Source organism: Semicossyphus pulcher, unplaced genomic scaffold (assembly GCF_022749685.1).
Source record: "Semicossyphus pulcher isolate SPU_LCO1_2020_fin unplaced genomic scaffold, fSemPul1.0.p SCAF_20, whole genome shotgun sequence".
Lineage (NCBI taxonomy): Eukaryota > Metazoa > Chordata > Actinopteri > Labriformes > Labridae > Semicossyphus > Semicossyphus pulcher.
In genome coordinates, this window is record NW_027211694.1 from 6,619,401 (window position 1) to 6,680,348 (window position 60,948).

The 60,948-nt window shown below is 41.7% G+C and overlaps 5 protein-coding genes across 6 annotated transcripts in view; 3 read left to right on the top strand and 2 right to left on the bottom strand.

Moving 5' to 3' along the window:
- usp18 (ubiquitin specific peptidase 18) overlaps positions 1-2,538 on the top strand; it is a 7,351-nt gene extending 4,813 nt beyond the window's left edge. The window contains exon 11 of the mRNA XM_069671243.1: positions 498-2,538. Coding sequence (XP_069527344.1) covers positions 498-570 — 73 coding nt within the window. The 3' untranslated portion in view covers positions 571-2,538. The remainder of the gene's footprint in view (positions 1-497) is intronic.
- A 22,231-nt stretch (positions 2,539-24,769) lies between these two features.
- Positions 24,770-39,254, top strand: LOC138599684 (G1/S-specific cyclin-D2-like). The gene is made up of 5 exons (XM_069671438.1): positions 24,770-25,145; positions 26,025-26,240; positions 29,311-29,470; positions 33,136-33,284; positions 36,363-39,254. Exons 1-5 carry the CDS (start codon positions 24,951-24,953, stop codon positions 36,525-36,527), a joined length of 885 nt encoding a protein of 294 aa, XP_069527539.1. The 5' UTR covers positions 24,770-24,950; the 3' UTR covers positions 36,528-39,254.
- A 499-nt stretch (positions 39,255-39,753) lies between these two features.
- On the top strand, positions 39,754-43,815 carry tigarb (TP53 induced glycolysis regulatory phosphatase b). The gene is made up of 6 exons (XM_069671183.1): positions 39,754-39,817; positions 40,117-40,154; positions 40,397-40,518; positions 41,519-41,596; positions 41,672-41,782; positions 42,379-43,815. Exons 1-6 carry the CDS (start codon positions 39,786-39,788, stop codon positions 42,799-42,801), a joined length of 804 nt encoding a protein of 267 aa, XP_069527284.1. The 5' UTR covers positions 39,754-39,785; the 3' UTR covers positions 42,802-43,815.
- Positions 43,816-45,597: 1,782 nt separating this feature from the next.
- On the bottom strand, positions 45,598-47,308 carry fgf23 (fibroblast growth factor 23). Its single transcript, XM_069671538.1, has 3 exons — positions 47,074-47,308; positions 46,865-46,968; positions 45,598-46,056 (listed from the first exon to the last, which is right to left on the bottom strand). The coding sequence occupies exons 1-3, from the start codon at positions 47,306-47,308 to the stop codon at positions 45,598-45,600; spliced, it is 798 nt and encodes a 265-aa protein (XP_069527639.1).
- Positions 47,309-50,901: 3,593 nt separating this feature from the next.
- On the bottom strand, positions 50,902-55,617 carry LOC138599595 (fibroblast growth factor 6-like). Of its 2 annotated transcripts, XM_069671337.1 has the most exons (4): positions 55,275-55,617; positions 54,693-54,796; positions 52,370-52,595; positions 50,902-50,915 (listed from the first exon to the last, which is right to left on the bottom strand). In XM_069671337.1, exons 1-3 carry the CDS (start codon positions 55,615-55,617, stop codon positions 52,419-52,421), a joined length of 624 nt encoding a protein of 207 aa, XP_069527438.1. In that variant the 3' UTR covers positions 50,902-50,915; positions 52,370-52,418. The 2 variants fall into 2 exon arrangements, with proteins under 2 accessions (XP_069527438.1, XP_069527437.1); XM_069671336.1 differs by lacking the exon at positions 50,902-50,915 and having other exon boundaries at positions 52,186-52,595.
- Between the last annotated feature and the right edge of the window lie 5,331 nt (positions 55,618-60,948).

The window sequence follows — 60,948 nt, forward strand, 5'->3', positions numbered from 1 at the left end:
ATAACAAATAAAAAATCCTCTTTTACCTAAAAAAAATAATTGATTGCTTCAAACATGCCCTCAGCAAAAGTTAGAAAAAAAGCACGTGACTCCTCTTTCCTCCTGCTTTAACCAGCAACAAGTTGCTTAGTTAAATTTAATTTTTTTTATTAATAACATTTAAAGTCTTAAATGCTTGACTCCCACTGGCATCATGCAGCTTTTATCTTCCTACTTGCGGAAGCGGCTTCAGATCTTTACACAAAGCCCTATTGTGAGTTCCGCTGTGATGATTAAAGACTAAAGGTTTCCAAAGGTTTGAACTCTTAAACAGAGGAAATCCATCCTGTCTGGGATGTTGTCTTATTTTTCAACACCTGGTAGTTGTGTTTTCACTTTTTATTCCTGAAACATTCTTTTATGTGTGACTTTTATCCCTTTCCTCTCTCTCTCTCTGTCTTAGAGGCATTACTTTGTTAATTTCTGTGTAAAAATGTAAAATGCTGTTACTTTTGCAGACACACAGCATACATGTTAATGTACAGAAGAGGCTTGAAAGAAGAAGGACAACAACCCGAGTTCTCCGGCTGAGTGGGTGGATGCAGATGAACTAACCTGGGATACGGTGCAATAAAGGGTGAACATGGGAATATAACATAACATTTTCTTAAAAGATTTTATTCTAATTTTTAATCGCACTTGTTGAATCATTTAATATTTAATTATTTTTCTGACCTCATAGAGCTCATTCAGATTGTACATCAGCACACTAATTCCCGGCAATCACCAGTAGGTGGTGATAAAGACTCAATTGGTGATGGGTTTTCCACTCTCAGACCACACACACTGTGAACACACTCAATCATAGTAGGGGGTTGGTTTGAAGAGAATGCTTAGCTTAGATATTCACTGTTTGTGGGGAAATACCTGTTATTGGACTCATTTTCCTGACTCTGTTTTTATGCTGTATGAGTCACCATTGAGGAACAATGAATTTAAGGTTTTTCTTCATTTTGGCTGCTAAAAACAAAAACACAAAAAAGCTCCTTCAGCATTTTTCTTCTATTGTAAGCATTACATTTTCTTAATACCGCCAAAACTCATTAGCAATAACACTGATGATTTTTCACTCTTATTGATGCATCATCAGTTGCACACCCGAGCTTGTAATGTATGCACTTAAGGTACGAAAAACTGCCTCTTTTGTATGTACTAGTTTTGAAACCATTGTACAATAAAAAAAAAAAAGGTTAAATGTTGCAGTCACAGCCAACGTGCATAAATGCTCGGTATTGGCTGTCAGGAGAGCCTCTAAAGTTCCCACTCGCTCCGCCAAGAGTCGGGGGACCGTGTGAAATGGTGCCTATGTGCTGCAGAGCGCTGACAGAATGGAACATGTCTGCACTGTGCCACAGGCAGCAGCCCTCATGCTTAGTCATCTCACTGCCATGTAGCACAGGCACAGCTTTTTGTATAGGGGGTATAGTCCTCCTACGTTCAGACCACTGACGAGCGCTGGATGTGCAATGTATTTGTATGGTTAGGGGGTTTGCATTCTCTACTGAGAAGCTGAAATTACTCATAATAAAAAAAAAACTTGATACTGAGAGGACTGTTGTTCAATCTAATTCAAACATACCAATCAGTTGGCAAAATAATGCATATTTATGTATAATAGTGGTGTAAGAAGTGATATGATTGTTCAATTTAAGAAGCTGTAATCAGTATTTTATAAAAACTGTGGATTAAATAAGTTTGTGCATGAACTCACAGAGAATTAACACTTTTTTTTGTGTGTGTCTCTAAGCTCACTGTTTTTTTGTCCGGGCCCCACCTAATGTTTTGGTTCACTCTCACTGTTGTGTGTTTTTCAGCTTAATTTGGCAGCTATTTTCAGAGAAAAAAAACGATAAATATACAGTGTAATTCTACCTGTGCAGCATCTAACGGCAGACAAAGTTAGCAACTATTGTAGTTGGTGAGCATAGTGGCTAGATTAGCAGCTAAGGAGCCGAATATTTCCGTTATGAGCTGGTAGAGCCCAAAAACAGCGAAAAAGAAAGTGAATATTGTAATAATATACTGTGTGATGACAGTAGTTAAACTAACTACAACACAGTTTATCATTCAAATGACCTTTTAGCTAAGCCAGCTACAACATAAAAATACTTAATAAATGAGGCGCCGTTTTAGCTCGGGCGGTTAAATCACCCGTCCCATGCACAGAGGCTACAGTCCTTGATGCGGCGCCCCTGGGCTCGACTCCCTTCCTCTGCCCTTTGCCCCGCATTGTCCCCAGTGTCTCCTCCCCTGTGTCCAACGCTATCCACTGTCCTCTCTCTCAATTAAAGGTATAAAAAGCAAGAAAATAATCTTTAAAAAACATGAAGTTTGCAATAATAAAATATTAACATTATGATTAAATAACTCAGAAAGGGACCATTGTGCATGTTGAGTACTTTTGCTTTTGATTCCGTCCATCGTGCTGATAACACTTGTCTACTTTAACCTGATAACATTTTTGAGTGCAGCATTTTGTCGCTGGTTCAGTTGGACTTAACTTACAATATGAAAATATACTATTAACTTAAGCCGATGGCTACATGTGATGGAGTAAAAAGCACAATATTTCTTCCTGAAATGTGGTGGAGCAGAAATATATAGTAGCAGAAAATGGAAAATTAAAGTAAAATACAAGGACATCAGCATTGTGCTTCCTGCTCTGTACTTTATGACACCTGTTGTTGCTCACTGTTTGAATAAAGACATTTGGTCGATGCATCCTCATCAAGCAGCCTGTTTTTCTTGAGAATACGATAACTCAGTTCCAAAGAACTGATTCTCCCCTTTGTCGGCTTTTAATCAATAATTCATGTCGTAACACCATGTGTGAAGTAGATGTAAGACGAGCAGCTGTCCAGCACCACCCTGACATTGAACGCATCACAGACACTTACAATGTGATCATAGGTGGTATCACCCTTGAGACCACATGAACAAAGTCAGGACTTCTTAGTTTCTTTTTTAGCACGTGTGGCACATGCTTGTGGTCTTTGTCTCTATTGTTTGAAGTTGAGCTCTGGCCCCTGGATGTGGTTGCTCAGACACTTTATAGCAGATCATAATCTCTGCTATTTAGCTCTTTATCTTGGTCAGGTGTTACCCAGTCAGCCAAGGACACCTTATGTTGTATTGTTTTGGCAGTTGATTTCTCCTGCAGTGATAGTGATTGACACAATAAGTTAGTAAAACCACAAAAGCGAGGAAGATATATTGTGTGAACAAAGTCCTGATAAGCACGTAGGCACAGCAGCAGGGATGGTATTTTTCATCCTCCGCAGTGTGGCAACACTTAAACTGTTTTCTTTGGAGAACAAATCTATGTTCATTAATGCTTTTTTAGTCATTGTTGATGTGTGTTTACCAGTTACTAGGTGAGCACACCACTGTGATGCGTCGAGGAGAAAATGGAATTTGAGAACCACTCTTAAATTTTCCCTTTTTTGTGTGGAGGATTTCACAGGCTTAGATAGATGCCTGCGTCTGACTTAAATGTTTTCAAGAGCGACAGCCAGCCAGCAAGTGTTCCAGCCCCCTGTCTGTTTGAAAGTGATCACCAATAATTTCATCTCATATCACTTGTCAAAGTTATTAAGTTACTTTCCTTCGTGCTTTCATGCCATAAAAAGGCAGAGAAGCAGTAAAGACAGGAGCATTGGCGGCAAACAATAGAATGGATACAAAGGTTGTGATGCCTTAATATTATGTCTTATTGTTGGCCTGTTGTTTGCTGCACCAGAATAGTCCGGACGCTTTCAGGCTTTTATCTAGCGTCAATACCTTTTATACATAGGCCCTACCTGCTAAGCTAGCAAAACGTCCATTAGCCTTAGCTGTACTTTGAGCTTATTGCTAATTAGTAAGGAAAACTAGAGGTGAACATGGTACATTATACCTGCTAAGCATCAGCATTAAAGTCAGTTAACGTTAGCATTCAGCACAAAGCACTGCTGTGTCTAGGTACCAACTTACAGCTGCTAACGTGGCTAAATAATGCACACTTGTATTTTGTTAATTTCCATGGCTTGGCGGTGTTATGGTTTAAGAATGTAAGCTTGGTGTCTGTCAGTGTATTCATACTGAAGTCAGTACATACTGTGATTTCACTGTAGCTTGCAGCGCAGGCAGTTACTACTTCTCTGCTATGCTGGTTAGCTTTAGCAGGAGGTTAGCGAGGATTTCTTCTCACGTACAAAGCCTTACAAAGTTATTTGATATAAATATTACCAAATCTAAGTTTATCAAAATGAATACATTTCAATTGCTTTGGAAAAGTGTAGTAGTAAATTTAGATATAGCTAACCAGCGCTAACTCACCGGCTAGCTTTCCCTTGTTACTCATGACTACACAGCATTAACTGTGGTTGAGTTTGGCTTCTAGCTCAGTTAACTTTTGTAGTTACTGCATCATTTACATGCTGTTTCATATAAATTAAACACTTCTATAGCAACATGACATGTTAAAAAACAGATTTCTAAAAGCTGATGTCAGGATGCTGTTTTGGCTCTGTAGTGCAGAGCTGTCTGTGTCATTCAGAGCTTGCAGGTTTCATCTGGTTTTATTTATAACATCTTAAAAAAAGGAACTAATTCATGCGCTGTCTCTACACAGTTCCCCTTTCCTGCACAGGACAAGGATTGTGAGTGGTGGCTGTTCTTGCCTATGCTCTCCCCCTGTGAGATGACTGTGTATGGGAGGATGTTTCCCCTGTAGCGTCAAAACCGAGACCCTCTAACAAGCCCCGTCCTGACTCCCCCTCGTCTGCTCTAATCCTGTATAACCTATTTAACAGCCAATCTCACAGCTATCCTTTGGTTATATAATGAGGTTTCAAATAGGAAATGATTCTCTTTTGCTCTTTGCATGTCCAAGGCCTGGTGACCATGGTGAAGTCTGCTTTTGTAAATATCACAAAAAAATGTCCACTGTGTGACTTGGATTTTCCCCCTCATTTAAAAAAGTAAATCAGATAAAGGAGCACATAACTGAAAAAGAATTTCATCATGAAAGGAAAATCCTTCATTTGTCAAATGACTCAAATCCAGAAGTAGAACCTTAATTGTAGGCATCATGGAAGGTTTGTCTTGTATCTTTATTGATTTGTGACCTGTGACACTCATCTCTAATTTTAACTCAGCTGCTCTTGGCTCATATTTAGGTCGTAGCAAGGAAGTGTTCCTAAGCTTTAGGTGTTAGCGCATACATCGCGGATACGCCATTGGGATTGCACTGGAATTTGTAGTATGAGCGATCATGTCGAGGAAGAGGCCTTATCATTCCCCTGTGAGTTTATAAAGTTTCCTCTGTTGGTGGGAGAAGGGGAGGCTGGTCCACGCAAATTTTGCATGTTGAAGTCGTCCTCCCTGAGATTCTTGGCAGTCTGAGCATAATAAATAGAACATCTGCTGGATTTTCTAGGAAAAGGGATGTCGAGCAGTCAAAGTGCTATAAGGGAACAGACAAGGGAAAGTGCGGTTCGAATTCGGGCTGGATTGGACCAGAACTGAGGTTGAGGTTGATTCACTTTTATTTTGGTCGGCTCTAAATGCAAGTTGCTCTACTATTTACCAGCTAATGATACATATTTTAGAGTTATATATATTTATTATGAAGCGGACTTCCAACTGAGAGAACTTGGTGGTATGTTACAGATGTTTGTTCTCACAGGAGGTGAGCGCAGGCCCCCTCGCTAATTGCAGTCATGACATGCGTGGTTATATGATGCCCCACCCATGTCTTCATAGCTCTGTCGTTACCCTTCAGTTAGCACCTTATCTCACCTCCTTATCATCAGACCCAGGATCCACAGAAGATCAGCCGTCGTCTCTCAGATGCTGCTCAGGTTTCAGGTGAAATGGCTTTACTGACGTGCACGGGAAACTGTCTGGGTCTGTGAGCGTCCTGCTCTGACATGCACACCACCATGTTTGTGCACCTTCACACTGCTGGCCCTTGCACTAATCTCTCCAGTGTGAATGTTTTTTTTTTGTTTTTGATGTGATATGTTTTCGTGTTGGTTTTGCAGCTGCTGAATCACAATTGAATTTCATTCAAATTAAGCGAGAATTACCTCTTGTTGTGACATGCCTGGAGAAGAACACATCTAAAAATGATCAGACGTATCATAATAAATCCTCCTCTTCACTTGGCATCCCTTCAATTAAAAATCCTCCTTCGCTGGTCTCTCACTATACAGGAATGAATGGAATTGCACCTTGAGGCTAACCGCTGCCTCAACGTTCCAGCTCTCAGCTAGTGATAAGCCCAAAACAACCTGTTAACTGCTGCAGACACGCATTTCAACTGTGCTTGTGTATGCATGCCAATCAGTTGCTACATCAGCGCTCCAGTTAATGATTTGTACAGTGGAAGAAAAACCTGACAGGGGGAGAACTAACAGCGAAACTGGCCTACATGCAAACAATGTCGTTTTTTCACTTCTTGCAATGTTTAAGAGATTTGACCTGCGTTCTGCTGCTCATTTGCTCTGTGATATGGGCTGGGCACCTTGAGAAGTGAGCTATCCTTTGTCAAACCTCTTTGACCTGCTCTCTCCTTCTGCCTCTCCTATTTCCGCACAAAGACTCTCTAATGCCAGGTAGTTGGCGCTGGCATTCCTGTTGCATTCCACCATGGGGAAGTTGCTGGGATCAGGATGAAAAATGCCTGAAACAAAGGCCTACTCTCATTCATAGGGTTTAGGGTTCTGTGGGAAAGTCCAGGCTGGACAGAGGTTGGATGGCAGAGGAATGCGAAGCGGGGCATAGCTCACACAGTCTCTGCGGCACAGACGCAAAGACACATTGATAAGGTGGAGGTCTTCTTACACAGGGGAGCCATGAAAGAGGATGATAGTATATCCCTGTTGTATCACGTTTGCAGACAAACATCCATGCTGCTGCAAGGATGGGTAAGACTTTGATGGAAGCTAAGTCTTCATCCGCCCAAACCTGACTCGCATTATCTACATTCATTCGATAGCGACAGTAGAGAGAGAGGCATGCTATAAAGCACTGGTTCCTAGCGCTTCATAGAGGAAAGTTTGATAAGAGGATTGACACCACTTAAATGAATCTGTTAGGTAAGAAGCTATGGCTAGCAAGACGTTAGCTTAGCTAAGGACTAAAACATGAAACGGTTAGCGGAAAAGCTTGCCAAAAATGTCCCAAAATACAACTACCAGCACCTCCAACGTTCATTAATTACCCAATTTTAAGTAAGTGTTTTATCTTGTTTGTTAAATTTGTACAAAAGTGGAAGTTAAAAACGCATCTTTTTGTGCTAAGCTAAGATTTTAAGCTCATCTTAACATTCATCAATCATGAATTATTACACCAACCCTTTTTTCATTTGTAAAGGTATGACGTCCATTCCTTTAGCACCTCATGCTGAGGTTAAGTGCCTGACCCTCATTCACCCAACCTCCCCTGAGTCGTATCTGAACCTCGGCTTGTAAAGATTTAGAGAGGAATTTACTGTCAAAGCTTTTTCTCTCTCCCACAACAAATACCAGCAGATATTCTTGATAGTACATCTTCAGCTATGGGAACGAGAATGGCCATTAGAAGAAGAAAACTTAAGGTTACTATTTAATGACAGTTGACACTTTTGCAGGCCAGATCTTACATATTTATATAGTTTGATATTATAAGAATAAAGTTGTAGAATTGTGAGAATAAAGACGTTATATTACGAGTATGAAGACGTTATTTTATGAGAATAAAGTCGTAATTTTAGACTATTGTTAGCCTAAAGATACCGGCTAAAATTACAACTTTATTCTCGTAATATTATGACTTAAATTTTTTGTCCTCAGTGTGGCCCTAATACTCTGTCATATCAAAGACTACATGTAGTATAACCAAAAACCTACAATTATAAGATTGCCATCAATCTCAACTGTTAGACAGTTAGCATGCTAACTTGCCAAAATAAGATCCTAAACATGAGAAACATCAAACCTGCTCAACACAATTTTGCTAGCATTGCCAATATTAGAATGTTAGCATGCTGATGTTTGCTCGAAGTAGCGCTGTGCCTTCATTCAGCCTCACAGAACTGTTAGCATAGCTGTAGCCTCTTTGTCATGTTAACCAAAAATTGCTATATTAAATTTGGAAATAAAACTCTTCCTTCACTTTTATCATCATATAACCCACACAAACTGGCTTACAGTACATTTCTGAATGTATACACAGCAGAAAACATTGCTAACCTCTGTGGTTAGCATCTTGCTAAGTACGTAACCACAGACTACAACGGCTTGCAGATGATACTCAAAGCTCTGCTGTCGAACAGGAAGACTTCCTTAGTATTGTCGGCATCCACATTTCACACATAACTTGCAGCTTGATTTACCTGTAAACAATGTGTATCTGCATGTGAATGAACGGTGACACTTGTTGATAAATCTCTTTCCTCAAAGGTTTTGTTTGACTCGATTCTTTTTCTCATGAAGATACAATCTCAGTTGAGCACACCTAAACAGTTAAAGCTGCCATTTGTTTATACTCTGAGCTGTGGCGGGCTATCAACTCAGGTTATATATCATCTCCAGAGCCTATACGTAGTATGTGGTTGCGGGGGCGTTGGATATTGAGAATGTGGAGAAATGAGAGATCTGTTGCAGCCCACATGCCCCTTCAGATTCTCTGATGTGGCTGCAAGACTTCCGAGGAAATGCAAGGCCTTCTGGGATAGCACTTAAGCAGTCCCTCGAGTTTAAGGACTAGCGTGTGCTTGAGTGTGTGTGATGTGCATGAGCCTGCGTCTTAGTGTTTCTCAGTGTCTTTTCCGCGTTATTGTTAAACCTCACTCCTCCTTTGATATGCGAGGACGTGGGTTGGCTGACAGCGGCTTTCCAAAGAATAAGGGAGTGTCGCTTTAAAGCAACGGGCATGGCAAGCTTTATCACACAGGCAGGTGATTTTCATATGAATGTAGCACGTTCATAACAAACCTCACAATCAAACGACCACCTCTTTCTCATGGGTTGTTATCAGTCTTATTCAAACAAGGTGCTCTGGCTCATGAGATAAACAGAGCTTTGCTATCAGCAGTATGTTGCCCTCCTAACAGGCTGTGATGCATTACAGACTACTTTAATGCATAATAGGTGAGTTAAGTTGAGGAAAAATGTTAATGTTCGGGGATATTTAATACCATTTTTTACGCTTTCCTGCTTTTTGTTAAGTGAATAAGGCTGCTGAGAGGCCCGGCCCCTCTCATCTGCAGCCTGTTATGGCGGAGCGGGAGGATGACATCATATTGGTCTCGGAGCGGCGGCTGGTAATTGGCCCGCTCTCCTCCTCCAGCGGCACGGGCCAAACAGAACACACAAGTGGAGCCAGGCAATGCAAGTCAGATGCACCGGGTTTTTCCAGAGTGGCTGGTGGGGCCTCAGTGCAGACTGAGAGCCAAGAGGCCTCAGAGAGGGGTGCAACGATCCAACTGTAAATGTCAGAAATGAATGAAGGGCCTCAACTCGAAATGAAATCTGATATAACGCGCCCCAGGCAAGTCTGTTTGATCTGCAGCACAATCCACCGCTGTAGTCGTCTGGATAACTGCGCCTATTCTCCATGATATGACACTGCAAAAGCGTTTTCATGTGGAAGTTTTGTGAGAACCGACGTCAGCAAGCTCTCAGCCCACACAAAGTTCCATTACAGGGAGACTGAACTGCTGCACCTCTGGGCTGCAGAGGAGCCACAGCCAGTGATTGTTTGTATTATTAAAATAAGTGTGCAATTTCTCAGCTCTGAAGACGCTCACATTCCTCGCAATGCGGATGCATTACTGATGCAAGATGATGTAAAGCTCCATAAGGCATTATTCTGAAATTCCTTGCACATGTGAATAATAGCCAGAGGATGAAACATCTGGAAATAACATTTAACCTCTGCAGCTTCAGATGTGTGTCTTGTAGACGAAAATCTCATCAGCAGGACAATAACAGGCAGAAACAACTAATCCCATTAGTTTTTAAGCAGCTATTTGATGTGGCAGCGTGAGTAAAACCTAATTGGTTGCAGTGGATGTGTGAACAAGACCTGGTTCTGCCCTGTGGCCAGTCTCACACACAGAGCTGTTGGATACCTCTGTTCCAATAAAGCACAGGCTTTATCTTTTATAGAGGCTGCTCAGTCATACCACCATGTTTCCTGCTATGTGGTGGTTGAAGAACAAAACAGAGGTGCGCTGATCTTGTGATTACATAGGCAGAGGATTACGTAAACCTCTCTGTTATCATCCAAAGGAACAGTTGTGAGAACACGTTTGGTGTCTAAAGCCTGTGTGGGAAAACATGCGTTCCTGCTATGTCAAAAGAGGGTGCAGTGCTCAGCATGTTGGCACGTGCCCGTCCGCCTGTCTGTTGCCCATTGTTGTTTCCCCACATCAGTGACAGATAAATGGGTGTCAGTTGTGAACAGAAGGTCACATTGAGCTTGTAGGTGGTGAGAACATCAGAGTTCCTGTCGCAGCCAAGAAGCAACTCAGCGTCTGTGGGCAAAAATTACTGACTGAGCAGAAAAACGGCTCTCACTGAAATGAGTGTTTGAATGCTCTCGCTCTCAGTGCTCTGTCAGGTACTGCACTGAACTGTGAGGTTAGGCAGTGTTATCACTCACTGTGGGTGTTGTTACCATAACGATTATAAATTCCATTTCAGTTGTGTGTTTGGTTATGCATGGGGCTTTTCACAGCCCCTATTTTAAAAGGCAGTTAGAGAAAATCAAGTTGTGTTTACAGTCAATAAAAGCTACATCAATGAATTTTAGGGCACATGAGGTATCATCAATGTTGATTGTCATTGTCTTGTAAGGTTTTTGTGAAGAGCAAACAGTTGTCATTTTACATATTCAGCAGCAACACTGTTATTGTGTCACTGTCATATATGTAAGTGACGTTCACTCTCCTTTTAGCTCCATTTATGGTCTCCACCATCTTGGAAATGCAAATAAGACCCAATTCGAAGGCTCCTTCAGATGCGGCCGACAAAAACATCCTTTTCCGGGGCCACAATTGATCCATCGGGTGCATCCTACGCGGCCCACCGTATCCCGAGACTCATTGCGCGCCCATTCAATTGAGACTGTGGATTCTTAAATGGCCAAGGAATACACTAAAATGTAAAAGTTTTGGTTCCCAAACCAGAACAAAAGGGGCCTTGAAACAAATTATCTTCAATTTAACAAGTTATGTGACGTTAGTTTGCCCGCTAACTACCTCTTGCTAGGTGACAGGGGCAGCGTTTGGTGACGCAAGGTGAGGGCGGGAACAGCTGGTGACGCAAACAGGAAATCCTCCGTAGACCAGACTGTCTTTTCAGTTCGTTTTAGCCGTCAACGCAGGCAATGAATGGTGCATCCTCCGTAGACCGCCTCCTTCGAAGGCTGCAGCCCCTTAGTTTAACACAATACAGATTTGTTTAGTATATCATAATCTAGTAGCCAACACTTCTACATAAAGTAAACTACAATTTAAACACAGTTTCTTTATTACTGGTACAATAGCAGGTTAAGAATTATCCACATCAGTGGCGGCCATCTTGGTTGTTTACAAAATTGCCTCTACAGAGCTTAAATCCGCCCCACGTTAGTTACAGTTGGGATTGGCCCAAATGGAATCAGGCCTGATGGAAATCTGTCTGAGCTTGCAGATTCATCTGGTTCTCATGCTATGTCCCGACAAGCTCCTGAGGGAAATATTTAGCTCTCAGTAGGTAAATGCTCATGAGCTAGGAGCTAACTTTTCTGTAGATGCTATTTGGTGATTGGCAGGATGTGTGAAATGGGTTTATAGGAGCACAGTTTGAAACAAGGCTGCAATTTAACCTAGATTTATTAATTGCAGGCTGTATGACTAACTTCTGATTTCTGATTAGCTATTAACGCACTTTTAACGTGGCATATTTTCAAGTTAACCAGAACATAATGAGGCAAAGCTAAAACTGGAATTTGAATAAAGTCTTAAAGAGTTGGAAGGCTTGCTCAAAAGTGGGCGTACATTACAGAACTGATGGCTGTCACCCATAACTTTCTCCTCCACCTGTATTGTTAGATCAGGAGGAGGAAGAGAAATAACTAAGCTACCAAAACCAAGAGAGGGACATACGGTCTCATATTGTCCTAATAAGTAATAAGTTTTGTTTCCTGTACTAAATAAGGTCTTGTTGGTGTGAAACCATAATGACTTAGCCTTTCTTACTTCCTGTGATAAGTCATCTGAGGACAGAAAACTCCTTTCCAATGTACAGCTGGCTGTGTAAACTCCACTCAAAGTGCTGGTCAAAGCTTGTTTTTAAATGTGAACTTAAGAGGAAAACGTTGTCATTAGCCTTTCATTCCTTTTTTGTTGCTGCAGATGCACATTTCTCAGCACATCCTCTCTGCATCTCAGCTGGTGAGCTAGCTGTCGAGGCAGAAACTGCGCCGGAGGGAGGAAATGATTATAGCATAAGGGAATGTGTTATCACTTTCTCTTTCTTGTGCATGCTCTCTCACAACCAGTTGAATGTCATATATTTGTGTTTCTTATCTGTAAGATGAGAAAGAAGCACATTTCAAAACTTTAGAAAAATGACACGTGTCCTCTGCATTTTTTAGATTTTAACGCTTCCTTGTGTCATGTCAAGTTGACTAGTCCAGACTGGACTTGTGCAGTGAAATATCAAATGTCATGTAGGCTGTTGTGTGGCTGCACAGTGGAAAAGTCTGTATCGTGTTCCCCATCCATCAAACGCTGCTCTTTGGAGGAAGCAGACCCAGCTGTCCCTGGCCATTGATACCTTTGTTGTTCCTCTCAGTCAACTACAATAGTCTGCAGTCGCAACCCTCAGCTGCTGTTAGCTCACTTCATATTCTGCATGTCTGTCTTAAAAATTCCTGCCTCATTCTTTCTCTCACAGCTGTGTTTAACTTGAACCTGTCAGGTTGACTTCTGATTGTCAACTCAGGCGTTCATCTGAGAAATGTCAACTAACTAGCAGGTATGGCTAACTACAGAAGCAGTGAAGAAAACTGGCCTGATATTGGGACCAAACAGTGAAACAGACATAGCAAAACCTTAACTTAATATATTTATAAACTGCACTCAATATTGGACAACCAAAACGGACCAATTTCACCAGAGTATGAGGCTACAGAGATGGCTAGCAGGCTAACGTTATGCTAGAATAGATAGCAGGATGATGTGATGCAAGTATTTTTCTCGACAATTTCACTCAGCTCAAACATTATTACTAAGATTACTAAGAGTATCTAAATTTACTTTTTATTGACTGTATTGAGAGGGAAAGTACTCTGGTTTAGCCAAGCTCACTAGCTAGCCAATGCTAGCTAAAATACATTCAAGGCACTTTTGTTGTACGTGCTGTTAACCTGCATTCATGTGGTGTGGTAAAATAGGTTCTTATAGACTTAGACATGGTGGAGAGAAGTATATTCAGTGGGTTGATTTTAAGCAAGTACTAGATTAAAATTTTTCGCTCACATGTAATTTGTAATTTAGGTTCTAACGGTTAGCTGCTTTCTGCATAGTTACCTATACTAGTGTTTTAAATGTTGATTATTAGCATTAACCTTGATAAAAAGTCAGGTAAAGCAAACAAACTATGTTGTTTCCACATTACGACTTAAATCTCATGAATACATCAAACTCGGAAGAGCAACTTCCCCACGCACAACCATCCAAGAGCATGTGAATGCAGCATTAGTCTTAGATCTCCCCACCTTATTACTATGGCGCAGGGTAAAGGACCAGGACGGCAAGTCATACGTCTAACATAGCAACCTATTGGATCGGCTACTGGCTGGGTTGGTAATTAGCTTCCCAGGCTAGCGACTAGCAGGGAAAAGCTATCAACCTGGCAGCTTCTCATTTACCACCACTGGCCTCTCAGTTATCAGCGCTGGCTTATAGCCTCCTTCGGCCTCTCAGTAGTCTTAATTTTGTCCTTTATCCTGTGCCATATATAACACATTACAATGCATAATAATAATTTTTATATATATTGTATGTACAATGTCAAAATAGCATTACAGATGATTAATGTTTTGATGTGGGAATACAGTCACTGTCCTTGTATTAGCCACAGACTGAACTTAGGAAACCCTACAGAATGCAAACATATACAGACCCCTTCAGATCTGAGAACACATATCAATTTGACAGCCGTGACTGCAAAGGTGCATAGAGGAGCCGCACCTTGAAAGCCCTGGCAACTTTTCATGTCGAGCAAACAGCCACATGTGTCAAACTTCTCCTCCCACGCTGCACATTTCACACATTCCTCAAGAATGTTTGCTTTTTTACCAGGTCAAGAGAACGAATCCTGTGTTGCATTGTGTGTCTCGCTGGCTTTGTACAGTTTTTTGAGATCATTCTATTAGATCATTCATCTTTTGCAATTCCTTCTTTGCACAGTCATCAGTTTTTTTGCTGTTCAATTGAAACTCTTCCTTCTGAGTAGTTATGTCTTCATCAGCTCTCCATAAAGAGTGCCTCCTCGTGCTTTCATTTCCTCAGTGACAGTGGGAATCCTGACCAAGGGCTTGAGCTCTGGCCGTGTCTCCAACCATAACATATGCCCCGCTACTTCCTGTTATCAATGATTACATAAGCTTTCGGAAACAGAGACATCCTAGGTTGTCAGGGAAATTTCCATGAGAATAGAAATTACAACTTGCACAACATCATTCTCTATTGTTGCCTGTTAATGGGGGACATACTGTTCTTCTTGTGTCCTTGATTAAAACAACTAGTTTACAGCCATGCTATCATTGCTTAGGCTTTACTTTGGCACAGCTACAAGCTAATGTTAGCATGCCAACATGCTCACAATGGCAATGCTAACATGTTGGTGTGTTTAGGGTGCTTAGCTGGTATAATGTTAACCATGCTCACAGTCTTAGTTTAGTGATAGCATGCTAACATTAGCTAATTAGCACTTCAAACAAAGTACACCTGAGGCCTATGGAAATGTCACTGGTTTTGCAGGTATCCAGTGATTGAGCAAGTATTAGACATAATGAATTTTTGACATGATCTTGGTTCAACATGAAAGGCCAGGATACCAGCGTTTATTAATTCATCCTCTGGGGACCATGAACCTGTGTACCAAATGTCACGGCAATCCATCACAGTTGTCAATCAATCATCACCCATCAAGTTGTTGATATTTTTAATAATCAAGAAGTCAAATAATCACCATAAATAATTGAATAACACGTAACCACTTTAACTCATAAATTGTATCCTGTAGGAATCATGAACATACGCAGTAAATTTAATGGCAGTGCATTGCACAGAAGAATATTTATTTCTGGACCTACATGTTGGATCGACTTTAGCATGGCTGAAAAATGGGGCCAAGACAAACAAACAACAGAACAGGTACAGGTCTACTGCATAATATGATGTCTAACATGCACACTTTTGTGTACAAACAGTACAGAGGTCACTACAGTGTGATAGGTTCCCATTAGGGACAATGCTGAGGAAGCAGAGTGATATAGCCGGAACTTTGACAGATCTCCCCAGGGACGAGGCCTCGGTCCTGGGAAGCAGTCGCCAAGGATCAACTGGTCTATCGCTGCTTCAGGCCGCAGCAGCACTGTGAACCTCGTTCTTTCCCAGCGTGGGCCGGCCCACGGCTGACATCTGAACAACTACTAGAATAAGTCTTGTTCCTCCCAGACTTTCGGTGGGAAGAATTGATGAGTTTCTCTTGGTTGACTCCAGGCAAAGAGGAAAAAGTTTCCTCCTGGGCGGTAACTATTATTAACAGTCCTGGTAGACTGCTTAACATGGCAGTCCTTGTGGGAATGTTTTTTGTTTGGATCACATGTCATGTTTCAAGGAGTGTGAAATAATTTGGTCTGTGCCTAGCATGTTGTGTCATGATTAGTCTGATCCACCTCTCATAGCTCAGGGGGGGCTCTTAGCTTGGTAACAAAGCCCTGGTATCTGGTTCTGCAAGGTTGTTATTTGATTAAGACTAATCTCATGGTTTTGATTTCAACTGGTTTTGTCTGCAGAGGAAGTACTTTTTGCTCTCTTTCTGTGTCTGAACTAAAGCTCAGCCTGCTCAACTGGATTTTGAGTTCTGTGAGCTAAGAAGGGCTGCACCCACAGTAATGTGTGAAGGGGAATCAACATGGGAAAATGCTGACCAAACTGTTTTAGCATGAACAATTACTGTTTTTTTTTTTTAAAGGAATTACCTGACACAGGGAAAAATGTATTCCCATTATTTCTAAGCATTGAATAATAAGATCAATACCACTCTGATGTCTGCGTTGCTGGAGCCAGCAGCTAATTAGTTAGCATGACAACTGAAGACAGGGGAAACAGCTAGCCAAGCTCTGTGCTAAGTGAGCAAAATCTACCTACCAGTATCTTAAAAGCTCACATGTGAACATTTTACATTTTAGTTTAATCAGTTCAAGAACTATTGTGAAAAAAAATTCAATTTGTCACTTTATTTGCTATGAAGTAGCACTATATCTTAGCTAAGACATAGCACTGTTTCTAAGGAAATGCTGGCAACTGCTAGAGGCCCAGAGAGTCAGACACTTAGCGCCCCATTAAACTATAACTTGATGTTTTTTAACTTTGTCTTAGTTTACAAACTTTTAAGATGCTAGTAACCAGATTTGTTCCTTTTGGGTTGAGCAAGGCTAGCTGTTTCCCTTGTTTCCTTATGCTAAGCTACACTAACCAACTTAGACAGACAAAGATGAGAGTGGTGTCAATCTTCTCAGCTAATTCTCAGCAAGAACAAGTCTTTTTCCCAAATTGTAATTTGTAGTAAGAGGCTTGCAGATGTCATCTTTAAATCAGAGGATGGGGCACTTGAGATAGACATGAGTTGATTTTAGCAATGTTGCCTGGTATGTGAAATCCCCCGGCATGGTCAGAGACAGGAACGCCCTGCTGGATAAAGATTCAAGCTGATGGTCTGGGCGCCACCAGGCAGGTTAGCCCCTCTGCTCCGCTGGACCTCTACTGGACCCCCCACCCATAAGAAGATCAAAGGCAGGCTGGACGTCAGGGGATAGCGGAACACGATGTTGTCATCCACCCCTGACTACGCCATCACCATGCTTGCTCATAGCATGGTATTTCCTGCAGATAGGCCTGGTATGCTGTTTTTTGTCTTGTTTTTTTGTATACTTAGGTTATCTGGAATGCCAATTACACAACATGTGAGGGAAACATTGAATTTCACCATCAGTAAAAATGTTTGCTTGGTTGCATCGCAGACTGGTGGTAAGCTCAGCGCGAGCCAGAGATTGACCAAAAATTGCTTTGTGGTTAAAGTGAAGTGGTCGTTTCAGGACTATATCATGCTATATGGGCTTTGCTTCGTGTAATTCACACACCCCTGCTTTGTCTTCTATGCTTAATTGGAAAAATGTAGTCTGTTTTGCAATGCCATAGTCAGCCAAGAATGCTAGAATGGTTTCAATTTTAAGACAAAGTCATTACCTCACAGAAACAATATTTCCCACTCCCACTTCGATCTATTAAACTGACAATACTTCTCAGTTTGCATCTGGTCTGGCAACAGTTCATGTCCTGTTTCTCTGTCTACAATACATGGGGATCATTGTTGTTTCAGGCAACAGCTCTCACGCTGATAACAGGTTGATTTCCTATCCTTCTTTTTGAATGCATGAGATGTTTTGGGGGGGAAATTGAGGCCTTCTGAGTCCCCCTGCTGAATTTAATCAAGCAATGAGAGCAATGAGGTGAATTAAGACAGGAGCTGACTCAGCCTTACAGAGGCCTCTTTATGCCGCTGCTGAAGTCGAGGGGGCCCAGGGTTAGCATGCATCACACACAGGAAAACACCAGGCAGCTCCCAGACAGTCGAGGCCCCAGCAGTCCACGTTTGAATCCCTCCCCGCTCGCCGTTTATAAGGAGCATATCGCCTCGCTGCAGCCACTTTCAAAGAGCTTTCCTTCACATTGCGAGGCCCCCCATTTCCTCCCCTCTCTCAGGAGGGAAATGTAAGTGTGCAGGAGTGGAAATGTTGCAGTCGGAGGGAAGTGAATGGACGAAGAAAGCAATGTTATTTGTGGAACAGTGAGGCCCATTGGCTTAAAATAAACTCACAAAATGACTTACTGGAAACTGCTCAGTCTTCTGCTCCTGATTAATGCCCTATTTTTCGATGGGTACGGAGAGTGTTCGAGAGAAGGAAATAAGAGAAAGACTAACTTTTGTTTGATCCAAGGTCATTTAGTGGCCAGCTGCAAGGCCTTCTATCTACCCCATGGGATCTGTCTTTCTATTGGACATCCTGTCGCTGATGAATTGTCACTCTTCTCATTTAAGATCACACAGAGGAAGCAGGCAACTGCCAGGACACACCCACACATCCTCACTGACCAATCAGCTCGCTCCAGTTGTCCAGCATCCTTTGCACTCAGAAAACCACAGCTGCCACAGGAGCTCCTCCGCCGGAATTTTAGTTTGTGTCCTTCCTTCCCTAATCTCTGACCACACACACTTGTTCACTTGTGACGGGCAACCGCTGCCTCTTGGCCCCGGCACGGTCCCCCCCTCGTCCTCTGCACCGCCCTGAGACATCTGTGTGTCGTGAAGCAAATGAGCAGGAAAGCTGGGGGAACTTCAGAGTCGACTGCTGGAACAGAACAAGGGGGCCCCCACAGATGAGTTATGACAGAAATCTAGCTGTATGCTCACATGAAGAACATGATTCTCTTGCAGATGCATGCCGTGCTCTCATACCATGAACGTGGACATTACTTTGCATGCATGTTATCTGAGTCTAGACTGACGCAAAACTCATCTTATCCAGACAGTTATCTAAGTGATTATCTCTAGACATGAGGTTTGTTCACTGTGAAATGGAGAGGATGTGATCTCACCCAATTAAAATCTTACCAATGTCGCTTGCTGATTATGACTTAATCCAGGCTTCCCGTTTGTGACCCTACCAACCCTCACATGTTGAAACATAAATGCTCTTGAAGGGCTTTGTTGAAAGGGTTAATAGATCTATAGAGTCTTTAAAAATACATCATACATTTAAACCCATGAAGAAGTTTAAAGACAATCTCGTATTGGCCCAATAAATGTGATGTTATAGCCTGCGGCGATTTAGTTTAGCTAAGTACACAAGGAAACAAGAAATAGCTAGCAAATAGTTGCCCTTTTGTACAGATTAAAAAATATTATATTAATTAGTGAGCTTGAATATGGATTCAAGGATAGCCATCTTCCTCTGATGCCGTGCTCAGGGTAGGAAGCTGTTATAATGTTATACTCCATGTGGTATTCCAGGTTTTCGATTCGTATAAATGTAGGGAAAAGGAAAAATCATTTAACTGCTTCTCGATTGATCAGCAACTAAAAAAACAACGGATAGTGAAATCCAGAGGGACATTGAGCCATAGCGGAAGGTGAGTCAACATATTTGGTACCAAGAGCTAAGTCAGAAAAGCTAATGTTAGCTTTCAACAACTTAAGCTAGCTAGCTAAGATGACCATTTGTTGGGAATTTACAGCATGTTATGTGTAACATCATCAAATGCTAATGTTAGCTAGGAAGTGGTTGCATGCTAACGATACCTGCTGTCTTAGGGTTTAATTTGGCCTAATGTCCCTGTGTATTTTAAAGATCCATCCAGTTGCAGATCAATCGGGGAGCAGATGAAATGAGGATTTGCAAAACTGACACACAGCAGTCCAACATTATAACGGCATTCGAAGGTCCCACTTTGAGTGTGACGTCAAAGGATAACTGCCTCTGATAGAAAATAGGGAATTGGACAGAGCCAGGCTAGCACTATCCCCTGGCTTAAAGTCTTTGCGCTATGCTAGGCTAACTGGCTGCTCGCTAAAGCCTCATAACAATCATACATGAGAGTAGTGTCTATCTTCTCATCTAGCTCTCACCAGAATGTATTACTTAAAAGAATTCTTTGTGTGTAGAGCAGTAAAAGCCTTGTTCTAGCACCTTATAGACCCTCTTTTGTTTAAAGTGTACCCTCTTCCTCTCCCCTCCTCTGTCTGCTATTACTCCTGAGTGCTTGGTGGAGAATAGGGCAATGTTCTCAGAGGCTCTTGTAGGAGTGAGGGATGCAAGCTGCCGGACGTCAGACTTGTATACAGACTTATTGGAGGAGGGGGGAGAGACAGCAGTGACCGGGGCCCAAACTGTAGAAAAGAAACCCCCTTGTGTTCACGACCCAGACGACTACAGACCAGGCCCGGATGTTGCAATCTGTCCCGTCATTGTCTCCTCAAATGTTGGCATTTTAGTTTGAATGATTGCTTTCAGTTTAGCCAAAACATTCCTGAGACACAGTGTGGAAAACACCCTCTTTTTCCTGCGCTGATTTGACGACACTCCATTTGTTTTCTAATCTTGATGCGTAGTTGAGTGCAAATTAGCTAGTTGCACCACAGTGGCTCCAATCACATCCTAAGGATTGATGATGGGATTACTCAAGCATTAAGGGAGTAGGATTTACACATCCAAATAAATATAATTATGAGATGCTGGGTAGAGGAACTGTTGGGGGAGTGTTATATCTCAGATCCTGCACATGTTTTTGCTGAACTTCTTCTGGAAAGCACCTTCTCTCCCACTTTCCCCCTCTGCCACTCTGCAGCGAGTGGCAGTGACAGGACGGCTTTGATGTGTGACAGTCGCAATAGAGAGGCGCGCTCCACGCTGCTGATAGCCTGACCAGAATAGCATGTGAAAGAGCAAGAACATGCGACTACCCATGATCATGTATGTCGCTTACTTTTCATGTTTGGGAACGGGTGTTTAGTCCGCTTCCAGGGGGGTGTAATCAGTTGATGTGAAAGCATAGAGTATGCAACCATGTGACGGACAGAAGCCACTTTATCTCCTCCGCTGCCTGAGCTACACCAGCTATCACTCAGCACTGGGAGGAGTGTTGACCACTGTTCACACCACAGCATTCCAGCCATAGCATCCTCTTCTCTACTGTCAGTAAACCCAAACAGCCAGCTTGAGTCAGAGCACATGGGCAACCTGTAATCAAGCTTGGCCCTGATACTGGCATGTTAAAGTAAATCCTCTGTTTATATCCGAGAAAGGCCTCCCTCATGGAGCGACTTACTTGATCTCGCACAGGAAATACATAAGATGATGTTAAGCTTCAAAACCGATCCCCGGGATTAAAGATCTTGACTATCACCCTCCACCTATTCTCTTTTTGTCTCTTTCTCTTGATCTGTGGCAGTCTGCCCATCTCCGGGCCCCAGTGCTCTGGTGGGTTCAGTGGACTGGTATGCAGCAGGAATCTTTGGATCAAGGTGATTTCACGCTCCTCCACGTTTTCCCAGGGCTTTGGGCGCTCTCTTTTACCTCTGTGCAGCCCTGAGTGTGTGATAGCGGCTGACATGTGTTATCATAGGACACATGCACTAACAGCAGCAGCAGGGTAAGGCTGCTTTATCTGTCTAACACCTCTGTTTCCCTCAAGTGTCATTCTTTGACTGTCTGGTACGGTCGGCTTCTTTGGCCTCTTGCGGCGAGACCCCCTTTGGACAAAAACACTGACCCGAGGATTTGTCGGCCTCTCCATGAACAGACAAAGGGATAACCCCCCGACATGAAATCTCAATTCTAAGATGAATCCTCTCAAACATACAACCCCCTCCTTTGAAGTAGAACTAATCTTGCTAACCTTGACATTCCCTCCGAGACAGTTCCCACTCTCACTTCACAGTCTGGTCTCATAATAGCTCCACAGTGCTCTTTTTTTTCTCTCAATGAAACTCCATATCTCATTCAGCTCTCTGGTGGCGACTGAGAAAGGAGGAAGTTTGTGGCTCGGTTAGCGCTTATCATTCAGCCTGACAAAAAGTTCGCCCTGTCTTTAAATATGCTTACACATGATCGGAAGCAGCAAATTTAGATGCGTGAAAAGATTTTTTGTGCATGTATTGATGCCTTTGATAAGAATTTAGCACATACTGCTGCACAGAGAAAACAGACCGAACAGAAATGGCCTTCAGACATCAAAAGCGATAGGGAGTTGACAAACCCATGACTTCCTCTTCCTCTTCTTCTATAATCCTACCTTTTTCAGATTAGTTCTTGTCTTAGTAGGGGAAAAAAAGAAACACTTTTAGACATCCTGGAGACACCACAAGCACTCTCTGCAGATTTACTCGTCCATCCTCATACTTTCATCCTTTGGCATGCCATCATGCTGAAGGAAGTCCTAGACGGAAAACTTTTCCCTGGAAAGGGATCAACATGCCGTCCACACCCTCCGCCGTAAGGATGTCTGCAGCATCACACTAAGTCCCATGGATCCCAGCACATGTGGCAGGACTGTGAACTGATTAAAAGCACCAATGTTAGAGAGAGGCAGTGTACTGACTTTAAGCATTCACAAATTATGACATAGTCTATCTGTCGTCACAGAACGAGACATCAACACAGGACCATGCTAGCGTCTCTCTGATGCTTTGAGGCTTTGAACTAAATGCTAACTCTGTATGCTAACATGCCCACAATGACATCGCTAACATGCTAATGCTTCACAGGCTATGTTGAACATAGCTCAGGACGTTAGCATGTTAATTTGCAAATTTGCTATGTATTTACTCACTCCCACAAATGTCAACATCACACTTGTGCTAGCGTGAAACTCAGGGTGACCAAGTCAAAAAGATAGATCCTCTGGTGAGCATGATGGCCTGTACAAAATTTCCCGACAGTCCATTCAGTAGTTGTTGAAATATTTCAATCTTGATGGAATTAGTTGGCCAGATGACATTTCTACAGTCATGCAGCTAGCATGGCTAAAATGTTGAAAATCATGCACAGGAATCATTAATGTCACTAATTTCCCCCCAGAAAAATGTTTAAATAAAAATAAATCCAAGCTTAGACCACCCCGAAAATATATACCAGCTTCACTCTTCAGGTGATTCGCCTTTATTTGGACCACTACAGCTGCACAACAAAGCTAGCTAGCAGACATCAGGGTCAGCTAGTTAGCTAGCTAACTGGCCAGCTAGTTAGCTAAATAACTTCCCAGCTAAATTCCAACACTGTTCAGATTAAGTCACTTTGACTGCTCAAAAAGACTAAAAGGCCATTGGAAAAAAGGACAAAATGTAGAATAGAACACATGAAATGAGTGTTAGGAGCAAAATATTTGTTGAATGAGATTTAATTTTTAGTGAGAGACATTAAAACTGAGTAGCATTGAACTTCATTGCAGATATTGAGATTAGCCTGTAAGCTAGCACAAGAGAACTAAATGATTGAAAACACTTAATAAACTTATGTCTTACACCAGTACTGAACTTTTAATGCACAGTTAGCTTGCTAGTTTTTTTAGGGAGCAAATTAATAAGACGTGTAATTTTTTTTTATCCCTTGTTCATATAAATGTCGGGACATCTGGATTGGAGATATACAGTCCTAATAGCGGACATTGCAATGTTTTTTTTGTACCATAACAATGTAAACTATCTATGTTTTGTAAACTTGCAACGTGGCATTTGTCCAGCTTTCAATAAAGCAGTGTTGATATTCACTCTTACGCTGCCTTTATCCAAGTTAACATAATTTTTTTTATTTCGTACGATAGCCTAAACACATGGTACATTTTAATAGTTTTTATATGGCAAGACACGAATTTCAAAAGTGTTTTTCATAATTTAAAAATCGAACTTTATTGCTGTTTCACTTTTTGTTCCTCATTGTTTAAAGATGGAACTTTATGAAATGTATTAACTAATTTCTTTGGTTAGTTAAATAAGAAAGCAACACTAAATAAATACGTTTAAGATCAATCAAACCAGTTTGCATGTTAGTTTTTGTTTTATTGATTTAATCATTTATAATTTTATTATGATAATAATGCTGTTGAATATTTTCATCATCAATATTCATTCTGGAAACTCATTCCGAAAAGGTATGCATATTTTTCATAGTATTAACATATATTTTTATGGATTCCTTTTTTTTTATTCTTAATATATGATTGTGTTTGTTTTTCTTTTTTGGTCTCTGTTGTTTTGTTAATTGTTATCAACTAAAGTATATTTCTTCTATGTGTAAACCTACTTGGTAATAAACATGATTCTGATTAGATGTACTTATTATCAGAATAAGAATCAGCTTTATTGGCCAGGTATGTACACATACAAGGAATTTGACTCTGGTTTAACTTTGCTCACTATGTGTAAATATGAGGCATGCAACGATTCTCAAATATATAATATGATTTTTTTTTTTTTTAATAATTCACACGAGGTAGATAGTTTCCAGTATTTACAGTAAAAAAAAATAAATAACAGAGTAGATTCATGCCAGATGACGGATGATATTTACATGAATAAAATGTGAAAAAAACAAAACAAATAAGAATAAAATATAAATATGGATACATATAATATAAAATAATAATAATAAAAACATTATTTTCAATGCAGGGACATCCTTGGAAGAAGGTTTTAGTCCAAAAACCTACGTCATGATCGGCGTGTCCGCCTCTTATAAAGTATTGTTAAGAAAGTATAGCAGATAAAGGCTGAATAAAAAGACCGGAAATCAAACAAACACTTCCTTGAAGAGCACGTAGTTAGAGGAGTCGGGTCTTTACCACAGCGGCTTTTATTTTGAAAGCTGTAGCCGGATGGTGCCTCTGTCGTTGTGTCCGCTTTGACGCCGTTCTGGGAGAGTAGAGGAAGAAGCACACAGAGGCAGCAGGACTGGAGCAAACCCAGCAGTCTCAGCCTCATGCTTCATCCTGGGCACTTCTCCTCCTCCTGTCCGGCGTCGACAATATTGTGACAATATTTATTTTTATTATTTAGCCAAAGACATATAGAATAAAAACAGGAGAGGAGGGGGAGAAGGGTGGCCGAGTCATGGAGCTCTACTGCCTGGAGTCGGACATACCCGTGAAAGCCCAGCCTGACCCAAACATCCTCTATGATGACAGAGTGTTGCAAAGTTTATTAACTATTGAGGACAGGTTTTTACCTCAATGCTCGTATTTCCAGCGGGTCCAGAAGGATATTCAGCCTTATATGAGACGAATGGTTACAGGTTGGATGCACGAGGTTTGTGGGCATTTTATGCATTGATGAGCTAACGTGACTGCTTAAGCTAATTTGCGTTATTTTGCATGTTTAACCCCTCTTTTTGCCTCATAAACTTTGTCTTTTAGTTCATAGAGAGTTGTCATGGATGTTGACCTATCTGACAATTGAATGAGAATGACTCACCAAAGGCGTGGGAGAGTCGGAAATTCCAGGACGAAGTTAACTCGGCTTCAAAGAAATAGCCTAGCTTGATATTTACACATGTTAACAGCTGCAAAGTTGGTATTTATGCTCACAAGCTAGCCCAGGCGTCAGAGGGGAAGGTTATCTTAATTTACATGATCGAAAAACCGACAATTTATCTTTATTGTAATTATTATTAATTTTCTAAAATGACTCAAGCTCGGTGCTTTAGCCTGGCAACGTGCATGCAAAACCACTTTCATTTTTGAGGATAAAAAACACGTCATGTTAACAAAATATTCCGTTTTCTAACCGTCGGAAACTATTCTAACACGCATTTTGAACATTTTGCACACGTTTTAAAGCTTCCTCATGATATATGTAGATTTTTAAATATTTTTCAAAGTCGGCAAAGCCCCAACAAGGAAGAGGAGTTCACTGGTAAGGGGGTTTTGCTGAGCGACTTCCTATTGAACTAATTTGTCTCTGCCTTGCCTCTGAGTTTGCAGACTTTGACTGATTAAAGACATATGATAAAATAGTGATTTAACCTTTAACCCATAGACCACACTGTCGTGGAAAAATCCCAGCAAAACCACCCTCATCTTCAACTACTCTTCTGCTTTAAAGCACAAAGAAAAAAATCTTTAATATTCTTGTTTTACATTTAATCATTAATATGCTTTTCTCTGTCATCTTTGTGTTTCATTTTAGGTGTGTGAAGAGGAGAAAAGTAATGAGGACGTCTTCCCTTTAGCCATTAATTATTTGGACAGATTTTTAGCAGTGGTGGCCACAAGAAAGAGTTATCTGCAGCTTCTGGGAGCTGTGTGCATTTTTCTGGCTTCAAAGTTAAAGGACTGCAGGCCGCTATCAGCAGAAAAACTCTGCATGTACACAGACAACTCCATCACGCCACGGGAATTGCTGGTAAGAGCCGGGATTTCAAACGCCCCATTCATTCATGAGAGCATACAAATACGCAATGTCATATTTTGGGATGATTTTATAATGCTAATGGCTGTATTGGTTCCACAGGAAGTATCCCATTTTCCTTATAAGTGGATCCGTGCACAATACAGCCACATCCTTTCTTTGAGTCCATGTGGTCTGGAGGAGCATGTGATGCCATCTAGTGACAGTTATGCAGTACAGAATTGGGATATGTTGCACTTCATGGAGTTTTTCAATCACTTGTAGAAGAGTCGAAAAGGAAAAAGCCAGAATGCTTTACTTTATCTTACCTTCCTACATCTGTATGAAGTGTTTAAAAGGATATCTCTTCATGGCATTTACAAGAATACTTTTAATTCTTTCCTACTTACATGCAGCTTTTTAAACAATCTTTAAGACCAGTGAGTCAGCAGTTAACCCGCAATCTTTGAGCTTCTTTTTGAGAGCAAAACTGACAATATTTTTACCTATTTCTAGTCATCTTAATCATTTTTTCCCCAACAAATGAGCAGATTTTTTTAAAAAGCAATCACCATTTTCTCAAGCCCAAGTTGATGTCTCTAAATCACTTGTTCTGTCTTATCAAAAGTCCAAAAACAAAGGTGTTTTTTACGATGATAAACCATTTCCACTTAAGGTCTTCATGCAAGCTTTTTCACCGAGTCATAAACAATAAAAGTAGAGCTGATTTGATCTGTTGGTTGACAGAAATATAAGGCGATTTAGCCGTTTTTCAAGGAAAGAAATGCCCCAAATTCTCCGGTTTCAGGCGTTGCAATGTGAGCATTTGTAGATCTGTTTCTTACATGATGGTTTACTTTAATATCTTTTAGGTTAGGACTCTTGGTAAGACAAAACAAGGAATTAAAAGACAACAAATACTCAATTGATTTAGCCCTAAAAAAGCAGCAAATTATGGAAACCAGTGCTTTACAAAAAGCTCCTGATGATTGACTAAGCTGTAACTCATCGAGTTTTAAACCACTTTATAGTTTACGCTTAGACCCGCTTCAGCGATACAGCTCCACAACCTCTCGAAACATCCTCTTGTGTCGCCAGTAGCTGTTGAGGGAAATTATATTTGTCCCATTTGATGCTCCATATTGTCTGAACACTCCAGATTCCTGGATATCCTGTCAGGATGCTCCGAGAAGGCAGCAGGAGACAGGGAACGATGTTGCAGCTCTTCCTTGTAATGAACCCTCCGCTGCTGCTTCAGCTGGAAGTTTGAGAGGAAGGAGGGGTGGGGGTTAGCTGTACGGGAAGTGAGCGCATGCACCGACAGCAAACCTCCGCCCTGCTCATCTCACAGTCTCGACACGGGCTACAATAGGTGAAACCCAAGGGGGCACGTGTGGTTGGTTATGTGCAGGAAATCCACGTAAATGTAGATTTTGAGTGATGGTGAGGGGCTGTCCCTGCCGGCGACTTGGTTTGGGTGTTTAATACGTTAGCTTTTTTTGGTGACACTTCTCCTCAGAGGAAGTGAGAAGTTGAGTTCATCAGCATTTATTCAACAGAGCATAACGGTGTCTCACTGTTACAGAAGCAGCTGTTATTTTCCTGCAGTTGATAATCACTACAGTTGATCAGCGTAGTTGTTTGTCCTTTATTTTCTGCTTAAAATGAAAGGAAATGCATTAATCTCCACCCTGTAATGTTTTAATGTCATCTTCTAGAAGGTTTTTTAGTGGGGAGCAAAGCGGCTCTGAAGGAAATGATATCTTTGATATAATTTTAGAACAGCCTGAAGGTGTCAAATCTGGTCATGGTGTCATCTGACGGCATGGTTTTGGTTTTTCATACTGTGAGGCGACAATAGATTACTTTATTAAAAGGGTATCAAGATGAGAAGTGTCCGGAAATGCTGCAAACTTTAATAGACCTGCAGGGATGCTTCACGGTAGCAGGGCTTTCATTATGAGTGGGCCAATGGGAAAGACTTTGTGCGTAGATATATTCTGCTAAATCTCTTGTGTCGTTGAGGTCCAGAGTAAACAAGACTCATTCAAACCCTGGAGCTGCCATTTGATTTGCCTGACCCTGAAAATGGTGTCACTGACTTTTTTGACAGCTTGGTCACAAGTTCTCCATGGATGTTTTTATTGGTTCGGATAGTGGCAGGAGAACACTTCCCAAATTCGACGTCCACGGTTGGCTCCGGTTGTAACTGATTTCCCTCGCGGTTGCTTTCCTCTCTAGTCTGTTTGCCTTCATCTGAGCGTCGAGTGTGTTCAGCCGTAGTAGATTACTGTTTACTCGCAACACTTGCAGAGACCGGAAAAGCAGCTGCTTAGCTCCGCCTACCCTCTCTGGCAGACCAACCATTGCTGGGTGATGGAAAATGCGTCATTAACTGGGCGCCGCTTGAGTTTTTTCCCACAAATATCACCACTGACACCCGGTCTGTAATAATACTATATACTGCAAAGGCTTTCATCAGTGGGCCATAGGCTCAATCACCACTGTGTTACCTCATTCTGCTTTATTTAAATGAAAATCTGTAAGTTACCTCCTTCTTGCTATTCTTACTCAGAGCACTGCAGGCCAAACAGGAAAACATTAAACCTTCAGAGGAATCGGTGAAAAGATCGACTCAACACACAGGAAATTAAATCATGAAACGCGTCCACCTCCCTCGCTTGTGCACAAGCTCGACTGCATGAAGAGTCGGCTCTGTACTGCCGCTCGCTCGTGCAGTTGCAAACTCACTGTAGCTGTTTGAGGCTTGTGACAGGAAGGAAAGGGGCTTGCTGTCTCATTGGCAGGGCTTCTGAGCGGGGCAAAGCTTGTCACATGCCGGCGATATGAACACAAAGGATGCGAGGAATGAGAAAGGCATGCAGATAATAAGATACAGCGAGGAGAGATAAAGTGAAGAAATGTTACTCGTCTTGCAGAGCCATTTCCGCTGGGAGAAGGGACGGGCTGTGATCTTTTTCACGGTCAATGGAGGCATGGCAGCGCGCCATTTAACCCTCTGACTAAGTGGAAGAAAATGAACATGAGCTGCCTCTTTTTATCGTCCTTTCCTCTTTCCTCTTAGGACTGGGAGCTGGTCGTGCTGGGGAAGTTGAAGTGGAACATGGCCTCAGTGATCCCAAATGATTTTATAGAGCACATCATGCGCAGGCTGCCCCTTCCCAAAGACAAGCTGGTGATGGTCCGCAAACACACGCAGACATTCATCGCCCTCTGCGCCACAGGTAACGCAGCGGCGTGTCATTTCATGTGCCCTTTTTTTCCCTTCTTACATATTCGCTTGCTCACTTCGCTGCCTTCCACCAGAATATTCCCACACACACAAACATTCTCTCATCGTGAGTCATCTGTGACCTCTTTCTTCTCTCTGCATACTCCACTGACTGCTTATCCACTCTCTAGTCTCTCCACAGCTTGTAGCGGGGTGTTTTTTTTTTTTTCTCCACAGCTGCTTGAAGTGGTAATTTCCATACTTCTCTGCTAAGTTCCTGGGAAAACGCCTATCAGCGCCGTATTTAGATAAGCCACGTACACCGTTAAGGGTGGTGATTGTATCATCTTGTATCTTGTTCTTTCTTTACACATGACTCAGGTGCAGCTGAACTCCCGCGCTCCTCGCCCTGTATTGTTTGTTGACAGGAAAGCTTCCAGGTTTTTAAAACCTCAGGGCAGTGATCCAGTGATCTTCCTTCCTCCTTGGCCTAATGTCCAAAATAAGCACAAACTCAGATGTCCCCCTCGGCCTCTCCGTAGGTGAATTTTCAAGGCATTCCTTTGCTAGGAATCCCTCTAATAGTTTCATATCCTGGGCAGAAACACGACTGCGATAATGCACATAAAATATGTCACAAGGCTGCCTTTCATCTGCTACCTCCTTTCAACTAATTTAATGAAGGAAATAATAGAAAGAAGGTCACTTTAGTGCATTAAAATCCCCCGCTAACGCATATGTGGTCCAGTCAGGCCGTTAACCACTTGTTAACTAGAGCCCGCTATGTGAGCGCTGGGCCTGTGCTTCAATGAATCTCATGCCTCGTTTAGCGCAGTTTTAGTGTCACACTTTTTTTTTTTATATTTGGGTGTGTTTCAGTGGTCGCCTCTGCTATTCATAAGCAGCTGGTTCTACCCGAGCACAAAGCAGCCGCAGTGGAGGAAAAAAGCGAGGCCTGCTGTGGTCGTGCAGTAATGTAAATGTTTGGAGTTTTATATGGAGTCGAGATGTTATTCTTATGATGGAGGAGCTCCTCCTATGGACAGCTGGTCCCTGAAGGAGAAGATGGGCGTAGTGAGGCCGGGCCGCTCTCCAGGGTCTAATCAAAGCTATCAGGCCACCACGGCTGGTTTCACTGGGCTAGGACTATGTGCTGGGTTGCAGCTCTAAACAGTTGCCTTTGAGATCAGTGCCGGTCACGTCCATGTGCTGAGACCGGAAGAAGCTTGTGTATTGTATCAGTGGAAAAACCTCCAGGGGCTGTTTTCAGAAAACATCATGACACTGAAAGTCTCTCCTAACTTTAGGACTCCTACATTTTTGGTGGGTAAGTCACGAAAACCTCACTAAAAAAACAGTCAGCTGGGCCTTGTTGTGTCAGACTGTTGGAAAAGTACAAAGACAATGAACTTTTAAAGCATATTTAGAGAGTTACTACCCAACAAATGGAAACCATCCAGGAGTGTCTGGTTATGCTCAGACAGACGTGTGAAGGGGGAGTTAGCATAAAGAAGGTTGAGATACTTGTATTAATATGTGGATTAAGGTTCCTATTGTCAGTCTATCCTTTAAAGATGTTCATAATGTTGTCCTCACACAAGAAGGACGATCCAGTAACAAAGAGAAAAGGTTTAAACCTTGGCTTCCTGCTCATCGCGCAAAGTGTGCAAATTGCTACATGAAGCGGCTACTAATGTCTAGTTATCGGCTGAGACTTTCACTACGTTTACATTAGCGATAGGACCACTGACTGTATATAAAGATGGACGACACATCTCCATCTGCTCTCGTTGTACGAAACTGATGCCAAACTAGCCCCTGTGACGGGCGCTGCTATCTTGCGATGGTGACGTCATTCGGAGACGTCCTGTAGCCACTTCCGCTAACCAAACCACGTTTAACTTGCCGGCGTGTTTAAAAGCAGAACAGCTTCTCTGTGTTGGTCTGAGGTTAACGTTCACAGATATGTAAGCTTCAACGACTGCAGTGATTGTTTTAGTTACGTTTCCTGTCGCCGTTCCTCCTCCACTCTGCTAATCCGGAACAGCTCGCTGCAGGAGACAGAACAGAGCTGTCAATCATCCTTTTGACAGCATCAAGTAACTGATTAAAACTAAAGTTGTCAGAAAAATGAACACTTGGACGTAAATCAGCATGATAAGAACTAGCTATCATGACAGAAACCATGTTTGAGAAAAATGTATTTGACGTGTATTTTGATTTTATAGTTTGACTAATTTCCCACCTGTTTACATGGAGGAGGCGGGCTTTATGAGCTATACTGCAGCCAGTCAGCAGGGGGCGGTAGAGAGGGTTTGGCTTCACTTTTAGGGTGTTGGCATATCGTCCATCTTTTTATACAGTCTATGGGAGGGACAAAATATAGATACAGTAATATATCGCCGTTCTGACTAGTTCAAAACAATTATTGATAGGCTTTGTGATTTAGACTCACCGCATCACTCCTACGTAAACAGAAATTAATTGGCCAAAGAAGTAAATCAGATATCGTGATGCATCATTCTATGATTCTCTTGCAATATATCAGTTATCACAGAATCGCTGTATCGTGATGTTATCGTTATCGTGAGCCACGCATCGCGTATCGTATTGTGAGTTACCCTGTGATTCCCACGCCTAGTTTACCTCGAGCGTCCACGCTTGTTTGCTGTTTTTCAAAACACTAAAACAGAGACTTGAATAAAACTGCATACCCCGTTTTAATTTGATCGCCAGTCTTTGTTTTCCACCCCCTTGCCCACCTTGTGCTCGTGTTGCACTCAGTTACAGCACCACCTCATCCTACGTCCGACAGACAAATCTCTGGCTTTAGCCTACTTCTCGTGTTGCTGTTCTACGCTCGTTGGGATTTCCTGCACCTTGGTTACTAACCACAGAGTTGACAATCTGCTTCCTGCTTATAGGAAAAGTTAAATTATACTTGTATAACGACTCAGACTGGCTCCTCTCAAACAAACATCACTGTAGAAATTCTAAGTTCGTCCATTCATAAAATATGATGTCAGTCGTAGGGATGGGGTCAACCACGCCTCTTCTCTCAGCTTACGAGTTCTCGTACTTCCTCTGTGAAAGTTTCTGTGAAAATGTTTTAAGAGACCACTGTCCTTTAGGAAGACTTCTGGTGGTCAGACAAGATACTTTAGGGTTACTGCCCCAGGGTTTCCCATTGAAAAGAAATAAACTGTCGAGGCTAAAAGAAGCTTTCATTCGCAGCCACATCATGAGCTGTTTAAAAGCAGCTCCAGCTCGGTGCTTGCGGAGGTGTACTCTCCTCTTCCGCCTCCTCCATCCAGGCCTGTTGTCGCTTAAGCCTTTAGACTTGGACGTGTACCGGAGGGGGGTGTTCCTGGAACTCATTGTGGCGCGAGTAGGAGGATTCCTACTCTGCTTTTCTAATCAGAGCTGAAGTTTCTATGTTGGAAACCACGCAGGTTACACGGTGCAGCTCCGTCTGTTGCAGCTCAGACTGTGGGAACCTGAGGTCCAGCTCTGGTTTGTGCATACTGGGGAGGATTCAGATGTCTGCTCGTCTCATGCATCTCTCAAACTTCCTGTGGGCTGATTTAAGTGTTACAGCTATAAATGTGATTTCCGTTTGCCACAATGGCCTAAAGCGTCTGCTTGACTAATTGCACATTAATACTGTTTCCCCACCAGATGACCGCCTTGCCATGAACCCTCCTTCCATGATCGCCACAGGCAGCATGGGAGCCGCTGTCTGCGGCCTGCAGCTGGACCACGCTGACCAGAGGCTGAGTCGAGATAACCTTACAGACCTGCTGGCTAAGATCACCAACACAGAGGTGGTGAGTGCAACAGTGAAGGAAATGAATACCTGCCAGAAGCAATCACTCAATAGTTTTAGTGCTACACAACAATGCATTGTTAATATTCATTGCAACATCTCACGACAGCAGCATAAAAGGCCTTTTAGTAAACAACTGTGATGACTTCAGTAGTGGCAGATTGAAGCGATTTTCTCTTCATGGAGAGAGAGAGAGAGAGAGAGAGAGGGAGAGCGAGCTTTTGGCTCTTGGCTGTGGAGCCAGACTGCTGCTATAAAGAGCAGCGGCAGAGGGAATGGCTTCTTAAACTCAGAGCCCACATTCTTGTGGTAGGACACATGCAATTTTTTAGCATGGCTCCGACATTAGCTGCGTGCCCCTCCTGGTGGAGGAATATGTTCGTAATGAAGACGAAGGAGCGTCTTTTCCAGAGCAAAGGCCAGCGTAGAAACAGAAAGTTATTCAAGATGTTTGATTTTTTTTTAATGTTTTGGATGACTGTCTAAAGATATGAAAACTTCTCGCCTTTTAATGTTTTGGCTGAATTATTGACGCAGTGGGAGTCAATGGAGCTTTTGAATACTTTGACGTCATTTTCATCCTAAAAAGGTTTCCACATTTGTTCAGCGTACAATACTGAGAAGTTTGAATGGGGTTTTAACTGTAGAGCGATACTGAATTATAAGTATAAAGGGAGTGAATGGACTTAAAATTATCAAGTAAGTTAAGAGACTGTGCATCGCATCATATTAAGCCTTTGTACAGTTTCCTTTGGTGGTATTATGAACATAAAATTTTGCAAATTGAATGGATTTTGTTCTGTAAAAAGGTGCTGTGTCGTAAATACAGTTGGAGTGAATGGGCCTCAATAGATTTAGATTCATTATTTAGGTCATAAAATGTTGTGTATACTGATGAGTGTAGATTATTTAAATGGAGTTTGAAAGCCGGCTGTTTACGGATGCTTAGTGTTAAATACAATGGGAGTGACTGGGCGTCCACATACTTAAATGTAAAACTCCCAGTCATAATAAGTCCTATTCTGTGCCTGCTGTCATAATAAGGTTTTATAAAGTTGGTCATTGTGCAATTATGAACTATAAATACAATGAAAGTGAAAGGGACTGCTTTGACTTTAAATGTATTATTAAAGTCAAAAATGTTAAAGATATAATTTCAAAGATTAAGTCTGTTAAATCACTGTCGCTGAATGAGGTAACACAATGGTGATCGAGCCTATGGCCCCACTGATTAGCAGTATTACAGACTGGGTGTCTGTGGCGACTTTAGTGGAAAAAATCACCATCAGCGCCCAGTTAGTGACGCGATTTCCATCAGCCAGCTGTGGTTGGTCTGCCAGAGAGGGTAGGCGGAGCTAAGCGGCTGCTTTTCAGTTCTCTGCAAGTGTTGCGAGTAAACAGTAATCAACTATGGCTGAACAAACAAAGGAAAGATCGATGACTACAGATAGAACTTATACAAACTCGACGCTCAGATGAAGGCAAACAGTCGGAAAAGGAAAGCGACCGTCAGCGAGGAAAATCAAGAGTTACAATCGTGACAAAGGGAGCTGGCCGTAGACGTCCGAAACTGAGAACTTTGAAATTATATCTTTGAGCTATAAATGTAATTATAATGAGATTATGTATAATTGATCAGTGGGCAATACTGAGTATTTTTGTTGTGTTCACTCTAGCTGGCTGAGATTTAAAGATATATTTCTATACATTTTGAGTTAAATATTTATAACTCATTAAGTATGATAGATGTCAATGAGGAAAACAATTGTATTGTTTTTTTTCTGCATCAAAGCATCTCACTTACTTAAATGATACCACATAGACAATATTAGTTCCAGTGCTTTTATTGTTAATGAGAGTCACTGTTAAATCAGAGAACCAGTTCAGACCCCTAAATGTCCACAGTCAGTGGGCCGCAGGAACAACACGGTTGCCTCTTTAGCTTGTGGTTACGTTCCCATGGCGACGAGGGCCCCGCAACCCAGCCGTCACAACAGGCGCTCCGACTGCAGCCCATCGGGTTCCAATTATCCGTACATTTCAAAGGAATGTTGGCCTCTTTGCGAGCCTCGCTTCATTCTTTTAAGAGTCCTGCAGCCGGCTCAGTGAGGCAGACCTCCCACATCTTCCTCTCAGACCTGCAGAGCGACCGAGACGGACAGACAGGGAGAGAGACGGGGAGAGAGGATCCCCTTTCACAAGACAAGTTGTCCAAAAACATCCGGTCCCACTGTCCTATATTCTGTTTTACACCCAAACTCAGAGGGTCAGGGTGCAGTAGGTCAAAGCCATTTCCTCTAGACCTCCACATGGGACTGACCGTGCTGTAAACCCAAAGGGGGGCTGCAGGAAGGGAGTTTCAGAGCTGCTTTATCTGTTCTCCGGGAGACCACAGAGCTCTTTTCTCGGCCCCTGCACATTCCCTCTGCATTCATACCTCAGACATGCAAAGGTCTCGTGTCAGAGAGGATTCCTGTGCCCACCGTGCAGCTCTCTGCTCTGTGTTGTTGGTCGGCGGTGTGCTGGTACCCATTGTTCTGGTCATGATGCAGACAGGACCACCTACCTCTCAAGACACATAATTCCCGGCTGGTATGCCACGCATGTGACCAAAGCTGTTAAACAACTTGCGCATCAAATGAGATGAAATTCCAGATTTTTTTTAGTGTCTGCATACAGGTGCACAAATTACACCCTTGGGAGTCTGTCTTTTGATTGGTTGATAGACTGAGCGTGTTTTATCTGTATTAACTTTAACTCTGAAATTAACAGACTCTAAAGGGAGACGGCGCAAGAAGGTGTTGTGATATAAATTACTGTACATGTAAATGGACTCTAGTGTATGTTTCAGCTGTTTTCCTGTGTATGAAAAGCAAAAAAATGCATGCATGTGGCTAAGGTACTTAAGACAAACGTCTTATCAGGAAATGTATAGAAAGTCTGCAAAAATGAGCCTGAAGTCCTGAGCATTATTTGGTGTTTTTTAAATGGCCAACCTGTCTAAAAAAGCATTTAACGCCAGCAAAGCTGTAACCGAAGTGTGTGCATGTGTAATGACGTCTGACCCTTTTTGTTCCAGGACTGTTTGAGGGCTTGCCAGGAGCAAATAGAGCGTGTGCTGGCCACCAGCCTGCAGCAGGGCCAGCAGTGCCGGCAGGAGTCTGCGGTCAGAGCAGGCAACAAGGCGAGGGAGCAGCAGGACCAGTCCAGCACCCCCACAGACGTACGGGATGTCAACTTATGAACCCACCCGACGCACACACACACCACTCATGCCTGTCTACGGATGAACTAAGCGGAGCGAGGGGAGGCACGCGCTGCCAGTATCAAGACGCCACATGAGCGATGGTGTGACAATCTATGAACTTTTAGAAAATAAGAAATTCCTAGTTTTTCTCCTTTTTTGCCCCGTTCAGACCTGGCTGGGTGAACTTTGACCTTTTTGTATGGGCGACATTTAATCCGACAAGCTATTTAAAAACGGTAGAAAACTTGATAGTGCCTAAGGTCTCCCAGAATGGAAACCTGAATATATATTTTCATACTTGAAAAAAAAAAAACAGCATAATTATATGAACTATTCGTATTTCGTTTGATACAACCTAGCAAAAATAATTATTATAAATATTGTATATTTAGCTAGCATTTAGTTATGTTACTCTTTTATCATCTTTAGCGAGTTATCAATTCACAGTTGGATTGTTTTCTTCCTCACCTCTGATTCAGACTCACTCGTGCAAGAAAGTTCATATAGCAGCGATTGAAGTGTTGATGATACAGTACATGGCATTTAAACCAAGCTGATTACCAGCCAGAGGAGTGCTACTGTAGTAAGCTGCTCTCTCTCTCTATCTATCATACTGTGCACCTGTAGCACTGCTTCCTATTTATGCTGAAAAGTGGGGGCCAGGAGTGGGCTGGGCCTGCTCACAGAGGACGGTCATGAGGGGCTTTGAGGTCTGGAGCAGTGAATACTACCAGTTCAACAGAGGACTTTATTAAGGTCTTGATTTCACTGCTACATCCACAGTTTGTTAATAGGATCATATGTACATGTATTATAATTCAGATAGGCAACATTATTATTATTCTGTTCTTGGTCTGGCTTGTAAGAAAGCAGTTAAGACTGTTAAGTAGATGGTTTGAGGAGTTTAGCCTCCGCTGGGCTGTACTGATGTTATGATGTTGGATGAAAAGGATGTTTTGCAAGTTTTTACCAGGTCTGAGAGGAGTCAAGCGCAGTTCTAAGGGTTCGTTGTGAGGTTCTTTTTGAAACGTTGAGAAAGTCTGGATTGATTGAATGATGGCGACACCGCGAGGGAAGTTAACTTAAGCTATAAAATGTTTCTGCAGATGCAAGATACTTGAGTGACACACAGGAGGAGAAAGAATCCCTGGTGATGTCCGGGGCATCAGTTTAGCTGTGCTGCAGTTTCTCCTGTTATCAATTTTTACCATTTTTTATTTGAGAGTGGGCGACTTGGAACAATATCGATGCACTTTTAAAAACGCACTCCTTAAGATTGGTAAGGGGATGATGGTTGAGGAGAGTTCAGTGGGTTTTAGGGTCATTTTTTTTTTTTTTATTATTTTACTTTAAGTTATTTGATTTTTTTTCTGGGCTGGATTCCCACGGGGTTAGGCACATTGTCTTGAAAGCTACGCCCCGACAGGTGAGTAGACGTAGGATAATCGGTGTAAAAGTATATAAACTAAGGAAAGCCAAGTCACTTGTAGACTTTGATTTTTTTTATTTTTGATTCAGTGCGATTATTTAACCTTGAACTTGAATTTTTGTTTATTCATAGCCAAAACCTTCCAATAGTTCTTTAAAGAGTTAAACACATACTGTCTCCTAAATATTCTCTCTCTTGTTTTGCTCTTTTCATGTAAACTGCTCTCTGATCTGAAGTTTTATGAGTTTTCTCTATTGTAGACATTTCTGGGGTTTACAAGGTGGGAAAGTGTGACTGTATATTACCTATTTCTCCATTAGCAGAAATGCTAGAAATCCTCAATACATTTTATAACAGAAATGTAGTTTCTAAATTGTTTTCGTGCATGTTCTGTTGTGCAAAAAGCCAAATGTTTTTTCCAAAAAAAAAGTGCTTTAAACAGAAAAAAATGTTTATGCTTTTAAGGGTTTGTGTATAATTCAAAAGATATAATTCCAAAGTGAGAAAACTAGATTATACACATCATTCTCTTGCTGCTATGAAGCTTTTCTTTTCTAGTCTTACACAAAGATGCCTTATTGTGATTCACGTGTGCTGCTATATTATGAAATGTTGGATATGTAACAAGTCTTCTTTGCTTTTCTGTTGTTTGTGTACTGGAGGGAACGTAACAGTTTGATGCGGGACTGGAAGTACTTGTGTTTATTGATCTTTTTGATTAGCATGTTTTATTCTTTTTTTGTTTCATTTGTATCTTTATATTCTATCATATTCTTGCTGCTTCTTTGTATTGTTTGTGTACCTCAGGTTAATTTGGACGGATAGAGCGAGAGCCCATCTCGCATTACCTCATCAAACTTCACATCACACACACATTGTTTTCACTCTGAGTTTGTTGGACGGGTTTCACTATTTTTTTTTTCTGTCTGGATGAGAGGAAGGACGGTGCTTCTTCTCTTTAAATCAAGAAATGTCTTCCACTGAGCAGTTATAAGTGCCTATACTAGGTTATTTCACATATGTAAGTCAAAAAGCAGCCTGTGCTGTTTGTTATACTCGTATCTGAAAGACAAAAAAAAGTTTGGTTTTTTTTTTCTTCATGGTTTCATTGGCATGTTTCAACCAGTTCATTGGAGTAAAAATTAAGTGTTTATTTTTGAGGTACCCATTTGGTCGAATTTTAAACCACAAGAATGTTTAGTCATTGTTCAGTGTGGTTGTTATTCTAAACTCCTCTCCCACTATCCCCATGTGCAACCACACAGCGTACCTCAAATTTCTCATCAATAAAATTGGCCAAAATCATCTGACTGGTGTATTTGTCTTCCTTTACCCCTATGAAGACTAATAATTCAATTGAAGTGCACAATTTTTAAGATATTTCCTTTCTTTTTCCACTAGAGGGCGACTAAACCTCTGAAAAAATGCACTATTGGCAAAATACGAAGAGATACTTCTTTACAAATCATATGCAAATCAATACAACACAGGCCCATTGACATACCAGTAAATATAAATAATATATACATATATATATTTAGTTCAAAATATTCCAAAGTGTTTTATTGGAACATTATCCAACATAAAATAATGAGTGCACTAAAAATGAATGTATCACCTTATGTGCAAAATATAGCAATATACATGACAAAAAATAGTTTTCTTTAATATATATGTAATAAAAAGAATAGTTTTAAATAGGAAGAAAATTGTTGATTGATTTGATCTGCGTCATGACGCAGTGTGCTACGTAACACAATTGCGTGCCTATGTATATCAGCTGCGGACGAACTAACCAGGAAGTAGCACAAGACCCACTGCGGAAAATGTTTACATTCAGTCTGACACTCGTGCGACAGTAAGTGATTATTTTCAGGTCTATTTTTTCTTTATTTGTTAAAAGGGCTTGAACACGAAGGGACTGATGTTATGACAGTATTCCACAGAAGAGGTCTTTCCTGCCAGTTTGGTCATGAAGCATAGCGTCTGAATGTGCCCCTGTACTGTTAGAGTTGACAGAGGCAAGACTTCAGTAACTTTGCTAACTAAGCTAGCTGTATATTTGAAAACACTATTACTAGCTTGCTGTCTTCTGTAAAAAAAAAAAAAAGCTGTGGAGGTTAAACTATTTAATGGCATTGCTGTATTTTCACACAGTGGGGAAACACCGTACAACAGGGAAAAGCTGCTGCAAGGTACGTTATCTGAAAGCTGCACCTCTTTAGTCTTACATTTTCTACTCCAGCATTAATACAACTTTGTATTTATATCCAAACGAGTGTTTTATAGCGGTAAAGATATTCTAACGTGTTAAGGAAAGCTAACGCTTAACTGGATTTAATTAATCTGCCCTCTACACAGTCTGAAAACCATAGTTGTATATGGATAAATCGCAGACATAGCTATTCATACTGACATCCTGTCTGTGTTTTTTAAGGACAAGGTGTGGACACGTCCTTGTCAGAGACGGGTATGCAGCAGGGGGAGGCGGTAGGACGATACCTCAGAGACATCCCCTTTAACAATGTGTTCTCCAGTAATTTACAACGAGCTGTACAGGTAAGAAGGTTATTAATGTTTGTTTACCGTCCTATTTAAGTGCAGTTGGATTACTGAGGCAACTGGCTGTGGCAGAAGCAGCTGTCAACTGGGCCGTATCAAGTTTCTTCCATGTGGATATCAATCACTGTTTAGTGGACGGTGAAATGAGAATCACTGCCACCTGTGGGTAAACTCCATGAAAAGACCAAGACCAAAAATTGCAACTTGAAGTGCAAATGTTAGACCTTTCATGCAACGCTCTTTCGTCCCACCATGTGAAGCTCCTGTACCACCAGTACCACAGTGTAGGAACCGCTGCACTAGAGCTTGAAACGTGTCTTAATCCAGAGCTAAATATAGTCCCTGAAAATGTACTATTAAATCCTGTTTAAGTGATGCTTGCTTAATGACATGCTCCACACATAGCAAACATCCTCCTGCCACTCCTAGCACTTCTTTTTTCCTTAGCTAACTGTCAACATCTTAGCTAACTTTGATACCTCTCTATCATTACACTCAAGAAACAGAACAGGCTTAATCTTCTGATAGCACCTTCAGAGTACAATCACATTGTGCCATAAATTTATGATTGTCATTAAAGCCTAAAGATTAAAGATTACATTAACCTACATTTAGCTCATAGGCAGTGTTAATAATTGCAACTGAATCTGCAGACTCTTGTATCTGTCTTTAACATACACATACTGTATAAATGGAAATCTGTTCAGCCTTAAATATGTGTAGCTCTACTTTATTTTCCATTAGGGACATATACCTGTGTCAAACCAGTGAAACTCTCTCATGGTTTTTTCCTAATTGTGTAGGAAAAAGAGAAAAACAGGATGCATGTAAAAGACTTCCCGTTATGAAATAGTTGTTTGAGCACTCATGTCTCTGTGGTCTTTGACTCACAGATGCTGACAAAGGATTAATGGCACCTTAGTTTGAACATGGCACATTCTTTTAACACTTACAAACGTTTTCAGTCAGTAATTCCAGTATTCATTTCCTCTGTTAGACAGCTGAACTCATTCTGAGAAACAACACTCACTGCTCTGGCATGGAGATGGTTTTGGAACCGCTACTCAGAGAGAGGGTAAGTAAATAATAAATATAGTGTTGTAACATTTTTATTTCAGAGCTTTAAATTGTGGTTGTGTTGTCAATGCAGGGTTTTGGTGTTTGTGAAGGGCATCCCAAAGAGGACATGAAGAACATGGCAAACGCTGCTGGCCAGTCATGTCGTGACTTCACCCCTCCAGGAGGAGAGACTTTGAACCAGGTGAGTCAGTCGGTCACTTTGAAACTCAAGGTCAAGAGAGTATTGCTTGTGCAACAGCGCCATGCAGTGTCCATTTTGGATATTGCATTTAAAACTGTTTCTTGAAATAAAAGTATGAATGTTGTTTTACTATAATAAAATACTCCTACTACTCAAATTTAAAGGCCCAGTATCACATCTTCAAACGTCTTGTTTCGTTTAACCAACATTTCAAAACCCAAACATATTCCCTTTAAAATTAAGGAATAAACAAACAATATAATGGAGCGTAAGAAAGACAGTAGAAATTGATGATTATGGCACATTTTTGTCACTTTATAATTTATTTTAATGCTATTTTGTGTTGCTATTCTTATTACTGTACAATAATACTATAGGATTATAAATAAAGTGAAACAAGCCACAAATCCTCGCACTGAAAAATCTTCCACCAGACAATTGTTTTTAATAAACGGCATGCAAAAAGACAAAATAGTTTAAAGGAAACAAAAGATTTATTAAGCTCAGTCATTGTCTGAAAGGCTATTCGCGCTGTCAAAACTGCTTTGATTTGAGGAACCTCTGGAAGCTCTGGTTAACTGTCACCCTGCTTCCAGGTGAGGCTGCGGTTCAAAAAATTCCTCAAAGTTCTTTTCAAGCAAATGGTTGATGTGCACGGCTGGTCAGGACCAGATGCTTCACCTGGAGACGCTACAAACGGGACCTCAGCCGCTGCCTCGGACGTTGCTCCCGATGGTTCTGCTGATGACGGTCTCCAGGGAGTGTCGGTCCATGCTCTGGTCGTGAGCCACGGCGCTTACATCCGTATAGCCAACAAGCACCTTGTGGAGGACTTAAACAGCTCTCTGCCTGCCGGGGTGAAGATGTCCCATCTGTTTGCACCCTGTCCCAATACAGGCATCGGCCGCTTCGTTCTCACTCTAAGCCAGTCTGAATCCGGTTCTCCCGTCCTCTCTGCTGCTCGCTGCGTCTTTACAAACAGGAAGGATCACCTGGAAGAGCTCACGGCTGCTGAATAATGTAAAGGGAGAGAATGGGATGGAAAGTAAGTAAGTAAGCATACTGTCTGTGACGGGAACAATCATGAACACTAAAGGGAAATGAGGGTCAAAGACCTCACAGTTACCACAGGTAACTGAATACAACAATGCACATTTAAAATTATGTAGTAAGAATAAGCAATAGTGTTTTAAAGTGAATCAATATTCAAGTCATTGTGAAGTACTGTACTTTTAAACACTCCTCATCCTTCGACAGTGGGCCAGTAGGCACTTGGTTCATACTTTATTTTTAATATTAAGTATATTGCCTCTTTTATCATGTTATACCAAAGTCAGAACTATTTAATGTGTTATTGAGCACTGTAAGTGTGGCATTTTACCTTGATGTGTTTCCTGTGTTGCTGCTCATTTTACTTGTGCAATACAACATGACAACACTGAATCTTTGTTGAGTTTCATACATATTTATAGATGACAGAAAATAATACAGGGTTTCATATATGACAAAATACTGCAAAGTGACACTTTTGACATTCGTCTTTGTATTTGTGTCTGGGTGCTACATATTTATCTGTTTCAGGCTCATTGGTATTCAGTTGAAGTTTTATTCTTTTCTATTTTTAGACTTTTATTCCCGACTGAATGACTGAGCCTCACAGCCCATCATGGCCTCAGTAGTTTAAAAACAGTGGGATCTATTTATGTTAATACTGCAAGGTAAAACCTAAAAATAATACAAATGCACATTTACCATTCTGTCCCTGACAAAATACAACCAGTAATAGAGGAAGAAGCCCCATTAGATTGCTATGTTTAAAAGCATTTGTAGAAGAGATTTGATGTTTATGCCATTATTGTATTGACAATTCATTTCCTACTGGTTGGTACAAGTGGGGTAATCCATCATCTCTGGTTTTGTGCTGCTTATTTTACTTGTGCAATATAACATAACAACACTGATTTATGATGTTGAGTGCAATTGTTTGTGTCATTTTGTCTAAACTAGTCAATAAATGGCCATGCAACCTATAAAGCAACAATATTTTAAACAGAATGTGATTTATTTATGCTTATGACACAAAGACACACCTTTAAAAACCAGAAGACCTTCTCATTAACACAGCTACTTAAGCATTCTGACACATAGAAATTATTGCATACAAGGAATACCGTCCAACTTGATATAACAGGCTGTTAAAAAATTTGTTTAGTAAAGTAAAAGTATCAAAGCTTATTTGTTCCCTGGCGATACCGCTCTATTACCTGTCTATTAATGCTACTGCTAGCATTAGGTTAGCTTAGCAAAAAGACTAGAAACAGGGGGAAACAGCTAGCCATACTAGTTACTAAAAGTAACTAAATCAGTCCACCAGCTCTCTATTTGTGTTATTGTGTGTTATTTATTTATTACATAACAAAAGGAAGCGTTAAATTGACAATGCGCCATTTAAAGCAGATAGTTGATTTTTTTCTAGCTGAGAGCAGGAACTTCCTGGAATCTCCAGTGGTCGCCTGGCAACAGCAATAACGGAAGTGGTGTTTCCCAGTGTCGAACCGTTCCGCTGAAGGGTTAAGGGTTAATGGTTGACTTCGTGCGTTTTAACAGTCAGTTTGAGTAAAAAATGGCACCACGTTTATTTTTAGAGTAAAGTGACTCAGCTGCAACTCATGTACCTTTTTGTTAATTAGGCGGAAGAGGTGTGAAAGTGCGGGGTATGAAGCAAACGAGTGGTACTGCTCTGTAACTGGGTCAATGTTTAACATATACATGACTTCCTTTGGACACTAGAACACCAAAGCCTAAACAAATCACAGCTATATTATATATTTGTTTGCATAAATAACACAACATTTAACATGTTTTCTTATAAGCTTAGTTTATTTTATCCCAAATTCTGGCAACACGTCATCCACAAATCCAACTTTTACATTCAAAAACAAACCATGATTTCTTTTATGTACATTTAAGAGTAAAGCATTCTTATAAATACCATAAATAACAATAAAGGAATTGGCTTAAATAAATAAATACTCTTTGGGACTGGTTTGTCTGTTTGCTTGTGGTGCCCGCCACCTGTAATATCACATAAGAGTTCAAATTTATAGCTGACGCCATGTAAAGGTTGTTTACCCTGTACTTATATTACTTCAAGTCATGAATTAGATTGTACAAATACAGACACATAAAGACAACATATAATACAGATATAGCCTTAAGGTTTTTGGAATAGCTGTTCTGGGTTCAAAATCTAACAATAAAATAAACTTTGTTTATATCCAACTCAAGCTAAGGACCTTAAGAAACCTAACCTAACTCTACTAAATGCAGCTCCTTAAGTATATTTTATGTATATATTATAGTTTTAAATCCTGTCTGCCTTGTTTATATCAATAGACAGGACCTTCAGACTTCCAGAAACTTCTGTCTTGCAATAAAATTAATGTCACTTTGAAATATGGGTTTCTCAGACCAGCTGTAAAAACCTCACTCCAAAAAAAGGGACAAAAGACTAGATTTAACTTAAATCTGCAGTGGACTGAAATGAAGCGATGTACAGAGTTTTGGCACTATAAAATGTGCAAGTCAAGTCAAATATGTTGTACATACATTATAGAAACACTGTTGTTTCTTAATGACTGATGACTAAAAAATACACTCTTTGCTCAGAGTGGAGAGAAGGAACTACCTGAAGAGTTTTTCAAATTAAAATACCATGGAAATGCTTTCCCCCCCTCACATGATATCAAACTACAAAGTTCAACTTGGATTTACTCAGACTAGCTCAAATATATCCGCATCAGTCACCACTAAAATCAGCCCATGATCCCGGAGCTCCGGGGGCTGGCCGCGTTGGAAGAGTGCACGTTCCAGGGGTCGTGGGCGGACGGAGCCAGTGGCGTCTCCCGGGACACGTTGCGACCATCGTCCCCGGCCTCAAACTCCACCTCCACCTCCAGCTCCAGGTCGGTGTCTTCCTCCGGCACCGCCCGGGAGTCCGAGCCCTCCTCGGTCCTACTCAAGAGGACGTTATGCGGGTCGGAGGGATCCACCACCTGGTTCCTCTTCTCCCGGTGCAGCAGGAGGCGCTCCAGCGGCACCGTGTTCTTTCTGGGCAGGAAGATGGAGGTCTGCGGCACGTTCTGGCCCGCTGTGAACACCTGCCGGGAGCCCTCCAGGTTAAACAGGATGCCGGTCCGGCTGGAGTAATACACGTCCCGGTTGTTCTCCAGAAGTTTATGGTTGAACAGACACTCGTCCCTGAGGCAGATGGGCTGAAAGAAGGAGGGAGAGAAGTAGAACATTTAACTACAGTATCGGTATATTGCACCTTTTTCAAGATGTAAGATATTTGTTTTGTCTTTTTGGCTTTTTAACTGTAATTTACGTCAGAGTATCAGAGCTCATCTCAAAAATGGCTACAGCACTGGACAGGCCCGTAGCTTTGTAAAAAGGCGTTTAATTCCCTTTCAGATGTCATGACTAAATCACGCCAAAACTTTACGACGCCACTCATTAGACTAAATGAAGCAAAATGTATTGAAATATAAAAAACACTCAAGAATTTGGACAAAGATAATCAGTTATTTACTTCTCTTAGTTCTGTACATTGTTTCTGTTTTAAGAAGCACATCTTGGAGTGAAATCACCTCGCCAGTGTTGTCAACTTGTTTACTTGATATCAATGAAATAATAAACAAAAATCTAAATGAGAAAACTTACTTGTATACGGCCGGCATTTCAACTAATTTTGTGCGTAAAAGTGCGTAAAATGGAAGACATCTAAGCCTTAAACCCCACATTGGTGTGAAATTTACTTAATTAACGTAGGTGTTAAAATATACTAAGTTAAAAGTAACAATCAGTCGGATTCAGGAATTAAAGAATGATCAGTTATATTGATGTTAGGACGTCGTAGCGTTGTGCGTAAGATGGAAACTCCTAGAAAGCGATGTTAAAAACGATGCGTAAAACAGTTTCAAGGATGCCGAATTCGATGAACTGAAAACTAAAAGCTTAGAAAAGCGAATCGATAGAATTAAAAGTAAAAATAAATCAAACTAAAAGCAGGTCTTTACTTACAGAGCTGAATGGGTTTCCCTCCAAATCCATGCACAGGTAACGGCTGCTTTTGACGCCGAGGATGGCCATGCGCTCCCTCGTTTCAGCTTTCAGCAAAATCACACCTGCAGGAAACAAAATGGATTAAACATTGTTAAAGACGGAACTACTTTTATCTATATAACAAGCATTAAAATGATATTTCTAAAAACTTAGAAAACAAATCTTACTGTATGAACTCCTGACGGTGGTTTTGCGCACGGTGCCATCCAATTTGATCTCCAAGTAGAAGTTGTTGAGGTCTGTGGATGTCTGCAGGTGAACGTATCTCCTCGGGTTCCCCCAGTTGGATCCAACAAGCGGGGACGGGTTCGCTGCCGTTTCCCCGAGAGGAAATCCCTGAAGGACTGCGAGGATGAGCGCCAGCACGGTGTCCCTCATCCCCAGTCTCCTGTTGACGTCCATCCTGGAGCAAAAAAAAATACCCGACGCTTTCCACTGCGAGCTGCTGGAGGTTTTCAGATGCTCTGTTGTCCCAAAGTTTGGAGACAGTTCCTATTTAAAGCCCCCCGAGTGCCACTCCTGCTCACATCCTATGCGTAAAAAAACAGAAACTCGCCCCCAAAGCAGATGTGCGGGTTTGCTGCAGCGGAAGGGCCACTTCCACCTCTGTCTGTTTATCCTGATGCTCTCGGTCAGACAGGAGTCTTATTTTTGGTGACACGTCTTGACTCATCCACCTTAAACTTTATTCTGAGACTGTTTCCTAATGGTCCAAAGTCCACTGGTTCAGTTTTGTTTTGACTGGACACTTGTTGCATTGGGTAATATGAAGAAGAACGCATAAAGAAAGGACAAACGTGAAGACCTGTGTTAAAACGATTTAATTGTATCAATAGGAATAAAATACACTTTGATTTAGTTGACTAAAATCGACGTTTCCAATTCGCGCAAAATCCCGAATTATTAATTATTTAAGCGACATATTAAAAATCTTACAGTTTCATTGAACCAAGATGGTCTAGCTGTTTACTTATTATTTGAAGTTCAGTTTGCAGCTTTTTACGCACCAACTGAGAACCAACATGTTCAGCATGCCACCAGCAGAGGGAGCCACTCCCTAGTTTAGTTCTGTTTCACTTTTCAAACTTGCATTTTAACTGGCCAAACTATTTTTGGATGCTGAAGCTTCGGCTTTGGACTGTTTACCAATTTAAAGAAAAGACTCCTTAAAGTCAAATTTCTCCAGTTAATAAATAATAGAAAATCATAATAATTTAATAGAATTAAATCGTAAAATGAAAATACTTATTTAGGATTGGACATTTGCTCAAGTCCTGTGAGCCGTTTGCACTTTACTTGAGCATTTTTATTAAATGCTTCCTTTACAGGTTGCTTTCATTAGAATAAAGATGTATGAGCTACAGTGACAAAAAACACCCCAAACCAGTGGCCTCCAAACTTTTTGGTTTTTGACCCCTCAAAGCATTGTGTAGTTGTGTCCTTCCCCCAAGCCGTCAGATTCTTACACTCACAATAATCCCTCAGCCACCCTCATACACAAGCACTTACACTGAGCTACAAGTGTAAGAACATTATGTGCCATATTCTGTGAATCACCCATTTATGGGCAATATGTAATATACACTCACTTTTATATTTATTCTGCTTGTAGCGATAGAGTGCTCCTGCTCTGAAGCATTTTAGACACATTGATTTTTACTGTGAGCATTTTGTTGTTTATATAGGACAGTATATATTTATATTACTATTGTAGCTGTAGAGAACTCCTGCTCTATCCACTTTTATTAATGCGGTGAGCCAATGCAGCGTCATTCCGCTCCAATGTGCACGGTTGTGTATAGATTGAATGACAATGAAGATCATCCAAGTCTAAGTGTTTTTTTACTCCAACAAGACAGACTTCAACTCTTAACCTCTCACGTGGTTACATTAAGATACTTATTATCCAAAGAGTCGAGCTGTTTGTTTATTTCTTATTGTCTCTATCCTGCAGAGCCGTCCTCGTGGCGGCTGTGGCTTCACCCCAAATTGCTCCTGGTGGCATAGCCAATGGTGTGATGACTGACTGACCGTTGGGCACTTCACAGCCTCTGCTATCAGTGTATGAAGGTGTGTGTGTGTGAATGTGACATGCGCTTTGAGTGCTCGCAAGACTAGAAAAGCTCTTTTTACCATTTTTCCTCCACCTCTAGGTTGAGAACCACTAGAGCAAACTAGCCAACAGTATCTGCAGCTCAAGCTAGCTCCACCTAAAGCAGCTACAACCTTTAAAAAATCAATAACAATCTGATCATTGTGCTTGAGTGTTTTTATATTGCTGTAGTGGTTGTTTTTTTATGCGACCTGTAAATACACAGAGAACGACACTTTACCCGCAACCAGTTAAAAAAAAACTTTTATTGTTATCTCAGGAATACAGTAGACTGCTGTGCACAGCACATACGTACAAAAATAAAAGGAAAAAACTTTAATATCCTTACTTAGCATCGTCTGTTTTTCAGAAACAAATGACTGAAGTTTGTTTCGTCTTAATTTACAGTCATCAGCAAACCAAAACTAAGGCAGAGGGTGAGGTATATGAGAACAGAGATGAGAGGAATAGAGCGGAGCCTCACTCCCTTTCAGAGCAGGAGTAAAAAAAAACCACTTGAAACACACACCCCTGTTTCAGCTCGGGGCTCCGGCCTGCTAAAAGATCATTAAACATTATTAAAAAAGAGAATCCTCACCTTCAGTTAAGTCAAATTTGATCTATGAGAAGCTGCAGAAAGAAAAAAAAAGACGACAGAAATCTGGATAGAAATTTTTGGTCAAAGCTTAAAGGTGAGCTTTAATAGTTTTCGACACAGACCTTCACTCTTTTAGGGATCCAGCGCTCGTTTTAACGGAGAAATAGCTTATGAGCAAGATGTCGTTAATAAGGTGCTGCGAGAGACGTCAGACATCTTGTCTGTGAGGTGGCACGAGAAGTCATTGCTGCTGTGCATGCGCAAAGTTCCCTTCAACACCCTTTAAGCTGAAAATGCTTAAAGTTTTTTTGTCGCTTTTTCATCCAAAATTATTTCAATTTACTCCCAACAAGAAACGTACGTCCGTGTACTTCATGCAGCCTCGCCTACAGCAGCAACAAGTCCTTTTGTCTGAGCTAAGCTCCTGAATAACCTGAAAAACAAAATGTCCTTGGAACAAAAAAAGCAAGATTTATCCGTGACAGAAATACTGTTATGAATCGATCTGTGCGTGACAGACAAACGAGCAGCAGGTGATACTGTGTCAGTGTGTTGGGACGACGTGTTTGAGGTCGGGCCGTGCCCAGCAGCAGCAGCAGAGGAAACCTCCTGAGGTTGGCTGTGGTGCCGTCCTGCAGGATTGTAGTGCAGCAGCAGAGGTGAGGCTCTGCGTGACTGTGCTCCTCACACACTGCATTAACTCTGCAGATGTCCCCTCCCCAGAATATCCCAACACTAGTGCTTGGAAAAGGGAGGGGAGGGTGTGGTGTGGAGCTGCATTTTAAAGAGGTGGAGCTCTGGAATCAGAAAAAGAAATGGGATTGTTTTAAAAAATAGTTGCAGATCTGAAGCAGGAGTCCTGGGAGATCTACCACTTAATGATTGCTTTGAATTTTGTGCATCAAAAAGATGATTTAAATTCCTATTTCATGGAAACAGTGAGACCCATATAGCCCAAGACCGCGACCATTAGGGTCGGGGCCAAGGCCGGTCCATGACTCTGACCTTGAACTAAAAAAGGCTGAAAGGAGAGGAGGAAGCTCCTGGGTTACAGCCGGAATCCCAAGGTCCCTGCCTGCAGCGGGTGAGGGGGGTAAGGGATGGGTAGAGCTCTGAGGGAGGAGGATGGGGGAGTCACTCAGGTATGTGGGAGGCTGCCTGTCATCCTGGCAGATCCACATTCCTGCAGGGGGTCTGACGAACAACAAAGACAGCAGGCCGGCTCCCCAGCATACGTCTTTTCCTGGATTTAAATAGTCCTGCTTCCTCTCTGAAGGCAAGAGCGGACGGAGGCGAGATTCAGGTGTTCAAGTAAACAGCTGCAGGAGATATTCGGGGAGACGCACGCTATAAAGATTCTCAGAGACTGTGCAAAGCAAGAACAGAATCCTAAGAATATGCAACAAGATATTTACTGCCACCAATACTTTTATTTTGTACTATAAAGTTTCTCTCTTTAATAATTCAAAATAACCAAATGAAGCTAAAACTCAACAGAAATGAGGACACGTTTTACAGCGTGCGTCCCGTCCTCCATCTGCACTGTCCTTCAGTCCTTCAGGGCACACCATTGACTCATCCATAATTGCATTTCAATCTGCCTCAGGCTCCCAACACCTCGCTGCCACTGCAGTGCTGCTGCAGAGCACACAGGCAGGCCGGAGGAGGCGTCCCAGCGGGCGCACAAACTCCACCACAAAGATAAATCAAAAGGAGATCAAAACTTACGGGAACGACTCTTACCAAAAACATTTAATCACCATCATCAACGGTTCAACTGTGCAACCTGAACTCTTCTTGCCTCATTCAGGCAACTGCGACAAAGCAGCGTAAAAAAGCTCCTGAATTCTTCTTCTTTTAACATTTGCGACTATTTACATCGTTTTTCGTGGACATCGTGTTTAACAGCAGCTAAAGCTCTAAAAAAAAAACAGCAGCCCACTTTACTGGAGGAGCTCTGTCCAAGACAATGTGCAGTTTCTACTGTGTGCTCGCAAATCTATCCGCTCAGTCCGTTTCTTGTGCAAGCCAGGTCCAAAAAAAAAAAAGTTCTCCATGCTCCGATAGATAAGTATTCCACCCTGTTTATTAGCCGGCGATGGCACACAGTCAAACTTATGGCCTCCCGCCAGCCTCCATGGCCGACCGCTCTCTGGTCTCGACCACAGATTGTATATTACTTAATCGATCTAATTACAGAAAAGAAAATAAACCAGAGATAGTCCAACCCCCCCTCCTCTGAGGCCCTCTGCGGAGTGTCAGCCCTATTTCTGACTCCAGCGGGTGTCTCTTACATGCAAGTTTAAGGGGGCCACAAGTGGGAACACCAAGGCACCTTTAAATCGTGCAGCAAAGGTAGTGCATTTAAGTTTTTACCCCCACTGCCGGACGTTGATAATCGAGCAGGGAGCCTTCAAGCGCTTTCAAAAGTTTGAAAGAAACGATAAACTCAGCAGATATTTCAGCAAAAGTCCATGCATCCCTTATTCTAGTAAAGTGGTTCTTTGAGGTAATAAAAAGTATTCATTTCACTCTTTAAAAGCACAGGATACAGCTCATCCTTCATCTCAAAAAAGGAAGTGACACGTCGTTCGGTTACAGCAAGCACCAAGGTAAAGTGAGACAGGCAAAGGCTTCAGCTCTCCCTGCCATAAAAACAATAAGCAGCACGGTACATATACAAAGATAGCTATCCAAATATACAGATATATAAACAGAATAAATATTTGTAGTCCGTCCATGTGTATATCATAACTATGCGTTTCTGTGTTACCTGGAAGAACATCCACATGTGCAAATTAGTGAGTTATTGCCGGTTTCTCTCATAGCCGCGGGAGGAAATGTGTGACAGTCATGGCGGTGGTGGCCTTGTTGCCTCTCTTTACGCGGCCATGCTTGCTGAGGGCGATATAGAAGCCCTTGTAAACAAAAGACTCGTAGGCGTTGTAGTTGTTGGGCAGCAAAGTCTCCTTGAACTTGCACTCATCCACGAAGACTCTCTGAAAAAAAAAATCCCCCAAAAAGAAAAGAAGAGAGAGAAAGAGAGACAGACAGAGGGGAGGGTGAGTGAATCTCATGACAGCACAGGATGATCATCACAACATATGCATGGTTTCTGCGTGACCTTTACTTTGGCAGACAGCCGGCCTACAACGCATGCTTTGAGGGAAACTGGAGGAGGTGGCATGTTGTTGCAAAAAGAAATGCCCCTTTCCAATGCAGATATCCGCCTCCTGCTTTAACTCACAGATAATCCCGACTGATTAAAATAAGATACGATCGACTGCTCGGCGATTTGTGCAGCGCTAGGAAACAGGGACACTTGTTTTTTGACGTATAATGTGACAAACTTTCAAACGTAAACTATATTTAACAATTGGACGAAGTGATTAAAGCTGTGTACCCTTTATTATTTAACCAATGACTTCTCACAGCAAAACAAAAGCTGACAATCATAAACCGTCTTATTAAATAGTGAGGAAAAAGTCTGAGCGCGTACAGTTTAAATGTTTAAATGTTTGTAGCCAAGTCTACATAACCTTTTTGGATCTTTTACTGTACAATTAAAATGAAACTTAAAAACATGCACGATGTATTGCACTTTAAGAAAGCTAAAGGCATCACACAAGAGGCTCATCACAATTCAACAGGACTGTTAACCATTAATACTAAGTACAGTGTTTCCACTGCAGTATACACACTTTAATACTATTTACTGTTAGATCTGAGTTTATATAGTTGCTGCTACATTTATTCTCCTGAAAAACATATTTAGTTTAAGTTTTAAAGAGTGCAGATTTTAAAAATCAATCATAGAAAACCTGAATTGACATTAATCTTACATTAATATTGCGTACATTTGTGAATATCACATAAAACATGCCTTTTGGTCTGTATGTTGGAACTTTTGTGGACAGGCCACAGATACAGTTTGTTAAATATTCAACGGTTCTGATCATGAAATGTTGGATTGTTAAAGCTCCTTTGCTCACTTTCTGTTTGTGTTGCTTTTGGCGCCCCCTGTGGACAAAGCCGTACCTCTTATCTCTTTGCTGATTTTGTCCTGTATGTTCTTAAGTGGTGTTATCCTGCCATATGTATCACTCACTTTAAATGTTTACCCTGGAAAATGTAAACAAAGGCAGGCAAACTCTGACACCTACCCCCCCACCAGCCATTAAAAAGATCTATATAGAAATAATCAATCTTGTCGCTGATGGTCTGGTTTGCTTTTGTAGCTCATATAGAGTCATCAGAATTAATTTCACTCTGTTTCATAACCGGTGAAAAACTCCTCACAGGAGCTTTAAGTGGCAGCCATGACAGTTTAATGTTCACTGTAAGTTTATCATCTGCTGTGATTTAAACACAAACGCTAAGTAAGGATACTTAATCATACCATACTATCCTGTTTATGATGTATAGTAGATTGTATCCTATTACTCTACATTTATAGTACTCTGCTGCCTTAGCTGCTACTATCACTCCATTGCTTTGCGTAAGACACCACTGCAGTAGTGACTTTAAGGACAACTCCGAGTGCTGTATGTGTTTATCTTTATTTTGTCCTTGTGGCTCGTCTTATCTTTGTGCTCAAGTATTTTTATCACTACTTATTACATTCCAGAGGGAACTTCCTACTACATTTATCTGGGTTACGAGTGACTTAGCAGATTTGACATAAATTTGTTGCATTGATGGATATTTAACAACCGAAATGTGTGTAATAATATTCAAATAATGCTTATTGATATACACAGACAGGGGCCTCTTCTGTTAAATGACACTCATTTCATAATCTGATGTACTTCAGTGCAGTTTTGAGTACAAGACTTGTACACGAGTACTTTTACACTGTAGTAGAGCGACTTTGACTTGGATCTGAATCCTCCTGAGCCGGAGCAGAACATTTTGACATTAAAGCATTCTCCATTGGGACTGTGGTGAACCCCCCCTATCATCAGAGCGTATTAATAAACACAACAGTGCTCATAAACCCACAGGATGCAGCAGCTCCATGAACTCATCTTACACTGAGAAGGATGTGTGTGTGTATGTGTGTCTGTGTGTGTGTGTGTGTGTGTGTGTGTGCGTACCGTTCCGTATAACCTTCCCCTGCTGTTCATTGCGACAAACAGCTGACTCCTCACTCCGAACAGGCTGATGACTCCTCGGTCCACGGTGGAGATCTCTATTAGACCTAAAGGAGACACAGAGTTAGGGTGTCACACAGAGAGGTGGCCTCTGCAGCACTGATGGGTGGAACCCTGCAGGTGCACTGCGACTGGATGATGCTCTCTCCTGAACATGCACCTTTGTGCAGTTTAAGCATTAAGATGCCCTGTGAGTGCGGTTTACTGCCTGCTGAGTGCGTGCGTTTCTGTGTGTGTGTGTGTTTGTGTGTGTGTCCTGCAGCAGGGTAAAAATAAGTGAGCGTCTAAACTGGGTCCAAGCATTCATGTCATGTTTTTGGCTTGGGAGGATATTTCGCACTGCACGGATGCGAGGCTCAGTACACTGTTTTTGCTTTCGGAAACTTTCAACCACGCCGACACCTCTTATTAAATATCATGCAGGACAAGTCACCCGCTCTAACTTTCACACAGCCATGCACGCGCGCACAGGGTTACGCTCTTTTTTTTTCTCGGCTCCCAGAGCTTTGCCGGATGCAAACTCACTGTATTGGTTCTCATTGTGTGCACCGCTTATCCTGCCGTCCGGGAGCACCTGCAGGTGAAACCCAATGCCCACGTTGCAGTACAGTCGCCGCACTCTTTTGATGCCCTGCAAATAGTCACTCTCCCAGTTCAGCTCCGATTTCCCCCCGGCTATGCCCAGATAGGAGCGGGAGAAGAGCGTCTCCCACTTCTTTTCCAATAAAGTCGCATTAGTCCTGCTCGGAATCGGATAAGAAGAAGCGATCCCCCAGAGAGAAGTCCACAGTACAAGAACTGCTGCCAGCGTCCAGTGCGTCCTGGCCCCGCTGGACATGCTGTAGAGGCACCTTTGCGCAACGGCCATCCAGTTCACCTTTGGGGCACGTGGTCAAAGTTACCTGCCCTAAAAATGCAACTCTTCTTATGTTTTGTCCTTTGGCATGGTGGCGGTAAAGGCTGATTTGGGGATCAAGGCAGATCAAGGCCCCATAGCCCGAGATGTGAGCAGCAGTAGAGGCACGGAGCGCAGCGGAGCTTGATTCGGTGCCGGTGGCGATGATCATCTTTCGCCGCTCCGCGCCTCTGATCAGGCAACGCTGGCCGTGGAGGGGACACACCACTCACCGCAAAACCAGCTCACCTTGCCCGACTCTCACATCCTAAAATGACATCACTGTGACTTCACCGCTGCGCCCCCCCATCAAAAGTAGGAGAGGGGAGGAGGAGGAGGAGCAGAGAGAGAGGGAGAGAGTTACAGGACCCCAGCAGCAGCAGTTCTGATAGGAATGATGGGGGGTGCAGCACCTTCACATCAGCGGCAAACAAGCCAGACGGAGTAGGAAGAAGCGTTTCCTGTCGTACTTTTCAGAATAAAACCCTCATTAGCTTGATTTTGTTGCAAGTCATACAAGGTGTCAAACCCTACAGTCACTCACTGCGTCACCTTGTGACTCTGAATTCACCCTTTGTCCTATAATTTGTAACCAATCTTAATATTTTGAAGGAAAGCCAGCAATACAAGTACATTTAACAGGAGATAAAAAGGTCATAAAAACAGGCTGATGTTTGCGTGAGCTCGATTTAAAATCATAAAAAAACATGTTGGACTGCTTCCAAGCTGATATCTACATTTAAATAAGAGTTCAGTCATCTCTAAAACCCTTTGGCTATTGCCTGATCAAAATGTAACAGATATCCTGATGACTGATAACAGATATCCAGGCCAAGTCTTGCTCTCTCTTGAGCTGGTCATTGTTTACAGTCCAACTAACAACTGGAGACAGAATTCACTTTTATTTTATTTTATTTTTTTACCCGAAAACAGCCAAGGGGTTCCCAGATTGCATTTCGGGCAATGGGTTCCACCTGTTTTACGCCCCACATGGCCTGTTCTTCAGCATGCAACCAAAGACCTCTCAAACTTTATCGGTAGATTCTAACTCGGGCAACAAATTACCTAATGTCAAAAAATGTATGTACATGACAGACTATAACCTATGAATTAACATAAAATATAATGTCAAAGGATTTAAAGCTCCTGTGAGGAACTCTCTGTTTGTGTTGATTCTGGCGCCCCCTGTGGACAAAGCTGCACCTCTTATCTCTTTGCCGATTTTCTCCTGTACATGCTTAAGTGGTGGTTTTTAACACAAAATCTCATCCTGCTTTCTTTAATAGTCATATGTATCACTCACTTAAAATTTTGCCCTGAAAAATGTAAACAAAGTCAGCGTGCAGGTAATCGTTTGACACCTAGCCCCCCGCCAGCAGTTTCAGCCATTAAAAAAAGCTTCATAGAAACAATCAAGCTTGTTGCTGATGGTCTGGTTTGCTTTCATAGCTCATATAAAGTCATCAGAATTAATTTCAGTCTCTTTCAAAACCAGCAAAAAAATCTTCACGGGAGCTTTAAGCTACACAAAAGTTGCAATATGTTGCGCTTTTATTGTGAAGGTAAACTAACCTAGTTTGTCTGTCTTCCTGTGGCTAGTTGTAGCTGACCTTACAGAGCTCTTCCTCACATGGGAGACCTGCAGGAGGGGAGGGGGTGTGTGTGTGTGTGTGTGTGTGTGTGTGTGTGTGTGTGTGCGTGAGTTTCATTGGCGTTGAGCAATCATGGGATGGATGGATGGATACTGTGTCCAGAACCCAAATCGGGACGGTGGTCATATGTCCTGGCAGCCTGCTGCCTTATTTAGAAGGAAGGTGTAAAAACAGTCACAGCCAGTCACAGGAGAGCAAGTGGCAATCCTGTCTGACACTTCCTTAGCTGTTTGTTCAGGAAGTTTACATAACCACATATTTTGCCTGGTCAGATTGCGCTTTTATTATTGTAAGTAACACACCTGCTGACCAACAGAATAAAGTGATAATATATGGTGATTGCTTTGAGTTCAGGTCAAGAAGTACAGCAGTAAAGGAGATGTGCAGTTGATGAGCATGATTAAGCAAAAATCACAGTTTTACCACAAATTTTTGCTTAATTTACCCCAAAAAAGTAAATAACCCGAGAGCACTGGGTTCACCCTCCTTTACATCCCTGTTTGCATCCCGTCCTGCAGGGTGCTGGTAAAGGCGATAAAGACCCTGGGGAATTCCCAGTGCGTCACAGAGCACCCGGCTCTGGGGCCCAAAGGTGCTCTCGGCTGCCAGGGAGCCTCAGGCCCACCTTAGCAACCAGAGAGGCCTTGTTGCTGGTAAACAGCAGAGGCAAGACGACCCATGATGGAAAACTAACAAACAAACAAAACATCTCATGAAGGCGCTAATGTGGAGATACATAAACAGCAACATTAATATACACGTTGACAGTCATTAAAAATACATTGTAAGTATGATTTCAAGTAAAAGAGAAAACCAGGACGTCGTGGTGCCGCTGGAGCAGACAGACTGGACCTCACTGAATAGCAAATTAATGAGACAGCCTCTTGATTTGCTGAGTAAGCACACGGCCATGCAATCCAAGGCAACCAACAGCCTGAATAGACAAAACTACCGGGTTATTGACAGAGCGTAACTTCAATCAATGGAGAGTGGGCACCGTTAATGAGACGCTGCTGAGCTCTTGAGATTAATTCAGCTAATACTGTTATACAGGCGTCACGCTGAGGCTGCTGTTTGCTAATAACACCTTTAAAACGCTAAAATCAGAAGTAAATGCACCACATGAAACAACCTATCCTGATATATTCAATTGTATATTTACATTTGTATTAAGTATATTCATTTGATTTCTCTATTGTATTATGGAATGATAACAAGTAAAAAGCCACCTACATATAAACAAAGCACTTCTTTTTTCTTCTTTTAGCTTCTTCCACACAGTCTGCACTTTTTTGCATTATTGATTAAAGTGATAATCTTAAAGATTATTTGAGTCACTATCTATCGCTGAATGAGGTAACACAATGGTGATGGTTTGCATTTGCAGTATTACAGACTGGGTGTCTGTGTCCAGTTAGTGACCTGTTTTCCATCAGCCAGCAGTGGTTGGTCTGCCAGAGAGGGTAGGCGGAGCTAAGCGGCTGCTTTTCCGCTCTCTGCAAGTGTTGCGAGTAAACAGTAATCTACTATATAAAGATGGATGACTACAGATACAACTTCAACAATAAGTGAGTCTAACAGTCTAAAAAGGAAAGCGACCGTCAGCGAGGAAAATCAAGAGTTACAACCGGAGCCAACTGTCGACGTCACACATGCAACACTGTCTGGATATCTGGGAAGTGTGCTCCCGCAATTACCGCTTATCACCATAGCTGCCTCCAAAGAGAACAAAACTGAGATTACCACTAATATGCCATTTTCGTGATTACTTGTTTGGCCGATAAAATGCCTGACAATTTCGAAAAAAGCCCAGCACACTCCAAGGTGACTTCTTTTATATGTTGGATTTGTCCAACTAGCACTCCGAAACCAAAAGGTATTTAATTCACTATGATGTAAGACAAATGAAAACAGGCAAATTCTCACCGTAGAGCGACTGAAACCATCACATAGTGTGTTTTTGCTCAAAATAAAATTTAAAGGGTGACTCCTGTGATTCAGTATTTCACTTCCATTAAGTCAGGGAACTCACAAGAGACTCATTAAAACAGAAATGGTCAAAATTGAAGCAGTAGAGGTCGAGTTATGCTGATTTTGAACGCCTAATACAAGAGAAGTTTAAATATAACTGGATCCTACATTTCCCACGATGCAACTCAAGCTTAATTTGTATTACTCCGCCCCTGCCTTCTAAGTGCTCACTTCTTTTAAACGCCACACCTGCTGTTAATATATAATTCAAATGCTGCATTCCAGACAACTTTTCCGAAATTTCCGACTTCGGAAGTCGGGGTAGATGAATCTGCTCCAAGTTTACAAGTAGGAACTCCATCGCAATTTTTCTAGTCGGAGGTCGGAAAAACCAACCAATATAACCCAGATGACATAACTATGACATCATCAGAACTTGGAAAGATTCCTCCAGAGCCTCAGAAGCTATTACGCCAATTAATTCAATAGCTGAGTAGATTTCAGATACATGTTCTGTTGATCAAATTATTAATCAAATAATTATTTTTCAGACTGAAGAAAAACTAAAAAACAAATAACGAAGACAACTGCAACTGAGTCCCAGTGGAGCAACAAGCAGACAGAGGCATGTAGAGATGGAAACTTGGCCACATTACACAGTAAATTGATTTCGCCTATAGACTCGCCCTGACTGAATATATTACAGCTAAAGAGGAAGACCAGAAACTCGAGCAAGAGAAATGTGTCTGCAGTTTACTATTGACACGTCAGCTGTCTTTGTTGCAATTATAGGATCTATTTAGTGCACACACACACATCAATCAGAAAATGGACCGGAGGGAATAGCCATACAAACAGCATTTGTGCATATTACCAAAGTGTAAGTAACTGGATACAGGAGGACGAAAAGCTCTTTCAATTACTGTTTTATTAATGTGGGGTTTAAAAGACAATATTGAAACAACAGCTGTGGAGAGCCAGAGCTGGACGGGGGATTTCTCTGGAATGACATCAGAATCTCTGGCATAGACGAGTAATAATACTCAGCCCAAGTGTTTAGGCACTGATGACACACCAAGGGCTGCACAGGCTTCTGCATGAAGACACAGGATTGTTTGTTACAGTTATTGGAACATTTATGTAGTTTATAGTTTTGGATGACAAAATAAGAATCATGCACCGTTCTTAATACAGACTCAGAAACAGAAGCATGAAATATCATCCTTATTAAAACAGTTGTCACAGGTATAATCACAGGTAGCCGCACCCTAACTATGAAGTAAAGCAATTTTCTTATCTGGTTACATAAAATCAGACCAGAGGAGTCGCCCCCTGCTGGCCATTAGAAAAAAATGCAAGCTTAAGGTGGTATTAGCTTGACGTTTGAAACCAAGAGGCTGCTTCCACTTCTTTAATTCAGTCTATTGCTGTGTCCCAATCCAGGGGCCGCATCCTTCAAAGGGCTTATTTGAAGGCGTCAAAGGCTGTCCCATTTCTGGCCCACAAATGCGTCCTCCTTTTCACGGGCTACGAAGGATCCATCGGGTGCGTCCTTCGCGGCCTAACGTATCCTGAGATTCATTGTGCGCCTATTCAAACGAGATGGCGGACTCTTACGCAGCCGAGGAATACACTTTAAAATGTTTTTGGTTTTAACTCAATCGAATAGGCAGTGTTACAC

Coding starts and splice junctions, on each gene's coding strand:
- LOC138599684 (XM_069671438.1), top strand. CDS start 24,951: ATGGAGCTCTACTGCCTGGAGTCGGACATACCCGTGAAAGCCCAGCCT. Junction 25,146..26,024: donor TTACAGGTTGGATGCACGAG/GTTTGTGGGCAT, acceptor GTTTCATTTTAG/GTGTGTGAAGAGGAGAAAAG. Junction 33,285..36,362: donor AGATCACCAACACAGAGGTG/GTGAGTGCAACA, acceptor TTTTTGTTCCAG/GACTGTTTGAGGGCTTGCCA.
- tigarb (XM_069671183.1), top strand. CDS start 39,786: ATGTTTACATTCAGTCTGACACTCGTGCGACA. Junction 39,818..40,116: donor AGTCTGACACTCGTGCGACA/GTAAGTGATTAT, acceptor ATTTTCACACAG/TGGGGAAACACCGTACAACA. Junction 41,597..41,671: donor AACCGCTACTCAGAGAGAGG/GTAAGTAAATAA, acceptor TTGTCAATGCAG/GGTTTTGGTGTTTGTGAAGG.
- fgf23 (XM_069671538.1), bottom strand. CDS start 47,308: ATGGACGTCAACAGGAGACTGGGGATGAGGGACACCGTGCTGGCGCTC. Junction 46,969..47,073: donor CACCGTCAGGAGTTCATACA/GTAAGATTTGTT, acceptor TGTTTCCTGCAG/GTGTGATTTTGCTGAAAGCT. Junction 46,057..46,864: donor AGGGAAACCCATTCAGCTCT/GTAAGTAAAGAC, acceptor TCCTTCTTTCAG/CCCATCTGCCTCAGGGACGA.
- LOC138599595 (XM_069671337.1), bottom strand. CDS start 55,617: ATGGCCGTTGCGCAAAGGTGCCTCTACAGCATGTCCAGCGGGGCCAGG. Junction 54,797..55,274: donor ACACAATGAGAACCAATACA/GTGAGTTTGCAT, acceptor TGTCTCCTTTAG/GTCTAATAGAGATCTCCACC. Junction 52,596..54,692: donor GGGGAAGGTTATACGGAACG/GTACGCACACAC, acceptor TTTTTTTTTCAG/AGAGTCTTCGTGGATGAGTG.